The sequence below is a fragment of the Phragmites australis genome, chromosome 10 (genome assembly GCF_958298935.1).
Source record: "Phragmites australis chromosome 10, lpPhrAust1.1, whole genome shotgun sequence".
In the NCBI taxonomy this organism is placed as follows: domain Eukaryota; kingdom Viridiplantae; phylum Streptophyta; class Magnoliopsida; order Poales; family Poaceae; genus Phragmites; species Phragmites australis.
The window spans coordinates 13,809,875-13,881,963 of NC_084930.1; the positions used below are offsets into that span (position 1 = coordinate 13,809,875).

Consider the following 72,089-nt stretch of genomic DNA (forward strand, 5'->3'; position numbering starts at 1 on the left):
CTGACATTTGTGTTGGATTCCGAATACTACCCAAGTCATGCCAAAAGCATCAGGGCTGTTCACAGAAATATATCCTGGCGTGAATAGCAAAAGATAACACGAAAATGGTGAGGCATGATGAGGTGCCGAGTTGACGAGTTGTAATCAAGAAATGGCCATGGAGAGCTGACACCCGTTGGTCGAAGCTTCGCAAAAACGAATTGATAAGCACATTCATGAAAATAAACAAGCAACACGAGAGCTGACTAACGTGGACGAAAATATAAAGAAATCTCACCTTGAGAAAAATATAAACAAAATCTGCCTTCACAGCAGTTAGGTCAATGGAAATATGCATTCCAGAGGAGGCAAAGAATTAACTTCTAGCTAGCGACGTCATAAAACTGTTTATAATGACATAACGTACAATCATCTTATTAATCAAGTATTTGGATCGCATAAAGTCTATCGGATCAAACACAGAGGAGGGGGGAGGGGAAGGTTTGCAAAATGCCTCTGTTGTTTCATATCTGAAACTCTGAATACCATCTTGATATAGACAAGAAAGAAGTGTGTTTGTGCAAGCGAACGTACGTTTCTTTTCTTAAATTTTGACACGACGTAAGGAGATGAGCACATGGACCGGACTTATGATTCGAACCTGACACGTACTTGGAGTTATATTACTATTTTAATCAGTTGATTTGAAGCAGAATTTAACAATTTCTTGAAAGACGAAACTTGGGTCCATGGTAGCCACGAAAACAACTGTTGGATCCAATTCATGGATCTAAACTTTGTTTGAGCAATTCTTAATGACTCCGAAGAAAATTTATAAACTCTGCTCGTTATCCTTCACGAAGATCCATTCTCCAACCGAAACAAGTGATTAACTCTTCACCATGTCACCAATAGAATTCAAGGAACACGGTTTATCCATCTAGTTCTGAAACCTCTTTCATCCATGCAAGAGCTCAAGTTTCTCCAGCAACGTATATGTTTGCCAAAAGATATTGATAAATAGTCCAGTAGCTTCTCCAGCAATATATTTGCCAAAGGATATGCACTGCTCTCCTGTAGCTTCACATAAGCAGTCTAGTAAGATATGAACTGTATCCGCAATCCACGGGAGAAGACCAGAAAATATTTGCCGAACAATGCAAATGCAGCTAAACAAATGTGGCGCATGCACCACTAGAAATTTCCAACTAACATCAACTAGGAATCGGAGAACACCAGCTTACGAGGTTCCTTTCTGAAACTTGGAAAACGTCTAGGTTACGAAGTTCGGAGATGCATGAGAAGCCCATTTTCCTGTACACTGAAAGTGTATGGTTCATCAAGCTGACGCCTTTGAATTGTTTAGTTCTATGCCACACCAGATGTCATCATCTTCAGAAATCCAAGCGTTAGTAAAATATCGCATTTGATTTTGCTAGGACTTGGGGAACTGTTTGACATTCTTCAAGGCACTGAAGCCATTTAAGACCATTGCATCATGTATGGTACCTGAATCGTATTTGGAACCAAATTGTATCCACCCACTGGAAAAGTGCAGGTGTTAGCACAAGGGTGAAATCAAGCCGAAGAGGTTGTGCTTCCATTAACGGTAGGCAAGAGGTTCATTGACCGGCGCACAGTTGCAGATGCTTTGCATAACCAAAGGTGGGTCAGGAACATCAAAAAGGCACTCTCAGTCCAACCTATCTGTTGACGAAGAGAAATGTATTTCCCGAATAAGTACGCCGAGAGTCTTTTCTAGAGAAAAGACTTAAGTTTGGAGAAGAACTTATGAGCCAGAATGAGAGAGCAGAGAAGGATGGGATTTGTGTAATGGGGAAAAACCTCTGCCCCCCCCCCCCCCTCCCCCTTCTCCTGCCTTTGGAGGGCATATTTATAGAGAGAAGGGGTAGGAGAAATTACCGGCTTGCTCCTAAGATATTATGTTACAACCATATACCTAGAGAGGTATATTTTTTATTTCACTCCTTCACTATGATAGCTATAGTAATACCACAGTGTACCGTCTAAATATCTCCAGACTGGGGCCTTCCCCCAACAGTACCTCTCATTTGTGGCTCCGAGGTTACGAGGGGTGAGCAAATGATCAAAGAACTAGCTCCAGCCCCACCTAGGTGTTAGGATACCCCGAACAACTTCCTGTCCTTGTAAAACCTCTCGGCGATGGCCGCAAGCAGCGGCGATGAGGTTTGATGGAGGTGACATGGTCTGGAGCCCGTGACGATGCTCGATGGAGGTTAGATCAGTCGGAGCATCGCAGTGAAGCCAAGGGCGAAGTTGCCAGCGGAGCTGAGGGGCGTGACAGTTGCAGAGTTGTCCGGAGGCCTTGACGGTGAAAGCCAGAGGTGCAATCGACGACGAGGCTTAAGAATCCCGCTACCTCCTCAGAGGTGGATGCTGAAGGTGGAGTCGACGGTGAGACTGAGGGGCAAGATGGGGACAGAGCCATCCGAAGCCCTAGGCGAGTAGACGGTGAGGCTGAGGTAGCCTATTACCCCCACAACGGTGAAAGTCAGAGGTGGAGTCATCGATGAGGCTAAGGTGGCCCGTTGCCCCTTCAATGGTGGATGCTAGAGGTGGATTCGACAACGAGGCTGAGGGGTGTGACGGGGTAGAGCCGTCCAGAGCCCTTGGCGGTGGAAGCTGGGAGTGGAGTAGACGACGAGGCCGAGGCTGCCCGCTATCCCCTCGATGGTGGAAGCTGGAGGGGGAGTCATCGGCGAGGCTGAGGCGGCCTGCTACCCCCTTAGCGGTGGATGCTGGAGGTGGAGTCAATGGCAATGCTGAGGAGTGTGATGGAGCAGAGCCGTCTGGAGCCCTCGACGGTGGAAGCCGAAGGTGGAGTCCATGGCGAGGCTAAGGCATCCCGCTACCCCCTCAGCGGTGGATGCCGTAGGTGGAGTCGACGGCAAGGCTGAGGGGCGTGACGGGGCAGAGCCGTCCGGAGGCCTTGGTGGCGAAAGCCAGTGGCGAAGTAGACGGCGAGGGCAAGGAAACCCGCTAGCCCCACAGTGGTGAGAGCCAAAGGTGGAGTCGTCGGTTTGGCTGAGGCAGCCCGTTACCCCCTCAGCTGTGGATGCTGGAGCTGGAGTCGACGGTGAGGCTGAAGGGCGTAACAGGGCAGAGCTCTCGATGGTGAAAGCCAGAGATGGAGTAGACGGTGAGACTAAGGCAGCCCGCTACCCCCTCAGCGGTGAAAGCTGAAAGCGGGCCGCTACCCCCTCAACGGTAGATGCCGGAGGTGGAGTCAATGGCGAGGCTGAGGGGTGTGACATGACAGAGCCGTCCGGAGCCTCGGCGGCGGAAGCCAAAGGCAGAGTCGACGGCGAGGCTGAGGTGGCCCGCTACCCCCTTAGCGGTGGACGCCGGAGGTGGAGTCGATGGCAAGGCTGAGGCAGTCTGCTACCCCCTTAGCGGTGGACGTTGGAGGTGGAGTCGACGGCAAGGCTGAGGGGTGTGATAGGGAAGAGCCGTCTGAAGCCCTCGATAGCGAAAGCTAGGGGCAAAGTAGATGGCGAGGCTGAGGTAGCTCGCTAAGCCATCAGTGGTGGAAGCTCATCACCCCCTCAGTGGTAAGCGAGGCGGGGCTCGTCAAAGGATGCACCATCCGGAGCCCCCGCGGCGGTAGCCAGAGATAGAGTCGATGGTGAGGCTGAGAGGGACAATACGCCACCCCCTCAACGGTAAGCGCGGTGGGGCTCGTCGGAGGCTGGACCGTCCAAAGCCGCCCGCGGCGGTAGCCAGAGATGCAGTTCATCTCGATTCTTGCCCCTGTCCTATACTTCTTTGAAAATAATGTGTTTTCATAGGCTTAGTGAAATTCTGCAACTTGTGCAGGATCGATCAAGCCTTTTGGAGCTAGTGAAAATCTGCAACCTGTGTAGGTTCGACCAAAACTTTGGCTCCCTAACTCCCCTGCCCCCCTCGCGCTTTTCGGCTGCGAGCGGGCGGAGGGAGTGTTCTATTAGTGCTATTGTCATGGCTTTAGCCACAACAAGGAAGCTTCCAAGGTGGTTATACCACATGTAAGTATATGTATATGTACGCAGGTATGTATGTATGTATGTATTTATGTATGTATGTATGTATGTATGTATGTATGTATGTATGTATGTGTCGGAGGGTGAACTCCACAAGCGGGGATCCGGAGGGACCCCCTTTGAGATTCAGCTGGGGGGATGATTCTGAATCTGCCTCGTATGTGAAATAAATGGGATTAAATGAGATGCAGGTGGAATGAATGATCGGATGAAGGAGGAAATAAATGCTCAGGGGATTTTAGACAGGTTCGGGCCGCACGGAGCGTAATACCCTACTCCTGTGTGTATGCTATAAATGCTCAGGGAATGTCTCTCTGAGGATCTCTTGTGTTACAAGGATGTTTGTCTAAGTCTAGAGCTTCATGCTCTCTCGAGGCGGGTAGTGTGCCCAGAAAAGATGGCGCAAGTTCCAAGGCACCATAAATGGAAAGCAAGCAGCATGGGCTGCAGCTTGAGGTGACGGGGAGGGTTGAAAACACGCACCCATCCGGTCTTCATCGTCATCATTCTGCTTTTCAGCGGGTGCAGCGGGGAGGGCCCGCCGGGCAGCCACCGAGCAGCCCCGTGTGCCCGCCCGGTCAGAGCGAGCCTGACACAGCTGGGCGGCAGGCATTACGCCTTGAGCCCTGCGACGTTATCCCGAGGCACGCCGGATGACGCGCGAAGGGACCCGCGCATTAAATGTCCTCACGCCTCCCTGCCAGACCGTGGCAGGGACTGACAGCAGACGTGGGGGGAGTGGTTGGAAGTGACAGGCCACGCGCCCTCTTAAATGCAGCATCAGGCCTCTCACCAATTGACACCTCACCACTGAGCCCTTGTGGGGACCACCAGCGAAGGACTTACCAGGCCCTCGGGGAACTGTGAGTGCTCGGGGGCTACTGTTCATAGCTCCGAGGACTCTCTCCCGGATATGCCCTTTCTTGGTCCTCAGGGAACTCGGGTGCTCGGGGACCACTATTCATGGTCCCGAGCGCCCTCTCTCGGAACCTGACTGCTCGGGTCCTCGAGGAACTTGTGTGCTCGGGGACCACTGTTTGTGGCCCCGAGCGCCCTCTCCCAGAATTGTGACTTCTCTTGTCATCGGGGAACTCTGGTGCTCGGGAACCATTGTTCATGGCCCCGAGTACCCTCTCCCGGAACTTGGTCTTCTCGGGTCATCAGGGAACTCGGGTACTCGGGGATCACTGTTCATGGCCCCAAGCACCCTCTCCCGGAACTTGGTCTTCTCGGACCTCGGGGAGATAATCCCCGAGGGAGGGCGCCACGTGGCACTCTACTGTCCTGGCCTCGGGACTCGGGGACCCCTGGTTCCCATGTCACCAACAGCAGCCCCCGGGCCCATTGGTAGGCGATGGCCCAGAGACTACGGATGGGGCCCTTGCTTTCTTCGAGGCCGATCCCAGCATCGATGCCACGTGGCCTGTTCTCAGACGATAGTCTTTCGGGCCTAGGCTTTTGGTACGGCCCAGGCGGGGAACTGAGAGGACGCGTGTCCTTCCGACTCTTGAGGAGCGTGATAACGAGGCGGGAGGTGCGCGTGGCAACTGCGCGGATCGAGGATAGTGTGCCTGGCAACCACACGGATCGAGGGACATTCGCCTGGAACCCGCGCCGATCGAGGGAATGCGCTTCGCCGAATGCACTGCGGAAAGCGCCGTTTGAAATCCCTAGGATATAAAAAAGGGAGGGGGAGTGAACCGTTTCTCCTTACACCATTCTTGCGATCATCACCTCTGTCTTCTTCTTCCTTGCGCTCAGGAGCTCTCGCCCTCTTTTCGGCCTGCAGTGCACTCTTTCTCTCATCCCTTCTAGCACACTCCTCACCCCCAAAGGATGCCGAGGGCAGGAAGCAGCCGCTGGGACAAGTCGAGCTCTGACAGTGTGCTGCCGGAGTCACACATTGTGAACGAGGAGGGGGCGGAGAAAGTCCGCAAGCTCATGGTGCCCGCCGGCCAGCGGGAGGCGTCGGTGGTGACACCGGCGAGCTTCCTGCCCTCCACGCGCCGGCCGGAGCGGATTGTCATCTTCGTCTCCTTCATCACTGCCAGACCGGTGCCGCCCTTCTCAACCTTCTTCCTTCAAGTGCTGGACACCTTCGGCATCCAGCTCGTCCACCTGAGTCCAAACTCAGTGGTAATCCTGGCCATCTTTGCGCACTTCTGTGAGATGTTCGTGGGAGTGCCACTGTTGGTGGCCCTGTTCTGGCACTTCTTCGTCCTGCGAGCTGCCGGGAAGAAGAAAGGATCCTCCGACGTGGACGTTGCCGGCTGCTGCAATTTCCGCCTGCGGGACGGGCTCGGCGAACTCTACATTCCACAAGGGCTGTGGAGCAAATGGGAGGACTGGCGTCGGGACTGGGTCTACGTCGACGTCAGCCCCCATGACCGCCTCACGCTGCCCGAGATGCCGGCGGAACCCCACAAGCCAACCTGGGATGCAGCCCCCGTGGTGGATGAGCGCATGCACCCAGTGTTGAACCGCATCGACGATCTGTGCCGGGCGGGGCTGACTTCACTGATGGTGGTGGCCGACTACCTGCGGCACCGTCTGGCCCCCTGTGGGAGCGGGCCCGCGCCGCCTGGATGTACACAGGCTCGGGCGACATCACGAGGACCCACATCAGCGAGGACAGGAACCTGGACGAGGGGGCGCTTGCGACATTGCTGAAGGTGGTGACCGGCGTCGAGGACCTTGCCCAGGCGGTCCTGCCCCGAGAGGAGCTGGCGCTCTGCGCGGACTCGGGCCGGATGGCATTGCAAGCGACCATGCCAGAGTTCAACGCCTAGGGCCTGGTGGAGCGTCCAGGGCGCCAGAACCCCGGGACTATACAAATCCCCAGGGTGGATGAAGAGGCTGGGAGTAGGCAGCAAGCCGATGGCAGGGACGCCGCGAGTAGCAGGCAGCAAACCGGCGGTAGGGATGCCGTAGGCGGCAGGCAGCAGGCCAGCCGCAGGGACGCCACAGGCAGCAACCAGCAGGCTGGCGGCAGGGACGCCGCAGGTAGCGGGCCGGCGGCCCAGGGGGACAAGGGGAAGCGCCCTCGGGCATACGTGCCTCAGCCATCTTCCTCGTCATCGCCGTCACCTCCGTGGCAATGGCCGGCGGCCGACGGCGAGACGGAGGGTGGCCGGGGCGGCCAATCTTCAGGAGCGGAATCCGGGACGGAGGCCAGGTCTAGGGCCCAGGAGCCAGAGGGCCAGGGCCCGGCCGGTGGCGCAACAGCTGGTGTCCGGACCGACCAGCCGTCGGAGTCAGGCTCTAAAGCGGCCGCTAGGGCCGGCCCACAACAGCTCGAGGGCCAGAGCCCTCCACCGAAGAGGAGGAAGGCGGAGCCCGGACCGAAGCTGCAGGGCCCCGGCTTCAAGATCCCCGAGTCCCGGTGGCAGTACCACGGGCCGAAGACAACGTAAGCTCCCTCTCTGTCTCGAGCATGCTTGCCCGGATGTTGGTTTAGTCGCTAACCTTTTTTGTTTTCAGGCTCCCTAAGGACCCAGCAGGAGGCCGAAGGCAACTGGAGGAGCCGAGGCCAGTCCCCGCTCCGGGGCCGAGCGCGCCCGCTCCAGAGCCGAGCACGCCAGCAGGCCCAGAGCCGAGGGCACCGGCCAGCCCTGAGCCGAGGGCAGCCGCCGCTCCCGAGAAGCCAGCGTCGACCGAGCAGGAGGCGTGGGGGGAGTGGTTGGAAGTGATAGGCCACGTGCCCTCTTAAATGCAGCATCCGGCCTCTCACCAATTGACACCTCACCGCTAAGCCCTTGTGGGGACCACCGGCGAAGGACTTACCAGGCCCTCGGGGAACTATGAGTGCTCGAGGGCTACTGTTCACAGCCCCGAGCACTCTCTCTGGAATATGCCCTTTCTTGGTCTTTGGGGAACTCGGGTGCTCGGGGACCACTGTTCATGGCCCCGAGCGTCCTCTCCCGGAACCTGACTGCTCGGGTCCTTGGGGAACTCGGGTGCTCGAGGATCACTGTTTATGGCCCCGAGCGCCCTCTCCCAGAACTGTGACTTCTCTTGTCATCGGGGAACTCGAGTGCTTGGGAACCACTGTTCATGGCCCCGAGCACCCTCTCCTGAAACTTGGTCTTCTCGGGTCATCAGGGAACTCGGGTACTCGGGAATCACTGTTCATGGCCTCGAGCACCCTCTCCCAGAACTTGGTCTTCTCGGACCTCGGGGAGATAATCCCTGAGGGAGGGCGCCATGTGGTACTCTACTGTCCTGGCCTCGAGACTTGGGGACCCCCGGTTCCCATGTCACCGACAATATGTATGTATGTATGTATGTATGTATGTATGTATGTATGTATGTATGTATGTATGTATGTATGTATGTATGTATGTATGTATGTATGTATGTATGTATGTATGTATGTATGTATGTATGTATGTATGTGTGTGTGTGTGTGTATGTGTACATGTATGTACGTATGTACGTACGTAAGTATGAATAAAATTGTACTACATTGCATTCACCTTTCGCTTTTTAACTTTGGTCGTACCAACACTTTGTTTGCCTCCCCTTTCTCGGCCCCCTCGCACTCTGCAGCCGCTATTGGCTCGAGGGTGCGATTTTTTATGGGCACTTAGTTGCATTGGTTGGGGGCAAAACTAAATTCTACGTTGGCTAGTGGTTTGCCGTGACCTGCGTATTTTTTGGAGCATAAGGTGTTAGATCTCTCCGGGACGAAGGCTAGGCCTTCAAGATGTTGTAGGGTCCTAATGGGTCCGGCACGTAGGCTAGGCTTTCAAGATGCTTGAGGGTGAAGGCCGCAGCCTTCACGGAGGCTAGCTAGGCCTTCAAGATGACAGAAAATCCAATGCTGATCTGGTACAAAGGCTAGGCCTTCAAGATACCGGAGGGTGCATGCCGCAGCCGTCACGGAGGCTAGCTAGGCCGTCGAGATGACAGAGGGTCTAATGCTGACCCGGCACAGAGGCTAGGACTTCAAGATGCTAGAGGGTTTTACACCTCTCCGGTGTGGAGGCTTTGCCTTTAAGATGCTGGAAGGTTTTGCACCTCTCCGGCACGGAGGCTTTGGCTTCAAGATATAGTAGTGTTTTGCACCTCTGTTTGACCTTCAGTCTGGGGATGACACATAGTAGAAAATAGCAGCTTCATCTCTAATTTATTCTAAAGTGATCTCCAAAAGTGACTCAAAAACTTTGTGTCATGATCCAAGACGATTGTATTAGGCACTCCATGTAGTCAAACGATTTCTCTGAAAAACAAATGAGCTCTATTTGTAGCATCATCGCTCTTATGACAAGGTATAAAATGTGCCATTTTAGAAAATCTATCCACCACTACAAATATTATATCTCTTCACCTCATTGTCCTTGGCAGTCCTGAAATAAAATCCATAGAAATATCCTCTCATGGTGCACTAGGAACAGAAAGAGGCATATAAAGACCATATGGATTTAAGAGAGACTTAGCTTTGTTGCAAGTGGTACAACATAAAACATAGTGTTCAACGTCATATCTCATCTTTGGCCAAAAGGAGTGGGTGGCTAGCACATCTTCAGTCTTCTTGTCTCCAAAATATGCCATCAATCCTGCTCCATGCACCACCTGTAACAACAAAAGATGAACGGAGCTAGTTAGAATGTATAGCTTGTTAGCACGATAGAGCAATCCTTCATTCAGCACATATTTATTCCATGTTTTCCCTTCTTTACAATGTTCAAGCACTTCTTTAAAGTCTAAATCAGTAGCATATAAATCCTTAATAGTCTCTAAACCAAAAATCCTATGATCAAGTTGAGATAACATGGTATAATGCCTAGAAAGCGCATCAGCAATCACATTGTCATTTCCTTTTTTATGCTTTATGACATATGGAAAAGATTCAATAAATTTGACCCATTTAGCATGTCGTTTATTCAATTTAGCTTGGCTCCTAATATGTTTCAGCGATTCATGATCAGAATATATAACAAATTCTTTGGGCTATAGATAATGTTACCAAGTTTCAAGCACACAAACTAAAGCATATAATTCTTTATCATAGGTAGAATAATTCAGACTTCACCCACTTAATTTCTCGCTAAAATAAGCAACAGGCTTACCTACTTGAATTAACACACCTCCAATTCTAATCCCGCTAGCATCACACTCTAGCTCAAAGGTCTTACCAAAATTAGGGAGTTGGAGTAAAGGAGCATGGGTAAGTTTCTCTTTCAACAACTTGAATATTTTTTCTTGTGCAGATCCCCATTCGAAAACCACTTGTTTCTTCGTCAATTCAGCAATGGTGCTTAAATCCTGCACAAAACACCGATAGAAACCCGCAAGATTATGAAAGCTTCTCACTTGAGTAACAGTCTCAGGGGTTGGCTAGCTCTTTATGGCATTAATTTTTGCTTCATCCACTTCTATTCCCTGTGTAGTAACGACATAGCTAAGAAAAGAGACTTGATCCGTCCAAAAGATGCACTTTTCGAGGTTACCGAACAAATGTGTATCTCCTAAAGCATTAAAAACAGCACGTAGACGATCAAAGTGTGACTCATGTAACTTGTAATAAATCAAGATATCATCAAACTATACCACCACAAATCTTCTAATGAAAGCACGTAAAACTTTGTTCATCAGTCGCATGAAAGTACTATGTGCATTAGTTAACCCAAATGGCATTACTAACCACTCATACAAGCCAAACTTAGTTTTAAACGCAGTTTTCCATTCATCTTCAAGTTTCATTCTAATCTTGTGGTAACCACTTTGCAAGTCAATTTTAGTGTAAATTATAGAACCACTTAACTCATCAAGCATGTCATCTAGCCTAGGAATAGAATGACGATATCTTATAGTAATATTGTTCATGGTTCTACAATCAACACACATACGCCAACTACCATCTTTCTTAGGAACCAAAAGAATAGAAACAACATAAGGATTAAGGATTTCTTGTACGTACCCGTGATCCAAAAGGCTAAATCAAATCAATTTGATGTTATATTCCTCGAATTGGTAGTAATACCGATGGTACTTTAGCTAAAAAACCATCTACAAACTCCTGCAAAAGGTTAGCAATAGCAGGAGGCAAAGAGCTAGATATATCATCGAGTGAAACTAAAGCATCTTTGCATATCGAAGCATAGTATGGTAGATCATTGTTATAAATTTCAACAAGGTCAAATTTTGTAACAAGCATAACATACTCTTTCAATTTAATTCCATCAGATTTAGAAGTTGTTGTCACCTTCTCCTTTTTGGGTGAAAAAATTTATTTCGCTGCTTGCTAATTTTTGGATTCATGCTTATACTCTTTTCTCTTATTTTCAGCAATCTCTTTTTCACATTTCACAATTTTAGCAGGGGTTAAAGGTAGAAAGGTTATTTTCTTTCCTTTATATATAAGGGTGTACTTATTACTTCTACCATGATATGTTGCATCTGTATCAAACTTCCATGGTCAACCTAGCAAAAAAGAGCATGCTTGCATGGGTACTTACATCAAAATCAGCACAATCATGGTATGAACTAATAAAAAAATGCACCCTAGCCATTTGCTGTACCTTCACCTTACCGCTGTTGTTGAACCATTGAATATGGTAAGGGTGGGGATGGGTTCTTGTCGGCAAGGCAAGCTTCTCGATCAAATCTGAACTTACCAATTGTTGTAGCTCCCTCCATCAATAATAACGTGAACATGGTAATCCTTGACTACGAGGAACATCTGAAATAGATTGTGACGTTGCAGCTATTCCGCTTGCTCCATTTCAATGCTTAACACTCGTTCAACAATGAGGTTCCTATAATTCTCTATGGCAGCAGCACCGAATTCTTCCTCATGGTCGGTATCCATTTCATGTTCGTCCTCTTCACCTGCAAGGTTAGCTGCAAGAGCATATTCATCCTCAACATCACTAGCACTTACATATCCATATCCTCTATTGCAATGTACGCTCGCTGACTTGGGCAATCCTTCATGACATGGCACATTCCCTTACATCAGTGGCAAATAATACCAGTCGCGCGACCAATCGAAGCAACCGAAGAAGAGATCTTCGTTGGAGCCTACACACTAGTAGATTTGCTTACCTCGGGAGTGTGTAATGATGTTGAGGGTACTACTGAACACGCCCTAGGAGGCAGCAGACTGTGAAGCTGAATGTGGGGTTGTTTTGTCTTGACCTGGCATTGATTTTGAAGTAATCGAGCTTCAAAAATTGTTCCTTGACCTCTGTTGTCGTCCCTATAATTCTTTTTCTGCTAAACATGCAAGTTGGAACAATCTAGGAATGCTATCATATTCTTTGCAATAGACTATGTCCTGAATTTCACACCATAACCCTTTATAAAAGCGTGATATTGCAGTCTCTTCATCCTCAATATTATCACAATGCAACATGCCAATTTGTAGCTCCTGATAATACTCTTCTACAAAACTATCACCTTGGTTTAAGTGCTGTAATTTCTTACATAAATCATGTTTAAAAGAAGGTTGATCAAATCTATTATGCATAGCAACCTTTAAAGCATTCCATGTAGTAGGTGCTAATTTGTCAATGCATACCTTATTCCACCAGATGATTGCAAAATTTTTAAATTCACTAGTGGCTTGCATAACTCTATGTACTTCAGGAACTAAATGAGCATTAAACTTCTGTTCTATCGTCATCTCCCAATCTAAATACCTTTCAGCATTATAAGCACCCTCAAAAGATGGTATAGTAAACTTAACCTTAGCAAATGGATCATCATTAATAATATGTGGGTTATTTTGCTAAAAATTATTACCTCTTATACCTTGATGGTTGAAGTTAAATCGGTTCCTTTGTTGTTCATCAAAGGTGTCACGTTCTTGCCTCAAAATTTCATCATCCATGATGGACTCCTCTTGTTCATGAGCTACACTATGAGGATCCACTAGACTATTGTTCAGTGGAGGATTAACCAATCGATCAAAGCATGTATTGAGTATTGCAATGCTTTCATTGAGTCACTGCAATGCGGTATTGGTTCCCATAAACTTCTTGTCAATATCTTCATTAATAGTTTATCGATGATCAACCAACAACATTGTGAGTTCTTCCCTCAAAATGCACTCTTTCGCATCCAATATTTCACCTACCATGGTTAGTAGCAGACAGAAGATAATAAAAGATATTATCTCTATTGACTACTAGGTGGTGGAAAGTGAAGTGAAGCCACACACTCTCAAACGTCTTACCACACTCTTGCAAATGTTCTTACCAATCACAGCAATTGGCACAACCGGTGCCTAGTTTGTGATACCTTATCGGGTGCGAGTGAGGTAGTTGTAAGGGAAGAAACCATTCTGATCGAGAGAATATGTAGCTTAGACAGGCAGTATTTAGTAGCAAGGAATAGCAATAAATGAAATTACATTAGCAAAGCTGAATAAGAATTCACAATTCTCGTCACAGTTGTTGGCCCTGACACGTTCCTAGAACTAGCTCAAGTAAGCCGAAAACTGTAACAAACACAAGCACAATTGAACAAAATTCGCAATGCAAACTGATTTTTCAATTCTCTCTCTTATTTTTGAAGCTCTTTGCTTCTTGCTTTTTTTTTGAATGTGACACAAACTCAAAACTCTTCTAGTGCCTTCTAGTAAGGTATGTGGGTCACAAACTTTTTCTGGTTAGCAGGTGTATAAAGGTAATAAAAATATACTCTCTCTCTCTCTGAAATTTAGCTATCTCTGTTTTAGCTATGGTGGTCAAATCCAAAAAGGTGGGCGACTCCAACTAAGTGATCGCAGTGACTAGATAGTCAAACCCCGAGTGGGTGGTTGGAGTGACTGGTCGGAACCCGAGTGGGTGGACGAGGCGACTAGATAGTAGGACCCTGAGTGGGTGGTCGGAATGACTACTCGGCTATAACAGACAAGGACTCGACACTAGAAAAATAGGACATGATGACTTGACTAGCAACAAAGACACCGACGATGGACTTGAACTCAACAACGTGAAAACTGAAAACAAAATTGCGAAGGGCACAAAGTGGTTTGGACAGCGGAATAACTATTATTTAAATCTTTTTATGGGGTAATTTTCTGGACTCTAGGTAATGGAACAAAACGAAACAAAGGGGATAACTGAGATTACCTAACGGGCAACCGAAGCTCTAATACCACTTGATGCGGGGATGCCCGATCTTCCAAAGGTAATATGATAAGTCAATTTGGTGGAGCTTCAACATTGATGATCCAAAGGCTCCAATCAAAATAGATTAAGAAGTCGTTATCAATCGTGCCAAGATACGGTTAAATTCGCCAAGAAGGCTTTTCCTGCCAGCAAATCGAGAACATAAGCAAGAACAGGTAGATGTAATCTAAATATTGCTGATTACCAATGAAGTACTTGAGTTGGGGTTCAACAAACTGATAAATGGTAAAACTGTCTAAAACAAAATAATCTAAGTCAAATCCAAGCCTAAACTATGACAGCTATTGTATATTTATAAGGGGGCATGAGGAGGTCAACCTAGGGTTGTGCAGCCATGGAAAGAGGCGTACACAACCTGTACTCTAACCCCGACACGATTACAAGACCCAAATAAGTCCAAAACGGTGGTATAGCACCTTATTTCTTTGACTTTGACTAAACTATCGGGAATATTTGCTCGAGCTCATATCCATTGGAAAGGGCTCATCGTAAGCTTTCCAGAATATCTAAGATCGCGTAAAACGGATTTCGTATGAGAGAGTTATGCCTGTTTTACTAACGTGTTGTCCTGAGACTCAACCACGTCCACGACTTCGATCACGACCATGACGAGCTCAGCCTCAAGTCCGAGTAGACTTAGCCTTCAAGGGGTGATGTAAGGGTAAGGTTGTTGTGCTTCTCCCATGTTCCTGATGGTCAACTTGTTGTGCATGTGCTCTTGCAATTGGAATTTGTATGATTTGAGTTTATTGGCAATATTGATCGTATCTGAACGAGCCTTGGGCTCATCATCCGTTATGTGAAGCATGGCCTCCAGCGAAGTTGGCCGAAGCGCGGATGGCCTCTGGCGAGGTGTGCAGACGGCATCCGGCCCGAAGAGGCCGGAGCGTGGGTGGCCTTTGGTGAGGTGTGCGGAGGGCCTCTAGCACGGAGAGGCCAAATTATGGGTGGCCTTCGGTGAGGTGTGCAGAGGGCCTCCAACGTGGAGATGCCAAAGCGCGGGTGATCTGAAGTGGTCATAGTGGTGCTGGGTGGCCCGAGGCATAGAGGTGGAGCTGTTGGCGCCGAGCATCTCCAGAAGTAGGAGCAGTGCCTCCCATCCTTGACAGAGCTGAGGAGCAAAGGTGTCAAGTCCAGATGGTGGTCTCCGGTGACTGTGGAGCCAATCGGTGGTGTGGACTTTTGGTGGCTTCGCAGCCAGCACATCATGCGATTCGGAGGAACTCTGTGCTTCTCATCGGCCTGCAAGCATGCTAATAGAGACAAACAAATGCACAAGTTCCAGACAATAAACACTCATGGTCAGTGGCTGACCGGTAACACGTTGACATAGGTTCCTATGCTGTAAAAAAGCAAAGACTACCCACGCCATGGGTTAGTAATAAATGTAACCAGTCACATGTCATATCATCAACTAGCTACAGAGCAGACCTGCAGCCATGCCATTATACTATAGCTCCCATAAGCGCCCCCATAGTCAAAAGGCTACTACCATCTCATGGCAAAGTACTCAGATATTTAAGGTACAACCAAGCAGGCCTACACAGCATAGGCACGCTGGCTTTCCACTACTGACAAAGAGATGAGTTTGTTAGTGGACAAGATAGGTAAGCCCCGCAAAGGTTAGGAACTATCCGTTAGTATCGTGAGAGTAAATATCGACCCTGGTACGAACACTAGGATTTTTAGTCAAGCCTTGTGGCGCATGCCCTGCCGTGGATGATGGGTGTGTCAGGTGGGGTAGTCTATTTTTTATTGGCTATCTTTCTAGATTGGATGTAGATCTTTGGTGTAATAAACGAAGGGTTCCAATGCCCCAAAGCTAATAGCGACTAGGTGCAGCGGACGCTTGCCCAGAGAATAGCACGCAATGATGAAAGTACTAGTACGAGTACTTGCTAGTCCGCTCGCCGGTCCGCCGTATCACCAGCTGACACTAGTAATAAGCAAAGGTATATCCAACTCCTGGACAATAAATGGGTGCATGCTCCTACCTTGTGCAGGGAGGTTTGCATGGATTTTACCTTTGCTTTTTGCTCTCGCATGGGCTAGCCTTCGCTCGAGCTAGAGGGGCATGGGGAGCCACACTCGTACATGCTTTACCTCTGGACAGCCTCAGGAGCGGCTCATAGCATGCCACAGCCGTTGTTTACACTCACACAGGCCGATGCAACCACAGCTTCTTCACCAGCAAGACTCTAATGAGGTCGTGCTCATAGAGTGGAGCTCGTAGCTGCATCCCCTTTATCCCAGACATGTTTTTAGTGCCGAGTCAAAGGGGCCCGATGTCACGTCCCAAAATGCTAATTATGTAATTAGGCATGCATAATCATCATCGCATGTGCTTGCACTTGTTTGTCTATCAAAAACTAGTTAAACATGTTTCAAACACCTTAGATATGGTTTAGAGCACTTTGGAGAATCCCTACATACCTTGGAGAAGGAAAAGTATAGAAGGAGGATGATGAGGGGAGACTTAGGAAAATTTCAGCAAAAGAACCCCCTCACGGTCTGATCGGTGTCACCCGCGGTCTAACCACCAGGTGCGCTGCCACGTGGGCTACCATGTGGATTTCCCGTGGTTTGACCACCTGAGCTCGCGGTCTGACCGCCAGCACGCAGAGGCTCGAGTTAAGTGGATAGATCACTTCCTTTTGCTCTCTCCCTCGCACTTTTCTCTCACTCTCCCTCTCTCCACCCAACCCTAGAGAGAGAAAGAGAGCTCTGCTCATCGTGTTTGAAGGCCGAAGATCGGAGGTGGGAACTCCCACAAGCTTCTCGGAGGACTTCCCCAAGTTTTTCCCCCTCTTCTCTCTCGCTAGAGACATGTCATCGACCGTAATCTTCACCATCACTTCAAGAGCCGATCCGCGAACCGGAGCCTCCCCGAAGCATTCCAATCTAATAGAAAGCTTCCATAAGCTGAGGTGTGCTATCCCCCACCATTTCCCTGTTGTTTTTGAGCTCGATTCAATCCTCATGTTGTTTAGGCCCAAATTCAACCTAGCTCGATTCAAGCCTCATGATGTTTTCCCCGAACAAGTACGGTGAGAGCCTCTTCTAGAGAGGATACTCAAACTTGGAGAAGAACCTGTGAGCCAAAGGACAGAGCAGAGAAGGACGAGATTTGTATAATGGGGAAAAACCTCTGGCCCCCCTATTCTGCCCTTAGAGGACATATTTATAGAGAATGGGCAAAGAAAATTACCAACCTGTTCTTAAAATATTATGTTACAATCATATGCTTCGAGAGGGTACTTTTATCATTTCACCCTTTACATACCATGCGGTGGCTAAGATACCATGATAGCTATAGTGATACCACATTACACCGTTTAAATATCTCCCAACACTATCATTGAGTATCTTCAGGTTTGGGACTTCTTGGACGGTTTGAAACTTCAAGAGGATGTGTTGGACGACCATTCCCGGGTACATTCGGCCTTGGGTCAGTACTCAGTGAAGTCAACTTATAAGATGTTTTTTTCTGGGAAGCATAGGGTTCGAGCTATGGAAGAGGTTATGGAAGTCTTAGGTGCCACTAATATGTAGGTTTTTTCTGTGACTGACCATTAAAAACCGGTGCTGGACGGCTAACTGTCCGGCTCGCCGAGGTTTACCTCACCCAGCTAGGTGTCCACTGTGTGATCAGGAGACAGTGCAAAACTTGCTTGCCTCCTGTGTTTTCTCGCGGCAAATTCGGTTCCACATCCTGGCCAAGGTGGGAATGTAGCAGCTCACCCCACAGCCAGCCGACGTTTGTTTCAGTGACTGGTGGCTGGCGCAGGGCGGCATCTCGGCGCCCATGGATAGTTGCCGGGGTCTCAACTCTTTAGTTATCCTCTCAGCTTGATGCATATGGAAACACCGGAATGAATTTGTATTTGATGGCAGCGGGTCGCCGGAGCGCTGGCTGGAGCAAGTTATTTGGGATGAGGTGGCGCTCTGGACCATGGCGGGCGCGACGGGCATGTCTGCGTTAGTAGCGTGACGTGCCGGCCAGGAGTTTATTCTTCTGGCTTCCTATGGTGTTGGTCTTTTTTCCTGTCTTACCTTTCGTTTTGTTTTCCCCCTTTTGTTTGTTTGCGGTTTTTTTTCTGTGAGCTTTTGAGCTCTTTTTGTTGACCGTTCTTTTATAATGAAGAACGGTTCTCCTTCCGGTTCGAGATGAAAAAAAAGCCGTGCTTCCACTTGGCTACTCTTCGCATTTGTTACCTAGGGTATGACATTGGGATATTGGCAGAACCCTGTAAGGCCTATGTATATCGTTAATGAATAACTGGGAATTCAAAATTAAGGATATGAATGCACACTTCGATATAGATTAAAAAGACCCTAGAGGCATCTAAATTAAGCACGAATCATCAAAGCGTCCCCTTATGATGATACGTCCGAGTTTTTACATGCGACATAATTATCTCTGCTACAGTATGTACCATCAGGTAGCAACAGCCGTTGATGTGAGCTCATTGACATCAAAACATCCTATGCACCATCTTCACATCCGAGCCTGCCTAAAAAGACGGGAGATTTTCAGCTTGTGCAAAATGCTATCCAACAAAAAGAATAAGAACTACTAAGCATATTCTGGTCAAATACAAGCTGCACAAAACACAAGATTAAAACTTAATATGTAAATCGGCGTTCGTGCTTGTTTGCATACAACATTTAGACATTGCATGAAACCGGAGCACACACAGGAAAAAAACCATTGATTGGATTACAATGATGGCAAGAGAAAAGTTCCAGAGCACAAAAAACATTTAAAAAATTATAATTACTCAGTTCTATGTGTTGAATCGATCTCATAATTTGGTGAAAACGAAACTTGAAACTCAAACTGATATGCTTGCAGTTAACTGTGAACCGAAAACTGAATACTCTGGCATAACCCTCAAAGTTCTTATGGCTCCGAGCTGGTTTCTAAAAAACCGGTCATATTTACAGATTGCTGTTGCCAGGACAAGCAGACCTGACTCTCAGAAAATCATGCCATCTCATCCAATGACTACTCCATTTTGAAACATTAAAAACACTTTATTTCATCTTCAAGATTAAGGTTTTACCATTAGCTTATATTACATGAATTAGTAACAACTACAAAATCATTATCTTGTCTAAGTACATTTGAAGACAACTAGTACTCTAGTGGTACTATTTTTTCATAACCAAGGCATACACTGCTAAGGCATGGAACCAGCCGTTATGTACGGGCCTGCAGGCCCTTATATTGGAATATGAGTAACACTTAATATGTGATTTTGACAGCTACAACAATTTATCCATGACCTCAAAAGATCCTAACCAAGCTACAGTTACTATGAAACTAAGAACATCGCTCAACAAAATCATTTAGAAACTTCTCAAGCAGCTCTTTGTGAATTTTTTTTCCTTTTTGGCAAAATATTAAGCTGTTAATTTGGGGACAAGTTCTGCCCAATTCGTGGTTTGCAAACGATCTCAACTTCAAATTCAGTAGCGAAAACTAACCAAATATGCATTGTAATTTGATTCTCAAGTAAATAATTTGACACTGGCTGGCTGATACCAAATTCATAAACCAAAACTCATCTCAGAACTATCATAACTGGTATTTAAGATATACTAGAATTGGACACAAGCGTTGCAACAACCATAAGGTAGAATTTCCGATACATATAAAAGTCATGGAGTAAAATTTTATATTACTCTCCCCATATAAGCAAATTTGTCTATAATACACTAATAAAATGTGGCTTTGGTTGTAGGACACTATTATTTTTGATATTAGCTCCAGGACACCACGAAATCGTGGTATTGCCTACAGGACACCATAGCAAATTAATCATATCTGGCTGAGGGAGGAGAGAGGGAGATGGGGAAAAGACAGTTCTGCGGCTTGGGACATGTTTTAGCCACCTTGACTCAACCATGTCGGTCTCTCCCTCCCATCCTCCGATGCGGTATGGTGCAATGGGCCTGATCCAGATGCGGTCTCGTTCGACCAGTGTAGCCAAGGCCACCAGCAACATTTTGAAAGCTCTCTCTCTCCTCCCTCGTCTAGATATGATATTTAATTCGCTGCGGTGTCCTGGGGACTATCGAAAATATGGGTGTCCTACACCTAAAGCCACGTTTTAATAGTGTCTTGTAGACAAATTTGCCAATGCTTAATGTTTGTACAGGCATCATAAAGTCAATTGAATGATCGACTATAACTTATTGATGTGGCATAATGTATGAACTCGATTCTTACTCGTATTTACATGATTAAGTATCAAGCTCAACCCCATTGGTTCCGAACTTCTGGTTAGAATTGGGATAATACAAATTTCATTATGGTAAAATCACGATTACTATCCCCTCCCAACCACCATGAATCCATGATTAAAGCATTTCAATGATCAACGGGAAGGAGAGTGATTTAAATGCTATGGAGTGAGCGCTCATTTTGCAGGTAATCATAAGTTCTCTATAGGTTATTAAGTATTCAAAATACATACCATATACTGACTTAGCATCCTTAATCTATCAGCAATGATCCATCAAGTAATATGATCACTAGGCCATTAGAAACTTCTCATAACCTAACAGCAAGACTGCACATTCTGTTAACTTAGTAGAATATTCAGGCTTAAACCTACAGTCCATATTTCACCTTGAACTGATCTGAACCAACTAACCTGACAATTGCATGCTACTTTAATGAAGCATTCAGCTATATCAAGGATACTGGTAACAGATTATAGCATAGTATATACTCAGCCAAGTTGACCTATAGACCTGAAAACTAACTCAAAATATTTACAAAAGATGGTTACTACTTACTAACAAGCCAAAACAAAAGGAGATATAACATCCTCTGGCGATTCCAAGATGTAGCAGTTCAATGGGAAAAAATTATCTAAGAAGCACTATATAGATTAAGGCAAGTGGAGAATACTGCATGGTATGAATCAAGCAGGTTGTTTTGTTTATCTACCATAGTTGTCTCATTAATTATATTATTCTAGTAGTTCATTAAAGAAAAAGTGCTCAGAAAAATAATAAAGGCCTTAAACAATATTTTAGCATTCTACTGATCTACATGCAATGTGCATACACTCTGAAACAAACAGTAAATAAGCACATCTCAACCACACAGTAAACATGGCATTTTCCAGATCATTTAATTCATATACCTGATTGTGAGGGAACTCATTCCTCTGTAGCCAGGGTTGCATATTTTGTTTTTCTGTTCTCCTTGAGAAGATTGATCTCCTTAGACAGTTCTTCAATTCTGCTCCCCAGCGAATCAACAGAAAGCATCCACTCGTCAAGCTTTGAGAACCATTCATACCGGAACTTTCCAATCATTTCATTTGCTGCAGCAAGTTTCTGCTGCTGCTCCTCCAACTGCTTCCTCTCCAACTCCCTCACACTAAGAACAAGGCCACCACCACCAGGAACATCAACATAACGAGGCTTGTTACAAGGGAACTTCTTCCTGTACTCATCAAAAGAGGCCCGGGTCTGTTTCAAAGCTTTCTTGTAACCAGTGACCAACTGTGCCATAACATTCAGATCATGCTCAAAGCGTCTAAGCTCCACTTGATACTTATTCTGTTGCTCAAACCGAGATGAGTTTAGGGATTGGATAATGGCTTCCTTCTGCTGCAGCATGTTAGCCCACTGTTGTTTCTCGAACTGCAAACTTTGAACTTCTTGCTCCATCTGCCCATAGAGCCTGCTTGCCTCGACCATCAAGTTCTGTACAGGTAACGAAATATTTGCATTGAAGACTGCTGATCCAGGTGATATGCTGCTACTGTTGCTGTGGCGCATCTTCTTTTGTTGATTGGACTGAGGAAACTGCTCTTGTACCTGCATATTGTCATTGTACCCGTCACTATCACCGATGTGCCTCTTACCATTATTCCCAAATAAATACGAGGTCCCTGGTCCCAGATCCACTCCATTCTTATGTGCATCAGCCCCCATAGCCAAGAATTCCCCAGAAGACAGGTCATGCACATTCTCCGTCACATTGTATGATGGGGGAATTGAGTTCATAGCTTCGAGGAGGTTTGATGATGTCATCCTTTCCAACGATCCCCTTCCAGAGAAACTGTCAAACCTCAACTCATCCCTCATCTCAGCCTCCCCTTTATTCAAATTCTCAAACTCCATGCCCCCAAATGTGTTACAGCGCTGTAAACAATGTGTCATTCCCTCATCCCCCTTGCCATCCCCAATTCTCCAATTCATGTCCTCCCTACCATTACACTCCTCAAATGCATCATCCTCTGACTCCTCCGCCTCTTCATTGCCACTGCCATCCTCATCCAGATTTTCAACATTCATGTCCTCTTCCACATCCATACTATCATAACCATCAGTAGAGTTAATCCCCAAGCTCAACCCTGTTGCATCCTTCTCTTCCTCCCCTTCTGTCTCCTCAGCCCCCACATCCTCTGCTACAGCCACCACTTCTTCCTGTGTCACCACTATGTCCACTGACGGCCCTTCACCATCCTCTTCTTCAGCCACTGCAACATCATCACTTCTCTCTGGTGCCGCCTCCACCGCATCATCATTATCCAAAGGCATCACCTCATGTGTACCAGGCCCCGCAACAGTCACAAACCCCAAGCCAAATTCATCCATGTCCGTGCCCTTTGCAGGCTCATCCATTGTCCCCAATTCATCAAAGCTTGTACCCTTCGCATCCTCATGAACTGCCTCCGATTCATCCAAGCTCTTGCATTTTGCATCCTCCTCCACTGCCTCCGATTCATCCAAGCTCTTGCATTTTGCATCCTCCTCCACTGCCTCCGATTCATCCAAGCTCTTGCACTTTGCATCCTCATCCACTGCCTCCGATTCATCCAAGCTCTTGCACTTCGCATCCTCATCCACTGCCTCCGATTCATCCAAGCTCTTGCACTTCGCATCCTCATCCACTGCCTCTGATTCATCCAAGATCTTGCACTTCGCATCCTCATCCACTGCCTCTGATTCATCCAAGATCTTGCACTTCGCATCCTCATCCACTTCCTCCGATTCATCCAAGCTCTTGCACTTCGCATCCTCATCCACTGCCTCTGATTCATCCAAGCTCTTGCCCCTTGCATCCTCATCCAATGCCTCCGATTCATCCAAGCTCTTGCACTTTGCATCCTCATCCACTGCCTCTGATTCATCCAAGCTCTTGCCCCTTGCATCCTCATCCAATGCCTCCGATTCATCCAAGCTCTTGAACTTTGCATCCTCATCCACTGCCTCTGATTCCTCCATTGACTTACTCCTCACATCCTCATCCCCCAAGCCCAGCTCCTCTAAGATCTTGTTCCTCGTGTTGGCATCCCCCAACTCCAACTCATCCAAGCCCTTGCTCCTCGCGTCAGCATTACCAAATTCTGATTCCTTCAAGCTCTTGCTCCTCGCATCCGCATCCCCATCTGCCAGCTCCAGCTCCTCCAGACTCTTGCTTTTCACAACGGCATCCTCATCCTCCTCTTCCATATCCACATCCACAGACGCCTCCCGGACAAGCTCCCCTCTGTCCCCTTGCTCCACCTGCTCGAACAGCTTCGGCTTCTGTGCCCAAATGAGCCTCTGCAGATGCGGCCCGTAGTAGCAAACCCCGTCGTCCCTCTTGGGCAACTCGAGCATCTCCTTCTCAACGAGGCCCCAGATCAGGCCTGTCCAGTCAACCCTATGCGCCGCCCCCTCCCTGACCGCCTGCTCCGCGGCGGCCACCTCCTGGGGCAGTATGCACATGTCGTCGCCCTGGAACGGGAGCAGGACGTACTCCTGCAGGAGATGCATGACGGCTGAGGCCACCGCGGCGGGGTCCACGTCGGGCGGGGCCTCCGCCGTGGCCGCGGGCTTCGGCGGGAGGGAGAGCGCCCGGGCGAGGTCGTGGCGGGAGACGGCCACGCGGACGCCGCGGACAAAGCTGCGCTTGCAGGCAGGGTCGTAGTAGGCGACGAGCGGGGCGACGAGATCGGGGCGCGGGGCGTCGGAGGCGAGGTCAAGGTGGGCGAAGTCGAGTAGGCCGAGCGCGCGGAGGGCGGCCTCGTGGGGCGGCGGGAGGGTCCGGGAGGGGCCGTCCAGGGGACGGAGGAGGAGGCTGGAGCGGAGGTGCGCGAGGCGCTGCTCCGCTGCGGCGCGCTGCTTGTCTGTGAGGGGCTTCTTGAGCTTTCCGCCGCTGCCGGCGAGGGGCTTCCGCGGCGGCATGTCTGGATCCGGCTGGGAGGGGAAGGGATCGGCGCAATCGGGCATGACGAGGTGGGGAATTCGGGTGAGGGGGGTCGTCGTGGCGTGAGGGCGCTTGCTTGGGGTTCTGATCTCTCAGCGTGGGTTTGGGCTGGGGGTGGTTTCGGTTTCCGCTTGGGCGTGGATGGAAGAATGGTGTTGCGGGTTGGGTTGGTGGGAGGGGGAGCGGATCTGTATTAGGGCTCGTTTGGCAGAGTTTCTTCTGATTCAAATTCTTTAAAAAAATTGATTCTCTGATAAAGTGATTCTGTGGCTGAAAGTGATTCTTAATGATTATCTAGGATAAACTCTATGAATCAGGAGAATCAGCGTGGTCAGCTTTTCAGGAGAAGCTACTTTTTTCAGCTCATCAATTTCTAGTTCATTTCAGTGAATCAGGAGAAGTGATTCACTCAGGGAGCTAAAGCCAAATTCTGCTGTTTGGCAGAGCTCCTCCAGATTCAGCTCAGAAGTTGAATCTGGAGCTCTGCCAAACGGGCCCTTAGAGTTTTGTCCTTTTAGATGCTAGTTTGTGAGGATGTGTTTTTCGTATATTATAAGAATATGTTTAGTTTGTGGAATAAGATTTTATAGAGTTATATTTGTATATGTAGATTAACTGAAGTTATATTTGTTGAAGAAAAAAAAATTAGTTAGTTGCATCTATTTAGACAGATTGAGCTAAGTTTGTGTTTGGTTAATCAAATCTGAGATTGTATGAGAGGTTGAATAAACTAAGGTTATGATTGATTGTCTATATAAGGATGGTTGTGTGACCTGTGTATAGAGAGTGGTGTGCTTATGCCATCCTAGAATGCATGTACGCATGTCAAAGCATGCATACTTGCATGGCCACAGCGCAAGTGTCGACTCTGGTCAGCAAAACAAAACAACTGTGGCAAATACAGGAGCTGACACCGGCGATAAATCGCGGCCCCACATCTCCTCTATGCTCCCCTCAACAGATCGATTCCTAACCCTTTATCTCTGCTTTGGAAGGGGTCTCGCTGGAGGTTGGTCTCACCAGCACGCATGGTGGCGGGTACGATGAGGTCACCAGCATCAGCCTCACCGGCGATTCCGAACCGAATCCGGTGGATCTTCAGCGGTAGGAGGTCGATCGCCCTATGGGGAATCCATTTGAGGGCTACTCAGCCGACGCGACTCAGTGGAGCTTGGCCAATGATGAGGACAGAGCGGCAGCGGCTCACGGCTCCCTTGGAGGTGCACGCCGGTGTTGGGCTAATGGGAAATCGTCATGCGCGGAAGGGAGAGGAGAACCACGGAAGGTTCACTGAGGCTCATGTTGAACAAGCGAAGCTCGACGGTGGTGGTTCATCGGTGAAGGGCGCAGAGGGTCGTCGGACTTGGGGAAGAAGATGGTAGGGTACCCAATTCCTGGAAGAAGATGGGGTTCTCACAAGAATCGATTAGGGTGATGGTGGCAGGGGCTTTCTTCCTTGCTTCCCCAGGCTCGCGCGCATTGGATTCGAGGGCAGCACGGTGGAAATCGCTCGGCGGCGCTCTAAGCAAGGAGCGAGGAGGTGGCCGCGAGAGGTAACCATAACCATCTGCAAGTGGGCCCATTGCACCTTGCGCTTGCATCAGATCAGCCTGGCCCACGAGTGAAGCTTGATTGGGCTTCACTGCGGATGCAACCGATGAGCCAGACCGTTATAGTGGATTCAGGGCACCAAACAACCTTCTCCACCAGATTCTATGCATGGTCTAAGCCAGGATGAGACTCATGTGAGCAACCAAACATGCTCTAAATGTTCCGTTTCAGCCTGGTTGAATATGTTGATGCATGGAATGAATGACTAGAATAATATGAAATGAAAGCAAAGATTTCCCTTGCCTTTTAGGTGGAAAACAAAGATTTCTAAAAATGATTACATGTTTGGTAGTTGAAAGTCCAAACTACACGTCTTCGGTCGACTGTAAATGACTAAAGACATTGCCCATCTTCAATCGACCATAAAATCGATAAAATCTCAGTTGAGGTGTCTAGCTCATCGAACCTACATTGAACGATAGTTGTACTTTGTTCCAACCCATCTTTTCTTCACCACCGCAACACCACGCTCGTTTCACTACATCGATGTCTTGTTTCCCTGCCTCCCTCCTCCTCCATCAAGTGAATGACCATGCCCTAATGTTGCCCACCACTAATCCTCCGCCACTGCGGCTGGTAGCGCAATGTTGCATTGCCACCTAACACCTTGATTTTCAAAATTACAACTTTTCAAGAAATTTTAAGATGAATAGGTTTAAAACCTATTTTCTTAATCAATCAATCAATATATGTTATTATATTGTGTGCATTACATACTGAATTTTGTTAGGAGCTAGATTAATGCACTGGTGTTCTTTTTCTCTTTCTCTCTTTGGTGTCTCGAGTGAAAATGGTTTCAAAAAGGTTTTTTTTTTAACTCAATAGTGAATAAGTTAAAGATCTTAATGATTGGAATTCATAATTCTTGAATTCATCATCTATTCAATCATTAATCATATTTAATCCTTCTCTAGTTCAATTTAAATTTATTTACAAATTTTTTTTCTAAACCCTAGATATATCTAAACTATCTTTGGGCTAAATCTTGCTCAAGTCCGAACTCTTAGCCAAGTCTTTTAGAAGGCCCAACAAAAAGATCCACGAAATCTATAAATATTCGCAGAGTCCTGGATATCCTCTTCTTCCCACGTGGTTTTAGAGTTCAAGACGACCTCAAATGCAAATCTTGACAATACCAAAGTTGTACGTCTCGTCGAGGGCTTTGATTTGAACCTATGTAACTCCACTTTTGGATAATGGAGCTTGGAGTTATGGCCCCTGAAATCAGTGCTGCGCAGATAAGTCTGAGTTCAAACAGTTTATCTTGTGGTGCATTTTTTAAAATCAAGATGGCATTTTTGGAAGTTCCAATGAATACTAAAGTTATAGATCTTTTCGAGTAATAAATTTAGAGTCCAGAAATGTCAATTTGGAGTCCGGTCGGTGGAGATACCATCCTCAGAATAAAGAGTTGCGAAAAAGAAACCGTAAACGACTCGAACTCGAATCCGAGTCGTGTCCGGCTTGAACTTCACCTCAACTAGCCATCGCTAGCCTTATAAAATAGGAGTTTCATTCCATATACTACACCTGTTCCACACCCCCAAGCCCTAGACGCCGCTGCTGTCTTGCTCGTGTGTCGCAATTCACCGGTGCCGCCGCCGCCGCCGTTGCCGGTGATGTGCTACGTCGTTGTCTCCGCGAATCCTCCTTCCTCGACCATCGAAGCAAGGTGAGGACCCCTCCTTCTCCTTCCTTACTACTTTTTTACTATCATACTGTTGGGGAATGGGTAGGCTACGCTAGCACAAAATAAATTTTCTCTATCGCATTGAACCAGGAAGCCATGCGAGTAGGGGATCATGAATCATTACCACTTGACGAGCAGTGCAGCGGAAGAAGAGTTGGAGCAGACCAATCCAACGTCGTGCGCGTCCCGAGCACCTTTTGAGTACTCGCGAGTACGTCCCGAGTACTCCCGAGCACAACCCGAGTACCTCCGAGCACGTCCCGAGTACCCCGAGCACGTCCCGAGCACCCCCGAGCACATCCCGAGTACCCCCGAGCAGATCAACACCGCAATAGTAGCAGCGCCTCTACGGTATCCACACGTACAAGGATGGAATCGCCGTGCGCCGGTGTGCTAGCACCGCGCGCCCGGATAGGGTTTCGAAGGGAGTTCGGGAATAGAAGGCGGCCAGGGTTTTTGGTGGCAAGATCTGTTTTTCGAAAAAACTCAATGCGCCTTGGCCCCTGCCTATTCTTATATAGAGCACGCTAATGGGCCTTTAATCAACATTAAAGCCCATTATGACTCTAAACCCTAATGGTCCTTTAATCAACATTAAAGCCCATTAGCAGATCCAATTCGCAAACTCGATCGTCTCTAGGGCATATCACCAACACATACTAAGTTCCTAGCCAAGCTCTAGTCCTGGCCAAAGCCCAATCTACGCAGTCATGGTTGTCACCGTCGCAGTCAGCTGCGCCATTACCGATTAGCATCGACGTTCCCGGTCGACCATAGGTCTAATCACCATACCCTTTGTCCAGATCGTGCCCCATGATGTGTCCCATGCCCGCTCCAATCAGATCGGCTACTAGAGCACCGACGCCCCTGGGAACGTGATCACCGTGCCTACTGCCCCAGTTTGGACACATTCTGCAAGGGCACCAGATTTGCATTCGTGTTCCCTACTAATCCAGAAGCTGTATGGATCTGCCATCAGCATCACGACGTGTCCCATAGAGTCTTCAACTTGACCCTCGGATTCCTTCATCGTTTGAGGAAGACACAACTGGAACGTGGTTGCCCACCGCAGCATGTCACAGTCGTCACCCGTCTCATCTCTGCTGATCGTTCTTCTTCTCAATGGATGATCTGACCAAACCCGTGCTATGGCACTGTGTTTCTAGGAAATATGATGGTCTCTATTTAGATGGTTCCTCAAAACTCATAGCCAATCTACAGGAACGCGGACGTCTTTGTTGCTGTATCTATTCGCAGTCACTATCAAACCTAGTAGCAGTCGTCTCTGTTTTGCGGCTACCTTGGACGACCCCTTTGAAAACTGATCATGCCTTTGAGTTAGAATTTCTGCGTTTTACACCATGTATCCCTTATTTCACTGAAATGCCATTGAAAATCACGACTCATGGCTAAAAGTTGGACAACCTTTGCAAAGTATAAAACTTTTATAATAGCCATACCCACGGTTATAGGAGACTTGGATCCTCACATGATTAGTTGGTCATGATAATGGTTTGGCTATAAGTTGATGATACAGGTGATGGTTGGATGGTTATGGTTTGCAAGGTGGTTAGCCTTGGGTAATGTCTAGTTGTTATGTTGTTGGGTTATATTCACTTAATAACTGCTTAATGCTTTTGAATTACATTACTGTTTTCTTTACTCACACTTACGAAAATATACCATGTGTTAGCCTATTCTTGTTGTAAGCCTATATATCATTATCTTTTTCACACTTGTTGAGTGCGTCATGTGCTCACACTTGTTATTTTCTCTATCCCATGCGATATACATGGTGCTGCTCAGTGAGTAAAGATGTTGATGGTTATCAAGATGAGGCTATGACATTCTAGGTGCGTGTCTCCCGGTCAGTTGCCTACAGTGTTGTTGGGCACTAGTGCTTATGTTCCGATGCAGATATCTACATAGAAGATAATATATATATCAATTGTTGTAAAAGTTTAACATTTATTCTATAAAAGTATTGCTTTTGTTACTTCACCTATGATGTCCTTATGTGTGTTGAACATCCTAGGCGCACATATAAATCGTATCTGGTTTTGTCCGTTAAAACCGGATGTGATAGAGGTGGTACCAGAGCCATATTGATCATAGGACGTAAGGCTAGATAGAATAGTCATACCATAAGGTCATATTTTAAAAGTCTATTTGAAAAACGCATTCCCGTGCTTTTCTGACCCCTCAGTTTCTCTCTTCGGTTGAGCAAAATGAATTCCCAACACTTACCTACTTCAACCTATTGAGAAAAATGAATCTCCAACCAGGGGCGGATCCAGAGGGTAGTCCAGGTGGGCCTGGGACTACCCTAAGATCTGATCCAAGTTTAATTCAGTATGTGATCTAGCCTATGGTTCGTCAAAAAAAGGAAAAAAAAGAAAAAACTAATTAGGTGCCTACCCAACACTCTGGCACTAGGTCCATCACTGTCTCCAACACTTCCCTCCCTCCTTTCCAAACCTTTTAGTTGTTGAACCATCCCAATTTCTCCGGTTGAGAAAGATGCACTTGAAGATCTCATTCGATGTTTTTACCTCATATGAAGATTCCAATGATGGAGTTGAAGACCCTTCACTATAGCGAAGAATGATCTGCCACAACACTGAAGGCATGAAGATCTACTTCTGCGCTACTCCTAGTTTTAGTTCTTCGAGTTATAGGAGGATTTTCCCTAATCTTCGAAAATGTTAGAGTGATATTAGTAGTGTGTGCTTGTGTTGTGTGCCTTGTCTGATCTGTATTTTCTGTTTAAGTGCTGCTATACATTGTGAGATGCCTTAGCATCTGGTAACAACGCCATTCATTATATATCTCTATAGTTAATAATATAGCAGAGTTATCTCCTTCTAATCTCTTCTTTTCTTGCCAAACCTTCTGCCTCAATCCCGATCAGATGGTAAACACAAAGAAAGATTAGCTTGGTAAAGGTACCAACAACAATAACAACAAGATCCAGTAGATACCACATCAATTCAACAAGAAACAATTTTTAGAGACGCAGACTCAAACCCTTCAAGGCATGACTCAAAATATGAAAAGTCTACTACAGATTGTTGAAGCTCTGGGTGCAGAAGACAAGCGTAGAAAGCAAGGCAACAACAAGAAGAGAAAGAAAGCCATTGAAGACCATCAAGCAAACAACAGTTCGGCTAGGTTCCACTCTTGAACAAGCACTTTGTTCTATCAACTAGAAAGTTTCACAGGTGGAGAGAAAATTTGCAGAGTACCCCTACATAGAAGGTGTGTTTTTGCTGTGAAGAAAAAGACACTATGCCAATCGATGTCCCATGAGGATTCTTGTACCTGACGATAAGAAGGTGTGTGTCCACTGTGGAGAACCTATGCATTGGGTCAAATGATTTTCCATGAAGTACCTCGCACGGAACTGGATCAACTCCCAAACCCCATATGAAGATCTCAGTTCAACATTCAGACTGTCACGACTTTCATGTTGTAACTTAAGATAGCCAAGATCGATGAAATCCCATCAAGCTCATAGAAGCTCAGTAGGCACAAAAAAAGAGAGTGATATATTCCGTGTCAAAGGCTACATGTCTATCTCCTTCTCATGAACTGGAAATGCATGTCAAAGAAGTCCGCTCTTTTAAGGGGGGTAGACCTTCTAGCCAATCTATTGGTTCTGGAATCCGAAGGAACATAAGTTGTTCTTAGGAATGGCTAGTCAACAAAGGTAATGAGGTAATAAAGTGTAATAAATGAAGGACAGTACCTAGAAGCTGCATTCCGACCACAGAAGTGATTGCTAAGAACAAGTATTCTTTCCTAAGAATTAGGATATGCCTTACAAAATCTTCAAGGATAAAAAGGTCTGCTAAGGTCAATCAACAGATGAGAAGATCATTAAAAAATAAAGAAAATTTATCAGGAGTGCTAAAGCTACGAAATTATTAGGAATCAGAAAGCACTAAGATTTATCATGATCTCAAGGATTGTTATCGGTAGTATGAAAACAAGAGTGATGTAGCAAAGTATATGGTCCTATGTGATATATGTCAAAAAAGTTATAATAGTATATTAGAAACAACTACAACCGTTGAAGATATCAGGAATAGAATATTTGAGAAAATCCAACATACTTAGGGTAATTAATCAAGATTTATCGAGACAGTTGCAAAAGCTGTCAAAAGCAAAGTGAGCAGAGTATGCCAGGGCAATAAGGTTAATACCGAGAAGAAAAAATAATTTGGAAAGAGAGAAGACAACTTGAAGATCAAGATCCCTTATCTCGTTTTTGATCTGCTCGAATCTTGAGGGAGAGATTCCTTTAAGGGGGTAGATTTGTAACACCTTAATTTTCAGAATTTACAACTTTTTAAAATTTTCTAAGATTATTAAATAGCTTCATCAGTAGAATAGATTTAAAACCTATTTTTTTAATCATTCAATCAATATATGTTATTATTTTGTGGGCATTGCATGCTGAGTTTTGTTAGGAGCCAGATAAATGCATTAGAGTTCTTTTTCTCTTTCTTTCTATTTGATTTCGAGTGAAAAATGTTTTAAAAAGGTTTTTGTAAAAATCAATAGTGAATAAGTTAAGGATCTTAATAGTTGAAATTTAAAATTCTCGAATATCATCATCTATTCAATCATTAATCATATAAATCCTTCTCTAGTTCAATTTAAATTTCTCTGCAAAAGTTTCTTTTCTAAACCCTAGATATACCTAAAATGTCTTTGGACTTAATCTTGCTTAAGTCCAAACTCTTAGCCAAATCTTCTAGAAGGTCCAACAAAAAAGATCCATGAAATATGTAGATATTCGCGGAGTCTTGGATATCCTCTTCTTCCCATACAATTTCAGAGTTCAAGACAGCTTCAAATACAAATCTTGACAATACCAAAGTTGTAGATCTCATTGAGAGCTTCGATTTGAACCTATGGAAGTCCTCTTTTGGATAATGGAACTAGGAGTTATGACCCCCGAAATCAGTGTTGCGTATGAGTTCAAACAGTTTATCTTGTCATGTATTTTTTAAAATCAAGATGATGTTTTCAGAAGTTCCAATGAATATCAAAGTTGTAGATCTTTTCGATTACTATAATTTAGAGTCCAGTAATATCCAATTTGAAGTCCGGACAGTGGAGATATCATCCTCAGAATAGAGAGTTACGAAAAAGAAAATCATAACCGACTCGAACTCGAGTCATGTCCGGTTTGGACTCCACCTCAACCAGCCATCACTAACCTTATAAATAGGAGTTGCACGCCCTCTCCTAACCCTATTCCACACCCTAAGCCCTAGAAGTCGCTGCTGCCTTGCCCGTGCGCCGCCGTTCACCGGTGTCGCTGCCGCCCGTGATGCACTACGTCGTCGTCTCCACGAATCCTCCTTCCTCGACCATCGAAGCAAGGTGAGGACCTCTCCTTCTCCTCTCTTACTACTTCTTTACCATCATACTAAGTTCCTAACCAAGCTCTAGCCCTGGCCAAAGCTCGATCTACGTAGTCATGGTCATCACTGTCGCGGACAGTCACGCCATTGCTGATTGACATCGATGTTTCCGGCCGACCATAGGTCTAATCACCATACCCTTTGTCCAGATTGTGCCCCAGGATGTGTCCCATGCCCTCTCCAAACAAATCGTCTATTAGAGCACCGACACCCCTAGGAACACGATCACCATGCCCGCTGCCTCAGTCTGGATGTGTTCTGCATGCACATCAGATTTGCATTCGCGTTCCCTATCAATCCAGAAGCTGTGTGGATGTGCCATCAGCGTCACGGCTTGTCCTATAGAGTATTCTACTTTACCCTATGATTCCTTCACCGTTTGAGGGGTGACATGACCGAAACGTGGTTGCCCACCGCAACATATCATAGCTGTCACCCGCTTCATATCTGCTGATTGTTCTTCTTCTCAGGGGATGATCTACCCAAACCCATGCTATAGCATTGTGTTTCTGGGAAATATGAACATCACTATTTAAATGGTTCCTCAAAACTCATAGCCAATCTACAGGAACGCGAGTGTCTTTGTTGCTGGATTTATTCGCAGTCACCACCAAACCTAGTAGCAGTCGTCTCTATTTTACTGCTACCTTGGATGACCCCTTCCAAAACCGATCATGCCTTTGAGTTAGCCTTTCTACGTTTTACACCATGTATCCCTCGTTTTGCTAAAATGCCACCGAAATCCAGTGTCAATGTCAATGGCCACACGCCCGATAGCTATCTTTGACGAAACATGAGGCACCACCGATATGCAGACTTACCTGTAGTATCCTTAACCTAGAAGCGTAACCCCATCCATTTAATCATGGGTGATCGAGACTAGACCTCATCGTACCTCTTCTTTAATCCAAATCGATGCTTGCATAACATGCCAAGTTAGCACCACATCATCCTCCTTAGTCTAGTCAGCCCTATACTTCTTGAACCATGCATAATGACGTTGTCAAGATTGACGCAATGATTGCATAATAAACTCTTTTCTCATAAGAAGATAACTCCAGTGAACTAGTCTTTCCTTTTCAGCCTAATCCATCTCCCGACAGCTCATTCTCTTTCACCTTAACTCCAATTTAGATGATTCTTGTATCTAAATATTTCTAAAATCATACATATCCAATCATAGTGTTTTTTAAGTGTTCTAATGATATTTGGTATGTTTTTCTTAGTGTTTGCTTTGTGTTGTTTATTAGTAGTTCCTGCGATTAGTCGATAGCGTTCCGGAATAGTTCAAGGGACTTCAAGACCAAGGTTTCATCAACACTGAACAGCGTTGGGTAAAAGGCAAGTGTCCTTGATAATCTTGAACCTATGTGTTAATGTTTTATTTTACAAAATTATATGCAATGTCTGTCAACTTGATGAGTAGTCACCAATGTTAGGATTTACCTAGTTCTTCCTTTACATTTCTTAAAGCCTAAGTGGTAGTTGATATAAGTCTCTTAGGTAGATTTGCTTAGCTATGCTTTTGAAATATTGGGAAGTGTCATATACATGTTTAGTAGATATATGCAATGGTGATGATGAACTTGTTTTAGTAACATGGAACCCTAGGTCTTGGGCAAGGAGTTGGTTTGATAATGGTGGTTCATATGGTGAGCTTGTGGATATGTTCTAAGAAAAGGTGTTAGGTTTTGTTGGTTATTTCCCCGTTGAATAGTCTTGGCCCAAGTGACACATATAAGAATTAGTTCGTGGAGCGATAACCCAAGACATACCGTACCAAACACAAGGTCGACATGAGTAAGACTTAGCATATCGATTAGAAACTTGGCTGGTATTCGTTGGAGTACCAGGACCAAATTGATGGACCATGCTTCGTAGTGATTCTCCTGCCAGCACACCACTGGCGTATGTTAAGTGTTTCACGAACAGGCAACATGAAAATCATGACTCGTGGCTAAAAGTTAGACAACCTCTGCAAAGTGTAAAACTGTTATAATAGTCGTACCCACTATTATGGGAGACTTGGATCCTCACATAACTAGTTGGTCATGATAATGGTTTGGCTATAGGTTGATGATACATGTGATGGTTGGAAAGTTATGGTTTGTAAGGTGGTTAGCCTTGGGTGATGTTTAGTTGTTGGGTTATATTCACTTAATAACTGCTTAATGCTTTTGAATTATATTACTATTTTCTTTAGTCGCACTTACACAAATATACCATGTGTTAGCCTATTCTTGTTGTAAGACTATATATCATTATCTTTTTCACACTTGCTGAGCGTATCATGTGCTCACACTTGCTATTTTCTCTATCTCATGCGATATGCATGGTGCTGCTCAGTGAATGAAGATGTTGAAGATTATCAAGACGAGGTTGTGATGTTCTAGATGCGTGCTTCCTGGTCAGTTGCCTGCGGTGTTGTTGGGCACCAGTGCTTCTATTTCGCTGCAGATATCTGCATAGAAGATAATATATGTCAATTGATGTAAGAGTTTAACGTTTATCTATAAAAGTATTTATTTTTTTACTTCACCTGTGACATCCTTATGTGTGTTAAACATCATGGGTACACATAAGTCACATCTGATTTTACCCGTTAAAACCAGGTGTGACACTGCCCTACCCGTTGCGCATTGCCACCACCAAACCAGCTTGCCTCGACGACCTTCCCTTCAACCCTGATACAAACCCCAAACCTTAACCCCTAGTACCCAAACCTCACCGAGTGTCGTGCCCAATAGTGATTGTCGATGGGAGTCACAGGTGATTTCAGTTGACTAACGTTGCATCTTCCCCTATTATTTGGGTGTATGCTTGAGAAATGTTAGTTAACTTTTCGTGATCGCTATTTTAGGGCTCCTTTAGAACAAATGATTTTTGTCGGAATTTTACACCATTTGAATCCTATGTGAATTTTTTATATGGCCCTTTGAATTGAAGGTTTGAGCATGTTAGAATCCTATGAAATTCGTATGTAATGCCTCAATCCTTGAGAATTTTAGAGAAAATCTAACATGAGCTTCAGCCTTTGAAAAGTTACCTTTGTTTTTGTCTTTCCTCGAATTTCTGTGTTTTTCCTACGATCCATACAAATGATATTTCATGCGGTTTTCTTGTGAGTCCCTAATCACGTTGACAAGCTCACATTAACCTGTCATTTTTGGATGCAATTCGGGATTTTTTTTCATTCCAATGTATTTTAAGAAGATTTAAAAAGAGATAGGCAACTCCAATTCTATGCCTTTTCTTATTCCTACATTTTTTATAACTCCGCGTTCTAAAGAGGTCCTAGTGTAGAGACAAACATACCAACCCAAAACAACTGTAAATGACCGTCATAATATACCTAGCAATTATTTTGCACTAGAATTTTGAGAATTGCAAGGAACAACAGTCCACCATCAACTAGGATTCATTTCATTGGAAAGCTAACCAGTTATATGGACTCGCTACTACCCAGGTTTAGCCAAGTAGTTCACCCTATAAATAGCCAACGGCAACAATGGCAAAAATACGAATTTGTACAATATACGTGAGCGTATTTACTGAAAAGGACAACTGTTTTCTGTATTTACAAATTTAGCACTTGTATTCGGCGCATGGTGTGTCAAAAATGGTTTTTCGGGACACGGTGTACCGAAAAAGTCATTTTTGGCACACCGTGTGCCGAATACAGTGCCGAATAATGGTGTGCCGAAAATGACTGTGCCGAATACAGGCAAAGCGTATTTCGACACACATTGTGCCGAAAATCAAGTGTATTCGGCACACTATGTGCCGAAATACATGTTTTCTTCGTGCCGATTTAGCTCTTCATTTTATGTAACGATGTGTTGCTATTTCATGTGATTTGGGCTGTGCATTTTATGTAACAAAATTAAAAATTAGTTGCTAATGTAACTGTACATTTCAAAATGCATGAGTAAGAAACCATATAGTCTCTAAGGCGGCGGACAGTCTTAACACTTAGGTATATTCGAACATGCGCAACATTAACCCTTGTATTAGTGATCATCTCAAAATGGCGGCGGAAAGTGATGATGTAGATTAGTGAAATCGTCGAGGCATTGGTGGCATGAAATCATCGTCGTCGTCGTCTTCTTGAGGTATCACGGTACGAGCATGTGCTATTGTATTGTTCGTTGAACCTTCTATTGTGTGGCTGGTGGAACGTCGAGATATAGGTGGCATGAAATCGTAGTCGTCGTCGTCTTGAGGTATCACGGTACGAGCACGTGCTCTTGTATTATTCGTTGAACCTTCTCCTGTGTGGCTGGTGGAACACCGAGGCATTGGTGGCATGAAATCATCGTTGACTTGAGGTATCACGGTACGAGCACGTGCTCTTGTAGTGTTTGTTGAACCTTCTCCTGCGTGGCTGGTGGAACGCCGAGGCATTGGTGGCATGAAATTGTCATCAGCTCTTGTACCCCTTGGGTTCGCTGATCTTCGTCATCTTCTACGCGAACCAGGTAGCATACCCCCGCTGAAGAGCATTTGCATTGCCAAGAAGTGTGGGATTTCTTTGTTGATTAACTCTGTGTCTTCTAGGAACACCTAAAGTAAAAGAGGGGTATTCGAATCAATAGCAATAAGATAAGTATTGTGATCAAATAGAAAATGACGAACCTGTATGTGGGATGTATATTGGTCGGGCAACATCGCCATCCTTCTTTGCCTCATACAGAAACCCAGCACAGAAGGATGGTCGGCTAGTTCGCAAACCCTAAGGTATATTTGGCGGCGCTCATGGAAGAGGGCCCTAAGGTCGTCGGTTGTTACATATAGAAGTGGAACGGTGAACGCAGAACATGGTTGTCTTGCATTCAATTTAGACACAGCTGGGATTAGGTTGCTCTCTTTGAAGGGATCATCCTTTCCTCCACGCACAACCTGCAAGTAGGCAGTTAATGCTTTATCGATCGTTGTATGTGTCTATGGGAAGCCAATACTAGAATTTCTCGCCATATAGGTATTGAGATTTCCCTGTAACTTTTTTGCTCTGCACCAAAGCACGAATTGCTGGTTATTTAATAAACATTAAACATGTATGAAATATCATAAATGATATATACAAATGCTTAATAAGTTGCTGATAAATAAGTTATGTGTCCTAATTAGTTGAAAAAGATTATGTAAATTAAATGTAATTACTTGAACACTGAAGTGTATGGTATAGTACAAATGAGTACATAATATAGTGAATAACACTTAGTACAGATGAGTACACAATATATTGCACTAGCTCATTAACGACGCCGACCCCGCAAGCAATCCCCATGAGTGTAAGCGTTTGGCAGGTGTGTGTCACACCCAGTTTTAAGACCAAAACCAGATGTAAACTATATGTATGCCAGGATCAATTTATTCATACATATAGCGACGTCATCAGTGCATAACAGACACAGTGCTTTTTATTACAACATTATTTAATACAAAATGACCACACCCGGGTCTAAAAGAAAAATACACCACAGCGGAAAAGAACAGCGTAGCTCCATGCCAACAGGCAGCCGACCGGGAGCTCCACAAGCCTAGAACTCGGCATCATCTTCAGGGAAATCATCCTCAGGGAATTCTTCAAAAGTTTCACCTTCTGAAACAGCAAGCGTGAGTATTTCCAATACTCAACAAGTGGGGGAAAATTAAATTTGATATGGTGGCTTGAATCAAGATTTCCTAATCTCTAGGGTTTCATTTGCATAAAAGCTGAACTATGGAAAAACAAAATTTCATTTTAAAAAGGAAAAGGTGCACAAAAGATTTTCTTTAACCTCCGAGAATTCAACCAATTCTCAACTATGAAAGACATACACCCGACTAATCATGTGAGGGTCCATGCTGCTCATAACCGTGAGCACGGCTGAATATTCAATTTGACACTCTGCAGAGATTGTACACTTTACCCACGAGTCATGATCTTCTCTGTTGCCGGTACCTTACACACTTCCGAGGTGTGCGCCAAGAGACCACTACGAGGCTTTTCCAAAGAGTCTCCCAGTATGCACTTGCCCACTGAGGATTCACCGCCGTACATAAGTGGAGTAACCCTCCACCCCAGAAGCCCCCTCTTGTGTCGGGTAGAATCGGGAAGTAACCCTTCCTTATCTACACATCCAATTGGCTCATGCAACACTGGGAGAACATCTAATTACTAGACCAAGCCGTACCATATTGGTCTTGTGGTTGTTCTATTTGCCATGGATGGTCGCTCTACGAACCGGTCCTTAAAATGGTCTGGGCAAGACCGTTAATAATCTCATAAGGGTAGATTACCAAACATTTCCAATCAACCAACCATGCTGAGAATAACCCTTTCTTGCCCAAAACCCTAATTATTTTTGTCGTTAACTCCCTTAACAACATCAGTTTTCATGTCAAACTTCTTACATCAACTTTTAGTTCACAACTCATGATTCATCACCTACATGCTACAGGTTTATCTAAAAGCATGGCTAAGCATATACATGATGTTATTTTAAGGATAAAATATCTAAAACTAACACTAGTATTTGCTATACTACCCATTTTGTAAAACAATATGCATATTGGATAAATACTATCTTTATATAAAAACTGGGTTCGCAACATGGTCAAGACACTTGCCTTCAATGAAGTGATGCACAGGTCCTTCAAAATCCTCTAACTGGAAGTTCCCGAACTCCTGGACTGAATCGTCTACACGAGCACACAATCATACATAAGAACAGTACACCAAACAGTCCTAAAACTAGTGGAAACCCTATAAATAGAATCTACACATTGCTACAAGAATATGAGCGCAAAGATCGCCTAAATCGGAGCTACGAGCAAAAAGTGGTGAGCGTTTGAAGTTCCAGGGGTGTTTCTCCAATTTTTCTTCATATCAGAGAAAATCCGAATTGTTTTTATACTGGAAATTGGATTTATGATGTCATAAACATTTATTGATTTATTCTTCTATTAGAAAAGGATGTGAAATGGGTTCATGAGCCCATGGACCAGGGCCGGAAGGCCGGTCCACGGTGGTCCGAACTTCAAAAACAAAGGGGGTTTTAATCCTGGCCGTAGAAGGGCGATCGGACGACCGAGATTGATCCGGGTTCGGTATGGCGGCGCGAACGGCGGCCGATGGCGGTGGGGTGGTCGGAGTGCGGCCGGAGTTAACCGAATCGGGCTTCGGCGGCCAGGCTACTCCGATGAGCGGCGGAAAGGAGTGAGGGGAGTCCGGCGAACTCACGTCGAGCAAAAGGAAGGCCGGAGGGGTGTCGGGGTGACCGGATGACGACGAGGGCGGCGGCGGCGGTCGGTGCAGCGGCGGAAGGGAAGCTCCGGCGCTCGAACGACAACGACGAACCGCGAAACCGACACCGGAGGGTCCTGCGAAGATGATGAACTAGTCAATTTGGCCGGAGACAGTTCGGTCATGAAGAACGGCGTCGGTGGAGCTCCTCACCGGAGAAAATGGCGATGGCAATCCGAGAGAGAGAAGAAAGGGCGTAGATGGTTGGACAGGGCGTGCAAGAGAACGGCGAACTCAGTGGCATCGGATTTTATAGAGGGGAAGGAAGGGGGAGGGATGCACGGCCGGCCGGCCGGCCGGCCGGACTTCAATGTCGGAGCTAGCTCCATACGGACGGAAACGGCAACGGACGCCCGTTTCACCAAATTGAAGAAGGGAAAGAAGGGGGAGGGGCACGCGCACGTGGCAGAGGCAGTTCGGGGCGGGGAGATGAACGTGGGAGGCCTCAATTGAAACCGGCGGCGACGGTGCTTAAACAGGGAGGCGGGCGGACGGAGGTGGGAGAAGGAGAGCCGTCGGCTCGGTTCAGCGCGCGGCTCGGCTGCTGGCTTCAGCTCGGGTGGGGCCCACGTGGCAGAGGGAGGCGACCGGCTCGGAACGCCAGCAGGCCGGCTCAGCCTGCGGGCCGACACGGAGAAACGAAGGTCGGCGGCCCATGCGGGAGAGAAAGAAGAGGGGAGGAGGGGGGTTTGGGCCAAGGAAGAGAGAATTCGGTCCGAGAGCATTTTTCCTTTTAGGAATTCTTTTTCCAATTTGATTTCAAATCAATTTCAAATGAGGTTTTAAAGCGGCAAAACCTAGCGAAATTTGCAAACATTTTTCCACCCAATAAAACCTTATTGCATTTACAATGGCATGAATGCAATCAAACAATTTTTCTAGGCCAAGTTAAATTTAGAAATTAATTTCCTATTGAGCTAAGTTGCAACGCCTGATTAATTTCTAGCAAAATTTTAAATTATTGCAAATATTGAATTTTTGGGTGTTACAGTGTGTGGCCCTCATCCCAGTGGCCTGAGCTGGCCCCTGCCACATGTGCCCTTGGTCCTCATCTTCATCGTCATGCTGTGTTCCAACTCCACTGAATGTGTATCCAAAACCGCTAACTCGGCCCTGCATGTAACACGATGTAGGATCGTCATGCAGGAGTGTTCCTGCCGGTAGTACGTGCTCGGTTGGAGTCCGAAATGCTGAAGTCTTAGCTTTCTGGTACCACTGTGAACTCTCAGGTGCATCGGGATATTGGGGGTATTGGCCGCTCAGTAGCTCGGTGAAGCTACTCGCTTGCAATGCAACAGCCCAGTCAAAATCTTGAGTGTCGCTCCAGGTGGGCGTCTGCTGCATGCAGTCATTGACGTCCTCGTGGTGAGATGATAATCCTGGTGGAGTTGTCTGCGTAGCCTGAGTAGGTTGTGTGAACGGAGGGGGCTGGGAACCCAATGTACACTCCTCGGGAGCAGGAGCCTCGGTCACCTCCTCGGCTCCAGCACAAGAACATGTCACATGATGGGCCGCAGACGAAGGTGCCTCCCGTGAATATGCCTCATGAGCACTGGATGAGCGCATGCTGTGGGAGGCACAGGACGGGTCCATGGCGGGTACGTCGTAGCCGCTAGAACGCGGGGCGCAACCACCTAGACCACGTATCGCGAACAAAAGGCGAGACCCTCTCATCCTCATGTAGTCCCGGAGAGGGTGCTGATCCCTTCGCGTGGCTGGCCCACTCGCTTCCCCACATGCATGCTCTGCATGCCTATGCATTTCGTACCCCGCTTCAATCTGTAGTTGTTGAGAGTTATGTCAGTAATATGGATGAGAAACTAATGAAAATCGTTATAAGTACAACATCACTTACCACCACATGAAGAAGCCGGGCACAATCTTCGAGGGAGGGTCTGGGGGCTGGCGGTGCATTGCCGCTGAGTAAGGTGGGACGCATTTGTGACTGATACCACAAAAGGTACTCCCAGTACATGCTATCGTCGTACTGTCCCACAGGAACGACGACATCCACTGGGCCAGACTCCATCCATCGGGTTATGTGCTCTGCATTAATCTCCGACCAGACGTGTGTGCCTGTGTTTCCTTGGGCACTCACCCGCACTATATCCTGAAGTGTACCGACAATGACACATGATCTCAAATTCATTGTTGGCCCAGTCGTAGATCCTAGTCCGATGAAAGTGTGCCTTACTCCTCCTTCTGGATAAGATTTCCTCCACCTTAGGTGCAAACCGCGTGCTGCACTCCATTGCAGCTATACCACGGTCTCGAAAGTAGTCAGCCGTCCTATAGAATGTGAGCTCAATTATGGTACACAACGGGAGGCCGCGTACACCCTTTAGGACATTGTTGAACGCCTCCACTATGTTCGTTGTCATGATCGTATACCTATTATAAGAGACAATAATTTTAGATGCGATATTTTCGTGACCAAAAGTAAAATACGATCTTTCAAACGCTATGTTCTAACCTGGAACCATGAGTATCATGGATTAGTGTCCAATGCTCCGCCGGCTTTCCCGCTATCCACTGGCTAAACGTAGCACGTGAACGACTAATGATGGTTTGGTCCCCCACCATTTGCGTCTGCAGATGGTCCTCCTGTGCTTCCTGCTCTGCCATCATCTTACGAGTGGTCTCATCTAACTCTCGTCATATCTCATTGAACTTAGCCTGCTGGTTCTGAAGACATAACCCTTTGAACCTCTTCACAAGACCCTTGTTGTGGTACCTTGAGTAAAGGTTCGCACCTAAGTGTCACATGCACCACCTTCTCTCCACATCAGGCCAAGCAATGGAGGGGTTTGTGCTGTCATGCAGCACATCCAACGCATGCAAGGGGCCCTTGTTACGATCTGGGATGATGCAGACTCGTTCCCTATTGCCGACAACACGTGTCCTCACCAAGGTGAAGAACCACAACCAACTATCATTTTTCTCACTCTCAACCATTGCATACGCGAGAGGAATGATCTGATTGTTTGCATTCGCCGTCATCGCTGTCATTAGGTTACCATGGTACTTGCCGCTAAAAAATGTGGCATCCACACATACCACCGGCTTGCAATGTCTGAAAGCTTCGATGCATTGGCCAAAGGACTAGAAAAACCTAATGAGCTATCGGTCAGTGGTGCTGTATGACCTATCCTCCAGCCTGATCGGCTCATTTGCCATGGGCCACTGGGTCTCAGGATTGGTCATGGCAATCTTCTGCAGTAGCCTCGGTGCGTAGCGGTATGACTCTTCGAAACTTTCAAACAACATCTTCAACGCCTTCTGCTTCGCTCGCCACACGGTGTGGTAATTGATCAGCATACCCGTCTTAGTCTGTACCTCCTCCGTAATGGATTTGGTGACAAACATATGTTTGTGCCAACAAAGATGATGAGTAGTTGGGCTATGAACCTCGCATCAACAGCGTGGCTCACATTCCTAACAGCCTCTTCGCTGCATGTATGTGGGGTGTGTCTACTCAGGACAAAATAGTTCTCGTGCTTTGGCTTATGAGCTCATACGAAGTAAGGACAAGTCGGGTGCTTGGTACACCTAACCTCATACTCCGTATGGTTAAACCGGGCACACTTGTGGTCCCTTCTTGTGATTACAGCATAGTTGCTGATAAAGTGGATGACCTCCTCCCTGTTCTGAAACCGTTGTCCCACCTGGATGTCGCTATTCTAGTATCCCCAATTAGATAGGGTGTTATACTCAACGATGGTATAATTTAGCAGCCTAGCACCATGAAAGTACTGGATCGCCGGCATCGGGTCATTGTTGTCAGCACCTTCTTCGTCGCCACTACTACCGGCTTCATCATCCATGCATCCTACATCTATCTCACCATGGTCCACTTCGGGTCCATCCGTACCGGAAGTGCCCTCCCCGACATTCCCTCCCGCCTCATCATGCTCACATTATGGTCTGATCCCTCCACAGTAGGCACCGCTTCACTATGTTTACGTACACTCCAATTTCAAAGTTCTCCTCTAATGTCTTGCATAAGTACAAGACCCATGCGTTGTTCCTTCTCACATCGAACAGCGTATGGACAATGAGCGAGCTGTTTGGCACAAGCCGTGGCCTGACACCCTCTAAGACAACATTGTAGGACTGCTGGTTTAGATGCAAAAGGCTCATAACATGTGTTTGTAAGCTTTCTAGATCAATTGGTAGCTCAACCGTACTCTCTACGTGCTAGCAGTTCTGAATTAACACGAGTCTCCCATGCAAAACAGTGGGACGTTCTCCATAATAAATATGGATAGTTATAGCATCTCTGCTAAACAAACGTAAATGGCCAAATAACTACTTAGATGTATGTTATATACCTACTCTATTTTAGCAACTTAATATCATTTAGCCAATGTATTCGAACGGAATAAATACTCTACTCGCTCTAATTACATTTTCTAATCTAAATATTACGATTAATGTTACACTACAGTTGCTTCTATTGCGAGATCATACAATATGCAAATATTATACCTACTCTATTTTACCAACTTAATATCATTTAACCAATGTATTCGAACGGAATAAATACTCTACTTGCTCTAATTATATTTTCTAATCTAAATATTACGATTAATGTTACACTATAGTTGCTTCTGTTGCGAGATCATACAATATGCAAATATTATATCTACTCTATTTTACCAACTTAATATCATTTAACCAATATATTCGAATGGAATAAATACTCTACTTGCTCTAATTATATTTTCTAATCTAAATATTACGATTACTGTTACACTATAGTACCGTCTATTACGAGATCATACAATATGCAAATATTATACCTACTCTATTTTAGCAACTTAATATCATTTAACCAATGTATTCGAACGGAATAAATACTCTGCATGCTATAATTATATTTTCTAATCTAAATATAAGTACATACATAATCTAGGATCAAAATAACTAGATTCTGTTACGGCATCATAAAATATGTAAATATTATACCTACTATATTTTATCAACTTAATAATACTCTAATTCCTCTAATTACATTTACACAACTAAATATTACATACATACATAATCTACGTACTTACTATTACAGAAGGTTGTCCCCTTCACGTGCTGCTGCACTGTAGCTCCTCGTGCTCGACTGCTGCTTCAAATGTTGCTCGCGCTCGCGCTAACCTGCTGCTCAGCTCACGCAGCGCCGTCGCTCTGCTCGCCATCGTTCTGCTCACCGTCGCGCTTGCTTGCAGAGAATGGAGCACGCGCTGCCATTTATAGCAGCGTTGGCAGCGCTGCCCGACGGTCGCATGCAAGAAAAACATGCTAGCCGACATGCCCATAGGAAAAGCGAAAAGGAAAAACAAAAAGGAAAAGGAAAAAGGAAAAGTAAAAAGAAAAAATGAAAAGAAAAGAAAAAGTAAAGCGCGACGCGACACGATAGAAAAGTGTATTTCAGCACACCGTGTGCCGAATACACTTGATTTTCGGCACACGATGTGCTGAAATACGCTTTTGCCTGTATTTAGCACACGGTGTACCGAATACAGGTCATTTTCAGCACATCGTGACTGAATTCGGCACATCATACTTTTTCGGTACACCGTGTCCCGAAAAGCCTTTTTCGACACACGTGCGCCAAATACAGGTGCTACAATCCTAAATACAGAAAAAAATTATCTATTTCTTTAAATACACTAACGTATACTGTACAAAATCGTATTTAATATTCATAGGACATGGATATACCACTGCACTACGTTGATACATCCTTCCAATAATAAGACTGTCGTCGAGTCACAAGCACAGAAATGAGTTATAGACAACATAGTCACCCGAACTTGTACTCATCATAGTACCGGGCATGAGAACTGATAACAAATACCAAACACATACCAAATTTATTGCATACAATGCGTAGAGTCAGCCATAAAAGGAGCTAGCTTCGTCCACACTTCCCAGTATGGGTTCAGCACCAGGTCTAAAACAAAATGAACAGCAGCCAACCCTGCAGAACCTAGGATCCCAAAGCCTCAAACCACTCGTCAACCACAAAAAACGGGTACATTTTCAAGCTAGGACTATAGCCACGAATAAAAACTCAAGTATAATACAACTCAGCTCAACGTGCTTAGCTAACCGTTCTCCTTCAGAAACTATTCTGGCCTTAGTAAATAACTTCCCAGTGTGGGTTCAATACAACAGCTACTCTGGGATCATCTGTTCATTGTCTGCATCACCCTCCGTTTCAATCTGGGGTTGCTTTGACGCTGAGGCTCCAGGAGCCTGCTTCTTCTTGATACCACTGACAATGTCATCAATTCTTAAAAGCATGCAGGCAGCCTCAATAGCCGTCTTGAACGTCTGTGCTTTGACACTGTAGGAGTCCCAGATCTAAAAAAGGGCAACATTGTGGTGCTTAGACATGCACACTAACATTAGGACAAACTAGCATATAGCATGTATGCGGATAAAGGGAGAGATGTACCTTTCGCTCTTCCATATCAACAATATCACCACTCCTTCCATCAATGCCAACCCAGGCATTTTCACCATTAGCATGCTGAAGCAACAAGAGGCCATAGGTGTCATAAATTTTAAGCATCTATTATTTAATAAGAGCAGTCGTCTTAATCATAACAAAATCTAATATAAGACTAGTTATCCTACAAACCCAAGTATTTTTCTTGAAAAGCACAGCTTATGATTCTTCTGGTAGAAAGCCAGCACTTACAAGCAGGGTCATCTACACATAAACAAAAATTGCCCCTCAATTAATAGAAAAGATTAAGATTGTTACCTTTCCCTGGAGTTGTGTCATCATCCTAATAACATTCAAACCGCAATTTTGGGCCAAAGTTCTTGGAATTGCCTCAAATGCTAAAGCAGCAGCTTCATAGGGCCACTGATACAAACAAATAAGTAAATAAATCAGAATCCAAGCCTTGTTGGTGTTAGACATTAAAAAAAGATATTTTTCTCCAGTGCAATGACCCATCCAGAACAGCAATATCCTGCATGTTTATGATGTACTTTTGCACCATTTATGTGAATACACACTGGCATTAAGCATCCACGAAAATGGCTTGATCAATCATGACTAGAGACAATTAACAGAAACAAAACAATACCTTTTCAACACCTTCGACTGAAGAACTCTTCTGCTTCAACATAGCTGATACAGTCAATTCGGTAGCACCACCTCCAGGTAGGAGTTTTGGGTTTTTCAAAATGTTCCTTGCGACAGACATGGCATCCTGCATTTAAAATGAAGCGTAAACAGACCATTATGTTGCCCTAAAATGTTAGCATACACAGACCATTGGTATCTTTAGGATCGTCCTATACATATAGCTGAGTTCCATATAATTATCTCACCCCAAAATAAAATGAAAGGATATATGTATCCTAATACAAAAAGCATACTGGGAAAGTTAATAAGGGACATCAAAACAGAAGTCCAATGAGAGCAATACAACGCTGCTTGCTTTGCCTGGCGCAGCAAGAAATCAAGCGTTCAGATCCCTTGCTCACTGCCTCAGTGCCTGCGCTCGCCTCGCCAGCCCGAGAGAGCCAAATTCGCTCTCCGACACTGGCAAGGCTAGCCTTGCCGAGCCGAGCGAGGCGAGTGGGCAAGCCAACCGAACATGCCCATAATCAGTTGTGTAGGTTGCTTAGATGGTCAAAATGATCTTACTAGCCATCAAGGAAACAAAATAAATTGGACATTGAGGATGACTGAGATCATATTAATATGTGTCTACCAACTAATAAAAAGGAAGGTCTTTAAACTATTTTCTCAAGGAGTAGAGAATGCATGGAGATTGGGTAAGGAAGAAATACCTGCAGGTTCCTCTCAACTTCATTCAAGACATCCTTGCTTGCTCCCCTCAACAGAACAGTGCACGCCTTGGGATCTTTACAGTCAACGATGAAGGCGAAAAATTCATCACCTATCTTCTTGACCTCAAAGAGGCCAGCACCTGTTCCCACATCAGATTCTTGAAGCTCTTCGGGCCTGTTCACAATAACTGCTCCGCAAGCCTTAGCAATCCTGTTGTTGTCAGTTTTACGAAGTCTACGAATCGCAGTAACACCAGCCTTGCTCAAATAATGGATAGCAAGATCACTGAGTCCTTTCTCTGTGATGACTAAATCAGGCTTGAATTTTAGAATTTGTGCACATAAGTTCTTTATGTATTCTTCCTCCATCTCTAGCAGAACCTGCCTGAAATAAGTAGAAGTTTGCCTCATAATCCTCCTTAAAAGTTTACCAAATTATTTTAATCTATGCACCCATTGCAGTTCAATAGGATTGCTATAGTTCATGTATACATGGGCACTAAAAGTTAAACGTAGGAACCTCTTACCAATCTTCTTCCTTCATCAATTCAGCATTGGTCTGATTTTCTCCTTTCTTATACTCAACAGGGCAGTCCAGCAGGATGATACGTGGGTTAACTATCTTTCTTCTCATTTTTCCAGGAGTCACAACATCCTTATTGATCATAACTCCTTTAAGAACCCTAGAATCCTCCAACTGGCCACCAGGAACCTTTTCTACTTTAATATATTTCTTGATATCAACTTCGCGCATACCCTGACCAAGGTCAACGCCTGCTGTTGTAGTAGCATCGATAGCAAGGTCCTGAGTACAGCAAATAAGATATCAGAAACAATAAACTGAACAAAGTAAAAAACTAAGGTGTGATTAGCTGGTAGTTGAAGTCTCACATAAAAGAATGGTACTTACAGCAATAAGGTCACCAAACTGGCCAGTGAATTTTGTACCAATGGAGCTCTTCACAAGGCTTAGCATTGCCCCACCTACATTATGGTATATCTCAATGACATCAGTTTATTATATATAACATGGTCTACGTAAGAGGACAGAACTAACTTGTCCAAGAAGCAAAAGTATGGAATTGGCAGAACAATGCAATTAAAGTGAAATTATAACTTCCATGTAAACTTACGATCATTCACATCGACAGGCATTGAAATCTTGTCAAGAACAGCTAAAGCGTCTTCAAGCGCTTTGGTGTATGCTGAAAATGTGGAATGGTACAAGTTTCAAAACTAATAAGAAATCAAGAGAGAAAAAATAAGTCTTACTCCAGCAAACTGAGGCCCTGAGAACAAAGGAATCTTACCTCGGCAAATAACAGTAGGATGGTAGTTCTTGTCAATGAATGCTTGTGCAACATGGAGCATCTCACCAGCTAGCATTTGAAAAATTAAAGGCAAGTTAATCATAAAATTGTTATTCATCATAACTATCAACTTAAAATTGCCAAAAAGAAAATGTCAGAGAACATGCACACCTAGAACAATGACAGAGGTGGTGCCATCACCCACTTCTTCATCCTGTGTGCGGCTTAGTTCAATCATAGACTGCCAAGAAAACAGAAGCAACAAAGTTAGACAGGAGTTGCAGTATGAGTTCATCCATTCTACAAAAAAAAAAAAAAAAAAAAAAGTGATAGCTGGCCTTCATCAGCAGTGCAACTAACATATAAAGAGCACCAACATCTGGCATACCTTGGCAGCAGGATGTGCAATGTCTATTTCCCTCAATATAGCGTTGCCATCATTAGTAACTACAATACCTACAAAAGCAGAAATAGCCGAATCATAATAAAACACTGTAAAGACAGAAGAAAAGGTAAATGCATACATGAATACATGTAATTTACTAAGCCAGATTGATGCAATTTCATCACATACAGGAGATCAATGTTCAATTACCCAGTATGCCAGTACCCACAAATTTCTTCAACACAAAATGTTTGATGTAATATTTTGTAATCATCAAGTACAAAGTGCAAATGACAACAATATGATGCATAGACTAGATTTGAGTCTTTGACGCACCTCCACCAGCATCCAGAAGCATCTTCAACATGGATCTGGGACCCAAAGTAGTGCGAATAATGTCTGCCACAGCCTGCAAAGCAAATATTAACACGCATCTTTACCTTAACAGTAGAAATTCAGTACAAACAACAAATGGCTAACTGCAGTCCTCAACAAAACAAGTAGCACAACATGAGAAGACATCATCTAGAAGAGTTTCTTAACGAAAAACATATGCGGGCCTTATGGTCCAACCAACTCAACAGAGAAATGAAGAGCTTCCACTGGACTAAATCAAACTTCTACACGGCAGCAGCAAGTGAAGCAAAGCCTAATAGTCCTCACCTTGGCGGCCTGTATGTTGGCCTGGTGCACCTTCGCGCCAGACTCCCGCTTCAGCGAGTCCTCTGCTCAAACCAAACCAGAAGACACAAAAGAGATCAGACAAATTTCGCACAAACACAAACGGGGGAAATCAGATCAGCTTAAACAGAACCCTAAGAACCGAACCGCGGGTTCCTACGGTGGGATGACAAGTACCGTCACAAGCAACCACAAAAACGGCCCACACCAAAATCTAGAAGCGAGGAAACATCTGCTCGAAATCGAAACACCCGGGCGGCGCGCACGCCGTAGGAAAGGGAGTGGGTGGGAGGGCACTTACTCAGCACGAGGACGGGGGCGTGCAGCGCCATAGCGGTCAAGCGCGACGGCGGCGAGCTGGGGAGTGGAGAGGAGGGTGGCTGCTGCGCCGCGGGATCTTTCGAGCTTTCGAGTCGAGGGTTCGTTTGGGGGGGGGGGGGTTCAAGTGAAACCCTTCGCCGCCTTGAGAGGGTTCGGCTTCTCACGTGCTTCCGGCGTGCGGCCTCGGGTCCCCTAGAGCCTGGCAGTGGGGCCGCTGATCGGGTGTTTTGAACGACTGTTGGGCGGGCATGGAGATCTGGACTGGACGGGCTGGGACGGGAGGACGTGGGTAGCGAACTAGGGAGAGGCGCGTGGGATGATTTTTTTCAATATTTGTAGGCAACAAGATAGGTGACATCTTATATGCCAAGTCAACATGACGGCTCTCTGATGTGGCACAAGACAATAGCTTCCTAAGGTTGCTGAAATCTATTTATGGTGTCGACCTGTGGTTGTTTTGGTTTGTGGCATAGTAACGTCGGCCGGCCGTGCGTCGTCATTCGTTGTTGTTAAAGTATTTTAATGTCCATCGTAATTTGATATTTTTGAGATATTTTTATATGCGAAATTATCGGTAAATGAAGATTGAACACGGTGATTTCAATCGGAGCTGCTATATACAAGGTGGTATATATGGTACATGATCATTCTAACATATCCATATACCCCTTTAAACCTAACATGCCTTAAAAAATATAAATGACATGATTACAACATCAACTCTACTAAGCACAACACAAGTACTTTCCCTTCGTCGCAGCTTCTGATCCTGTCTCACGCACCTAACATACCCTCATGCACTTCCTCTCCCTCTGCCTTACGGCACTCCTCCTTCATGCGGTTCTGCTCCTACATCATCTTCTGCTACTCCTCCTGAATACGTTTGCGCATAGCTTTCTTCCTCTCTTCAGTTTCTATTTCATGGAACTGTCTCCAAACGACCTGGCACTGAGTGTGTAGGAGGAACACATCTGCTGGCGATTACTCAATATCCAGCAACTGTACGAAGTCACGTAGTGGTGGCGGAGACTACAACAAAGATTAAAATATTCAATGGTAAATATTAGTTGTACTTGAAATAGTTTGGTCAGAAGTGTTTACCAGGTGGTGGTAGCCAACATGGATGGTGTCCTAGGGTGGATCGTACTCGTAGTTTGGTGGACATGAAGAACCTCCTTTTGTAGGTGTTGGAGAATTTAGAGGACTTTATCACCCTATAAAAATCTCTATACCAGCACATGGGCACTTCGACCCCAGCAGACGTAGCATCCGGCAAGTATTTCTTGGGAAGAGGATCAGACGCCATTCTAGTAAGAGTTGTGTAGGTTGAGGCTAATTGTTAGGTTTTAGATGTGGCCACAGGGTCCTCTATTTATACTAGAGTTTCGTGCTGATTCATAGATTAAGTCAACGGAAATTGAACATGGGAAAACAATTGATTTCATTGTATGGAGTGATCATATCAATTGAAAATGCTACTTTTGAAAAAGCTACATCTAAAAGGTCTAATTATGAAAAGGCTAGGTCTGAAAAGGCTATAACCTTGTTTGGCACAGCTGAAACTTATGGGTTTTTTTTTCTGGAAAGCTGCTTTTCTAGAAAAGCTGTTTATAGTTTCTAAGAAAAGCGGTTAGCTTATAGACTTAATTTTTAGACTCTTAGCACACCAGCTTTTCAAAAAAACTGATCTCAGTCAGCTTATCAGCTTTTAGTTCATTACACAAGAAGCCAACTTATTAGAAAAACCATAAGCCAGCAATAAGTTTAGCGTTTGTTTCAGCTTATCAGCTTTTCTAAGAAGCAGAAACTGTTGATAAATAGAAACAAACAGGTTCTATGTCGGAAAAGTATATGTCTGAAAATGCTATGTCTAAAAATGCTATGTTTCAAACAAGTACAAGTTTATTTATCAAACAAGACAAGTACAAGGCGGCAATTTTATTAATGTTAGGGAATGGTTTCGCAGGCCCCCCTTTTGGATGTCGGGTCGAAGAGCTCTGTGACCAATGTTTACTAACAGAACTTGCAGCTGTCGTGGATTTTTTATGTTGTAGGAATCATTCGACATCCCACAGGTACTCTTTGAATGAACGAAACCGAAGGAACATCTCCAATGGAGCGAACTGGAAAAGTCTATGCTAAGCCTTCGAGTGCCAATTGAAGGCCTTTGCTCTGCATCGTGAGGGAATCAACTAAATGGATGCCGAAGGTATCGTTGCGGGTGAAGCCATCGTCGGGCCTTCGGAGGGCATTCGAAGACCTTCGCTTGGCGATACTAGGAGAACGACTGAAGAGAGACCGACGACGATGCCAAGCGCGGGCCTTCAGGAGACCGAGTGAAGGGTGACCGTTCCTTACAACCAAAGACAACAAGTGGCAGAATTGTAAAAAGTCCGATTGTACTTAGGAAAGTACTAATTCACCAACAAATATGCCGAGAATGTGGTAGTTAGAGGGGTAATGTCGTAAACTATAACAGTTATGGTTGGGTATGACCTATAAATAGGCTGGTACTGTAATAAAAAAGATGAGTGACATTAATTATAGTGCATAGTTCCCTAACTCATGTGTGCTTTTCATCGAGCCTTCAGATCCCCTCGATGATCCAAAGGCCCACCACTTTGTTCGGTTACGAAAGTTTCCAAAAGTTGGCGCCGACCGTGGGATTGACACTTTCCAAAGCCATGCTACCCAAGAGGGACGCATCAACACAGCAGATGCAACAACTTCCAAAGGGGGACGCGACCATGACTACCCCTTCAGCCAATTCAGAGCTGAACATCACCGTGGCCGTGGCAGTAGAAGAAGTCCAAGAAGAAACAACACGAGTTGGCTGTGCCAGCCGATGGGAGGGTCAAGTTCGCGAAGACCCAATTCTCGAGGACGATGCAAACACTTCGATGTGAAGGGTAGAGGCCGGCCTTCAAGCTCGTTTCGAAGCTTCGGTAGTTGCGAAGGAAAAGGCCCTTTAGGATGAAGGCCATGACGACTTTGATCATTTTCAAGACTCTGAAGACGATGAGGAAGAAGAAACCGAAATAGAAAGAGCTGCACAGCTAGAAGCCGAACATCTGGAGTAACAAATAGCAGAAAAGAAGCGTATGCTAGAGAGCTTAACAACGAGTCGGAAGGCAGCCGAATATCGTCATCGAGCCAATGAATCTAGAAGGATGCTGGAACAGTTGCAAGGCTAAATCAATGTACTGCAGCATGAGGGCGAGGAGGTGCGACACACCATCACCCCTTTGTTAACATTTGTACCCCGGCCCATACAAGACCTTCGGCGCAGGTCACACCCAGGCAATCCTGACTCGTTGTTCTCCCCTGGTTTTCAGAACTAGCCTTGGCCTTTGGGTTTCAAAATGTCGAGGGTGGTGATGTTTGATAGAGAATCAAATCCAAGGGAGTTCATCATGAGCTTCGAGGCGGCAGTCGAATCTACTAGTGGAGACAACACAACACTGGCAAAGATCTTTGTGTTGGCAGTGAAAGGGATAGTGAGATCCTAGTATTCTGCCCTACCTTCGAGGCCGATTTACTCGTGGGACAGTTGCGTGATGCTCTATTCTGCAACTTCTAGTGCAATTGTGTGGAAAAAAATCACAGCCGTAGACCTCTCGCAGTCAAGCAATAGCCGGTGGAGTCATTGAAAGACTGCACGCGTCGCTTTGTACATGTATGTTGTCAGGCAAAGGGATTGAGTGAAGACACAATCATTGATGCTGCTATCCAAGGCATTAGGTGAGGGATGCTGGAAGGAAAGCTAACATGTAAGAGGCCAAAGAGTGCCCAAGAACTCTTTAACAAATAGAGGAATACACAAGATTCGAAGTGAACCATCATCGAAGGAAAAGTGAAATGGTAGCATCAAAAACGTCAAAGCCTTATCCCTCAAACAAGGATGCAAACGCTAGCCGGTCGAAAGATAGGTCGAATCAAGTGAAGAAATACGAGTCCTTCGGGTCTACTTTGAAGCAAAAAGAAGTCAATCAAATAGAATTCGGGTCCGAGGATGTCTTGCAAGAGGTCATCGAAGACTAGGGTGGTGGAGTATGTGGCGGCTGTAGTGGTAGAGGTTGCAGAGGGCGAGGTGGCTGAGGAGGATGGGCACTATGTGACCCAAGCACGTTGTACTATGAGATACACAACGAAGGTGCCAGTCATACAACTAAACATTGTCCACATATTGTAGCCATGAAGGCAGCCCTAGGGAAATAACCCTTTGACCCTACAAGGGTAGTGCACCACGCTACGCCCTATAGGTTGGGCAATGTGTAGCAATGTTAATAGGGCCAGAGCCAAGTTTATGGGCCAAACCCTTCAACATTTGATCCTCAATGGTTCCCAATGACTTCGATGCCGCCATATGTGCTGACACCTTCGGCTCCACCAGATCAGACCTATGCTCAATCTACAACTGTTCAAGCATTGCTTCCAGCTCCTCCGCTAAGACATGCAATCGAAGCTCCCCCAGAAATCAGCAGGTCGGTAAACATAGTAACACACGGATTGAACGTGGTGTTGGCAATCACTAGTAGCTCTAATTATGAGACTGAGTCTAAGAGGCAGCGAAAAGAATATGTACGATGGGTGAACCATGTCGGGGTAAGTCCTGCTTTCGTCCATTTGAAGTGGTCTCATATTTCCATCACCTTCTCTTAAGAAGATATGAAAGTCCTAGAATATTCATATACATATGCCTTTGTCATCGTGGCTAACATTTTAGGCAATGAAGTCCACAGGATCCTAATAGATGGTGACAGCTCTGCATACATCATCTTCACCGACGCCTTCAATAGGATGGGTCTGCAATGAAGTATCTTACACTAGGCTAGATTACCATTGATAAGCTTCGGTGGAAAAGAAATCAATGCTTTGGGAAAGGTAAAGATACCGGTCTCTTTAGGAAAAGGGTCAAATTTTCGGATGAAAGATGTTATCTTCGATGTTATCGATATAACCTATCCATACAATGCTATCTTTGGAAGAGGGGTGCTAAACAAGTTCAGCATAATACCACACCATGATTATTTGTGCATAAAGATACCCGGTCCCAAAGGCGTTATATCGGTGCTGGGAGATCAGCATGCGGCCCACATAATTGAAGTGGGATACACTCTGGGCCGCCACAACATTCATGTCGTAACAGAACCTATGTCGAAGCCTCGAGAAGGTGAAGACCTACTAAAGACGCAACAAGTGCCCAAGGCTAAGCCCGAAGGTTAGACCAAGAAAGTGCCGCCGTGTTAGGATAAGTCAGATAGAGAAGTGGTCATAGAAGCTGAAATGATAGAAGAAGCTAAGCGACGCATGATAGAATTCCTTCACAATAACGAAGATGTCTTTGCATGGTTACCAAGGGACTTGCAAGGTGTTAATAGAGATATCATCGAGCATACTTTGAATGTTGATCCAAACGCGAAGCCAAAGAAACAAAGGCTTCGAAAGGCCTCCAAAGAAAGAGAAGATGCAGCGAAGGTCGTGGTGCACAAGTTGCTCGACACGGGGTTATACACGAAGTACTTCACTCTAAGTGGCTGGCCAACCTAGTGTTAGTCAAGAAAAGAAATGGTAAATGGAGAATGTGTATTGATTTCACAGACCTAAACAGAGCTTGTCCGAAGGATGACTTTCCTTTACCATGCATTGATCAGTTAGTAGACTCCGCAGCTGGTTGTGAAATGCTAAGTTTTCTAGACTCATATTCAGGATACCATCAGGTTTGGATGGCAAAGGAGATGATGTAAAAACAAACTTCAGAAAATATTGTTTTGTAAGGATGGCCTTTGGCCTTTGGAATGCTGGAGCTACCTTTGCCAGATTGGTCCAGGTGGTATTGAAGTCCCAGTTGGGAAGAAATGTATCTACGTACGTTGACGACATAGTCATCAAGAGCGTCAAAGAAGATAATCACTTCTATGGCCTTTGGGAGACCTTCGACAATCTGTGAAGTGTTGGACTAAAGTTGAATCATGAAAAGTGTGCATTCAACGTGCGTTCTAGGAGATTGCTGGGTTTTCTAATGTCAAAAAGGGGCATCAAAGTTAACCCAGAGAAGATACAAGCAATATTTGACATGAAGCCTCCACAAAATAGGAAGGAGGCACAACATTTGGCTGGATAGTTGGCAGCCTTGAGTCGGTTTATTGCCAGGTTTGCTGAGAGAAGCCTGCCTTTTTTTAAAACATTCAAAGGCTCTGACCCATTTAGATGGAGTGCGGAGTAGTAGATTGCTTTTGACGAGTTGAAAGAGTATTTGATGAAGCTCACTTCTCTATCCAGCCCAGATCCGAAGGACAGGTTATTGCTATACATAGTGGCTTCTCCTTCGGTAGTAAGTGTGTACTTGTACAAGAAAAGCAAGTCAATGAAAAGTTGCAACAGTTTCTAGTGTATTATGTTTCAGAAGCGTTGTCAAGCCTGAAGAGGTTCTATTCTGAAATGGAAAAGATGGCGTATGCAGTGGTAATGGCCTTGCGAAAGCTTTGGCATTACTTCACGACACACAAGATAATGGTGCTGACCTCTTCTCCCCTTCACGACATGTTCAAAAATCGTGAAGCCACGGGAAGAATTGGAAAATAGGCCACAAAATAGCACCATTTACGTTGTCCGTCGTCGTGTGGACAACCATAAAATCTTAGGCCTAGTAGAATTTTTGGCAGATTGGACGCCACAAGCCGAAGGCTGAGAAGAAATACAACTAGACCCAGTTTGGGTCATATATTGTGATGGAGCTTGGGGGGCTGGTGCAGTGGTAGTTGTATATTCACATTTGGGCATGTAGCTGCGGTACATGACCAGACTTAATTTTAAATTGACAAACAATGTTACAGAGTACAAGGCAGTTCTCCTTGGCCTTTGCAAAGCACGAACCCTTGGCACCCGAAGGGTGCTGGTTAAGACAGACTCCCATGTGGTCGCAGGCCAGATTGACAAAACATTCTAGACTAGGGAGTCAAAGCTGGCTAAGTATATGGCAGTCATGCAAAGCATGGAAAAGCATTTCTTGGGATTCACTGTCAAGAGTATATTAATAAATGACAATTCCGAGGCCGATAACCTTGCCAAAGCTGTGGTGTAGAATCAGTCATTTCCTCCAGATGTTTTTTTCCAGAGTCTGAAAATACTATCTGTCGAAGCCCCCCAGCAGGTGACACGAAGTGTCATTGCAATCGAAAGAGAATATTGGCGATCTTCTATAATGGCTTACCTTTGAGGTCATTACCAACCCGAAAATCAAGTGGAGGCGAATCGTATGGTGCAGAGAGCCAAAAATTGCAAGATTGTGGGAGCTAACCTATACAAGATGGGAGATTACGCATCGATGGTTCGTTGCATATCCTAGGTTGAAGGGAAAGATTTACTTAAAGAGATATATGAAGGGCAGTGTGACTCGAACATCGGCACTCGAGCGCTTGTCAAAAAAGCATTTAGATAAGGGTTCTATAAGCCGAAGGCCATCTCTGATGTGAAGACCATAATGCGAAGCTATGCAAAATGCCAATATATGGCCAAGGGCTCAAATAGGCCCTCGTCAGTGAAACAACTCATCCCACCAGTTTGGCACTTATCTCGCTGGGGAATTGACATCATGGGATAGTTGTTGGCAGCTCTGGGAAACCTTCGCTACGCTGTAGTGGCTATTGAATACTTCTCCAAATGGTGGAGGCAATTCCATTGGTGAAGATAACATCAAAAATTGTACAAAAATTCTTGTGGCAAAACATCATCTGTCTCTTTTGTGTTCCTCATCAAGTAACAGTTAATAATGGGACACAGTTTGACAGTGAAGCCTTTAAACAATTTTGCGAAGGCATGGGAATTAAAGTCCACTTCGCTTAAGTAAAACATCCTCAGTTGAATGGAGCTGTGGAAAGAGTGAATGTCATTGTCTTAACTAGTGTGGCAAGACGCTTGCAAGGTCTACTTAAGGGAATGTGGGTCGAAGAGTTGCCGAAGGTCCTGTGGTCGATTAGAACAACACCAACCAGGCCAACAGGTTTCACGCCGTTTCGCTTGCTCTTTGGCAAAGAGGCAACGACTCTAGAGGAGCGTAAAAACAAGTCTTTATGGGTAACAGCTAAGACATCTCAAGGCGAAGAGCTTGTAGCCAAAGATGCACTAGAAGAAATCAGAATGCAGGCCATTGAAAATGTGGTGAAGTATCAAGAGGAAACCAAAAAATGGAGGAACAAGAACATATCTCTAAAGGACTTTGCTCTAGGAGACTTTGTTCTAAAGGCTACCTAATTCTTCTATTGTGGGAAAGCTGCGGAGCAAGTGGGATGTGCCTTTCTTGGTCAAGAGTTCGAAGAGGCCTGGGTCTTGCCACTTAAGGAGAAGAAATTCCGCATACTTGGAATACTGACAACCTTTGCAAGTATTATGTGTAACCAAAGATGTCAGGAGAGACCTTTGTACTAATAGGCGAAACCCTTGTAATAGGTTTACTTTCATGCACTTTTAGTTTCAACATTTCAATTCATGTATAGGTGTTGTACTTTGTCCTCACAGGGAGAATCCCTTGTTAGGGTGTAAGGTTTTTAACAAGGCAGTCACCTTTCTAAACATTTATAATTATAAGAAATTACCCCAAGAAAGCATATGCTTTGATAGAATTAATGCATAATTCATCGTCGAAGTGCTGCAAGAGCTAGCCAGAGAAAAGTCAAGGCTAGGAATGTCAGAGTGTGCTTGACACCTCACCCTTCGACTTAAAACACAAGTACACACTAGCAGGAAAAAGCCGAAGTATTTGAGTCACTTCGTATTTACTCTTAAGCGAAGGTATTCACCGAAGGTTTTAACCTTCATTGCCGCATTTATTCTTATGATAAAGCATTAACTCTTCAATTGTACCATGGGCGCATATATTTAGCGCACACAAAAGTGAGAGCTAAGAGTGCCTTCCCTCGCTCCAAAGGTAAATCAATCCTTCGGGCAATAAAAAAGACGGGAGCTAAGAGTGCTAGCCTCGCACCAAAGTCAAAATGGACATTTGTAAAAGAAAGAAGCCGAAGTGTTGCTTGACCTTAAAACAAAGGCATCAATCCTTCTGGCCCCTTTGGCCCGAATGATGGATTGGTCCACCATTCACTAAACAACCAAATGCCTGTGGCAATGAACTCCTCGAAAAGATCGCGGGTTCTCAGATGCTTCAAACACCTCATAAAAGCTTCGAAGGCCTCCCATTGGGGACCCCTAATCACCACGTTCGGGGGCGATTAACTTTGAACTCCTAACACTTTGACATAAGATAGGCTTTGTTGTCTACCTTAGAACCACCATTGTGTTCAGTCATTCAACCATTTATTCTTGTAAGAAACAACAGGTGTAGCTAAACCTACCTGGTAGGTGAAGTTTGCGCACCTGTAGTGGGCTTCACTTTGTATGTTGTTGACAAAAACCGGCTTCAACTGGTGATGGAGCTGGTGGATAGAAACAAAGGCCCTAGCTGAAGCCTTCGTTCCTTCATATCTTGCCACCCAGGTGAAGATGTTGATCCAAATGATAGGGTTTGGTGTTAGCTGATGGAGGTAGACCTCAAATATTTTAAGAACCTTTGCCACCATCTCATTGCAGGGTAGGCGAAGTCCGGCTCTGAAGTAGTCCACAAAAACAATCGCTTCATTGTCTTCAGGTGTTGGGGTTTCCTGATCTCCGGAGCCTGACCTTCGTTACATAAAATATCATACCCTCTTTCTTAAGACCGGCCAAGACCCTCTTGTTGACCTTTGATTTCCTGATCCAGTAGGTCTTTGGCTTGCCAGTTTTGCCTTTCGGTGCCATCGGATTATGCTGCTTGGTATTGGGTCCAAAAAATTAAGAGTGCGAAGCGTTTTGGGGGCCTTCATGTGGAGCGTAGAAAGCTACACACGCAGGCTTAAAGAAAATAAGTTTGTGGTAAAAATGAAACCGCGGGGGTAAGATATATATAGCGGTAAAATATAGAGCGGTTGAAAAGACGTGTTGGGAATCAAATTGTCTCTTAAATGGCGGTTATGACGAATAAACGATAACCAATGTCCCAATAATCAAACCATCTCAATAGACAAACCGTCAATAATAGAACAGACTTTTCGGGTGCACAAGGGAGGCTCTTTTGCCAAAGGCAAGCTGTATAGCACGAGGCTTTCGATGGGTCGAAGGGGCAGCATTCGGTGATACCATCTGATTCACAGGTTCGGCCCATTAAAGAGGAACCTTACCCATAGGGGGCTGCTATTGCGGAATGGTCTGATAGGCCCCCTTTTGGATGTTGGGTCGATAACCTCTGCAGCTAATGTTTACTGACAAAACTTGCAACTGTCATGGGTTTTTCATGTTGCATGAACAATTCAACACCCTGAAGGTACTCTTTAGATGAACGGAACCAAAGGAACATCTCTAATGGAGGGAACCGACAAAGTCTACACCATGCCTTCGGGTGCCAACTGAAGGCCTTCGCTCAGCATCACGAGGGAATCAACTAAATGGATGCCGAAGGTATAGTCACGGGCGAAGCCATCATTGGGCCATTGGAGGGCATTTGAAGACCTTTGATTGGCGATGCCGTGAGAATGACTGAAGAGAGGCTGAAGGAAATTCCAAGCACAAGCTTTTGGGAGACCGAGCGAAGGGTGGCCGTTCCTACAACCGAAGGCAACAAGTGGCAAAATTGTAAATAGGCTAGTTGTACTTAGGAAAGTACTAATTTACCCATGAATATGCCGAGAATGTGGCAGTTAGAGGGGTAATGTCATAAACTGTAACAGGGGTGGCTGGGTGTGGCCTATAAATAGGTCGGTACTGTAACTGAAAAGTCAGGTGATATTAATTATAGTGCACAATTCCCTAACTCGTGTGTGCTTTCCACCGAGCCTTTGGATCCTGTCGATGATTCGAAGGCCCACCACTTTGTTCGGTTACGCAAATTTCCAATAATTAGCACTGTTGGCAGTCTACGAGTAACACAAAGTTCACACTAATATTACAGTGCTGCGAATTGAAAAAGGCTTCTTCTAGGTGGACCGGGGATGTTTCCTCCTTTCACATGCCACTTCGCGCTTAGCCTCTTCTTGCCGACACTGGAGCACTTCACACCTTCGCGCTTAGCCTCTTCCTCACACCTTTGAAGCTTGGCCTCCTGCCTCCTGAGAATGTCCTGTTGGAGACGGTGTTTCTCCTCATGACTCTGAAGTTCCTCGGAATGTCGCTTGCGTTCTTGTTCTTGGTGTTGACGTTCTTGTTGGCGCTCGTGCTCGTGCCAAGCCAACAAAAGTGATCAGAGCATGTCAGCGCAATGAGGTCACCACCCAGAAGAAAAAGCAATTTGGAAAGTGAGAAGAAATTTTTGAAGACCAAGTTCCCTTGTCTCTTTTCCAATCTGCCAGAATCTCAAGGGCGAGATTTTCAGATTTCTTAATTTTCTAAAATATTTTGAAAACATTTAGAATCCACTACTTAAGCAAGTCATAAGTCACGTAATTTTTTGCGCAAAATACGCGCTCGTGCAATTCATGGCACTCGAACTTGAAACTTCTCAGCTCGCGTGATACGTCCTTACCATCCCACTACAGAAGTACTAGTGATACCATTAGCATATGCAATCCTTTTGACATCTTATATCTGAAATTTTAAATAATTATTTGGATATCTAAATTATATCAAATGAAAACAATTTCAACTATAAAGTTGTAGATCTCATCGAGGACTACAGTTTTGATATAAAGTTTGTCCCCATCTGACTTCGTGTTAAAAAGTTATGAATTTTTTAAAATAAATTGTCATCCACTATCACTGCCGGCTCTAGCCACCAACCGGTAGTGATGCTCATCCCTGCCGGCCCGCAGCTAGAGCTGGCAGTGATATGGGATTCTCACTGCCGGTTCTTTTCGAATGGCCTTGTAGTGCCAGTCCATTATATGAACATGTAGTGATATTTCATCACTGCCAGCTCGTATGAAACCAGCAGTGATGGGCCAGCATATAAGGCTCTTTCTGTAGTAGTGATTTATGGGCTTTATTAACTGACCCATATCTCTCTTCTGGCCCGCCAGCCCAACCAGACAGCCCCTCTCTCCTGCCTCCTGCTTGGACCAGCCCATGCTAGCCCGTACCCCATCTCCCTGGGTCGCACACGCGCGCTCGGCCCAGCGCGCATGCTGCCACCAGCTTGATGGCACCTCGCACTGAGCCACCTCCATCTTGTGTCGCCACCATGTGGGCCCCCAAACTGTTGTCTTCCTCACCGTCTCCTACCACCGAATCTGACTCGATCACGTCGTTGCCTCCTTTCTAGGTGTGTGTGCCTTAGACTCCTTGAGCCTTAAGCAACTGAGAGCCCCTCCCGATCTCATACCTTCGCAGACTGCCGCCTCCTCGAGCCTATCTCATCGAGACACCGAAGATCTGAGCCGCCATCGCCGCCATTGCTAGATTCCAATTGAACTTGTCGATCTAGCTACCAGAGTCACACCAGCATTCACATGCTCGCCCATAGCTCCACCAAGGCCTCCCAAGCATGCTTATGCCCTTGCCTTTGCTCTCCGGCCACTAAAGCTACCTCGTCGATGAGATCTGTGCATCCCTGCCATCTCCTCCATTGTCGACCACCTTCCAGTGCCGCTCCGCTCGAGGTGAGACTTCAAACGGATTCGCCGACTCCCTCTCTTGCCTTTCCGCCGCTCGTCGATGATATCCGAAGTCGGTGAGGAGGTTTTCATCTAACTCCGGCGATGCTCTGCCACGTCTTGAGCTCCCACCACCATCTCTTCCACTCTGGATGGCCGCCTAGCCTCTACTCTCTTTCATCCGTCTGATCTAGGTTTGAGTGCCCGGATTAGATTTGTCCCTTACCCCTTCATCTACCACCTGTGGTTGCCATGTGTCCACTTTAATCTAGTCATCTAGCTTTGCCATGTCACTCTGCCACATCTTGTGCCATGTTAACAAATCCGCTCATGTGTCATCACTGTCAGCTAGCCACATCACCAAATCTAGCAAGTCAGCAGCCCACTCAATAATTCTCAATTTCCAGTACAAAAATAATTGAAGGAATTCCAGTAATTGATAACTTTGCAAATAGGCCCCTAAGCTTTCCTATTTTCACAAAAAGACCCTATACTTTTATAGATCAGTCCCTAAACTTTTCTAGAATTTCAAATAGGTCAATATATTTTTACAAAAAGGTCCCCAAACTTTATGTTTTTTCAATTTAGTCCTTTTCTTTTTCGTATTAAACGTTAAAATTTGTTTTAGCCATAACTTTCTCGTTTTAACTCTGATTTGAGTAATTTTTGCGCTCAAATTTTTCTAAAATCATGATCTATCCAACCATGTTAATTTCAAGTATCAATTCTCATATCTTTATAGTAGTTTTCCCTCATTAAGTTCTCGATCCCTACAACATGAAGATATTATTTTAATTAGTAATTTTATGGTTGTTATAATGACATATAGGTCCTGATAAAATCTACATGTCATTGTTTTACAAACATGAGTTTATTTTAAAATAATATATTAATTTGTAGGTCACACATATTAATGATTCAATCAATCGTTTCTATCATTTCATGTGAATCCTTTCTTATCATTTCATGTGAAGCTTTAGTTCTAATTCCTTAATCTTTGTTTGAGAGAAGTCCAATCAATTCTGATCTTCTTGTCCAGTCCATCAAAGACCTCAGTATATCGTTCTATTCCTTTTGTTTTTGGTATTTGGAGTTTATTGGTGCTTATTCGATGTTGTTTTGTTTGTCGATAGAATTCGCGATTAGTCAACAAAGCTTTGGATCTGTTCGAGGGGCTTCAAGACAGATTTCAACAACACTGAGTAGCATTGGGTAAAAGGCAAGTATACTCATTGATCATATTGAACAAATATTTTTAAATGTTTTATTTTACAAATTGCATGCAATGTCTGTTTATCTGACGGGTAGTCACCTATGTTAGGGTTTACCTTAGCTTTCCCTTATCGTTCCTTGAAGCTTAAGTGATTTATTGTTAGGTGTCCTTTGGGTAGAATTGCTTAGCTACACTATCGGGAATGTTGGGAAGTGTCTCATATTTGACTAATGAACATATAACAATGATGGTTAATATGATGATGAATTTGATATAGCAACATGGAATCTTAGGCCTTAAGCAAAGTGGTTTGGGATGATGGTCATGGTTATGTTGTTGGTTTAGTATTTTCTCAAGTGACCTAATTAAGGATCGGTTCATGGAGTGACAACCCAAGAAGTAATGTACAAACCACAAGCCCTTATGCGAGGGGAGGGCTGGCTTATTAATTAGTGGATTTCATTATGTGTGTGCCAACCGGTTGGAGTGGATGTGGTTTTGGATAGTGGCAATGGACGTGTGGGGAATGGATCTAAGATCCTGAGAACCACCTGGTGCAAGAGGGGCCTTCTGGGTAGGGCAACTGCATCTGTTCTGTAAATCATGGAGGTGAAACCTTAGTGGGCATGCACATTCTGGAAGAAGCTTTGTAACAGCCTTGCAGTGATCTCCTGGCCGCACCCCATTGGTGTGTGTTAAGTGTTTTGCGAACACGGGCATAATGGAGGCTTTAGTCACTTGCTTGCAGGTGATGAAATCACATCTTGTGGGTAAAGATGGACAACTTCTGTAGAGTGTAAAATCTGATATATCAACCGAGCCTGCAACTATGGGAGACTTGGATCCTCACATTATTAGATAGTTATGGTTATGGTAATGATTATGGTTTAGAAGATGGTTAGTTTGGGTCATGTGGGAAACATTCACTTAACAACTGCCTAATGCTTTTAAATTACATTAATGTGAGTGAAGATGTTGAAGGTTGTGAAGACGAGGTTGTGACGTTCTAGGCACGTGTCTTCCAGTTGGTTGCCTGAGGTGTTGTTGGGAACCAGTGCTTCTGTTCCGTTATAGTTGTCTTCATAGAAGACATTATATGTCAATTACTGTAAGAGTTAAATGTTTATTCAATAAAAGTATTATTTTTGTTATTTCACCTGTGACGTCCTTATGTGTGTTGATCATCCTGGGTACACATAAGCCGCATCTGGTTTTATCTGTTAAAACAGGGTGTGACACCATCTTACATAAGTGACCTTTAAGGGTCGAAGAACCAATTAAACTCTGCAACGGAACTAAATGAACTACAAAGACTCTAATCCTTTACAACTATGCCACATGCATCATCGACATAGAAAGCATCTTAGAATGATTCACCTTCAGCGTACTCCCTGATACCTTCTCCAAATGAGTGTTTGGTGATAGCAAGAGTGAGCACTTATCGCACTCAGCAAGTTGTGAAGGAAATAGTATGCATATGAAGGCTTGATAAGAATAAGGCTAATATGGCTCTCTTTCATAAATCAACATTAAGTAAAAAATAACATTTGAAAAGCAATAATAATTAAGTGAATAAAAAACACCTCAAGATTCCATCATCTTGACTTAACCAACTAACTAATACCTCAACTAAAGTTCCATCTACTAAGGTTGAACCCTCAATCATAGTTCCTACCACTATGACTGACCATCCTCAACTATGATTCCCACCATCACAGTTGACTTGGCTAACCAAAATATCAAGTTAATAATCATGGTAGGTTTTTAGTGCCGTTATATTTAGTTTTAACTCTGTAGAAGTTGTACTTTATCCACAAGACATTTCATCCTATTTTGCTGACCATTTGTTGGTCGACGGAGAACTCTTACACACTACCGAGGTGTGCACTAGAAATCCACTACAAAGTCTTTACAATGCCCCCTCTCAGCACGTGCCTACCCACTATGGTTTCACTGCTGCGTGATTCCAGCTCAACAATGCAAGCCCCCTGTTGTGCCTTACAGATCCCAAGACATCGTCCATTCACCGCTCTTCTCCTTGGTCTACACTATACTGATAGTAAGCAAATTACTTGACTAGGTCCGTCCCATACTAGGCTTGTGGTTGTACTATAAACACAAAAATGTCACTCCACGAACTAATCCTTATATTTGAGCAAGACTACTACTTTCCCAACCATACATCTCACCATACCAACTACTCAAATTCCTATACCATGTTGCTACAAAAATTATTCCATCATATTTTATCATTGTTGCATAGGACCATTATCAATTTTGTAGAGTAGTTACCATGATTATACTAGTCCAGATAATTCGACGAAAGAACGGGTTAGAACGGAGCTATGGTTAACAAGTTATAATTTTCTAAAGATTAAAATAGGACTAAAAAGATTATCTACGGATGAAATTATGCTGCCAGGAAATTTTTAGAATTCTTCCAAAGCCATCTACAGTTTTCAGGGATTTTTCTGGAATTTTCTAGCATTTATTTGAATTATAAAACTATTTAAAACTATTAAACATAATTAAATATACCTATAAAATATTATTAAAAATTTTAAAAATTAATTTACTAATTATTATTTTCCAGAATTATTTTTCTACTAAAAAACTATTTATTGAGCAATAATAATTATGATGTCGTCCAATAGTTAAAACAAATAAAAAAAGAATAAAAGCTGATTGGACACCACAAGCTGAGGTGGCTTGACACGTAAGCAAAAATACTGATGTGGCTGGGTGATGTGGTAGGATAGGGCTGACTGGGATTATGACGTGACACATGTCGCACTTAGATTGGCTACCGAAGGGTTTTATTTTATTTTGGACCTAATCCTGGCCATTGAACTCGAATCGGATGGCTCACCTTGCTTCTTCTTCTCTCAAGTGAAGACGAGGGCGGCGGCTGCTTCCCAGGCGGTCGTGACTCATCAGAGACCAGTCGGAATCACCCCACCGACCTCCTGATACTCCGGCGAGTGGAGGAACTTAGAATCAGGCACCTTGCGAACTCGGCTGGGCTACATGTTGTAGTCGGTGGTGCACGGTTGAGGCTAGCGACGGCAGGTGGTAGCTTGGAGCTTCGGCTCTTGTCGGAACTAGGCTCTAAGTGTCGATTTCTCAGCGATAAGTTGGCCAAAAGCTGCGGGATGATCTGGGGAGGCTCTAGGGTTGCTTATTTATAGGCGAATGACTCCCTAATCTCTAATTCGACACGAATTTGAAAAGGGGCGGTGGCGGCAATCCGAATCCGAATCTGGTGATTCAAATGCGCTCGGGTCTCTATCTCTTAGGCAAAAAGATCACGCATAGCTTCGGGATTCTTCCTCCTTTTGATTTCATCACTTATCTTGTGACGCCCGTTCAAAAATGCGCGTGGCCCAGCCCAATTCGCCAGTTTCGGCCCAGCCAGCGCAGCGCAGCCCAGCCCAGCCCAAACCTCTGCGCTATCTCGCTGACACCCGGGGCCCGCCTATTAGTGCGTTCGTCTCCACGCCATGCTTGCTCCCGTGCGCCCACGACTCCGCAACGGCAGCGCACCCCCTCGCCTGTAAAACGGCCCTGCAGCGCGCTGCCACCCCATCTGCCTCAATTCGCCAAAATCCACCGAGCTCCATTTCTGCCGCCACCGAGCTCGCTGAGCAAATCCACCGCACCCGAGCCCCTCTCTCCGCATCTGTGTCGTCGCCAGCATTGCCGAAGCCCGTGGAGCCCATTTCACCACTCGCCGAAGCCTCCCCGCCGCCGGAATTGAGTTTTCGCAGAATACCGGTAAGCACCGCCGCCTCCTAGCCGTCGGTAGCTCCGTCCGGAGCCATATTCACTCAATTGACCCTCCCTCCGGCACCGCATGCTTCCTAGGGAACTCCTCCGACAGTCAATTTCGACTCTCCGTCGCCGCAGTCGCGAATTCACCAAGCTCCGACCTCCGCCGTCGTGTTTCGCCATCACCGACCACCGTCAGGACCTCCCTGGCCGTCGATAAGCTCTCGGTGAGACTCCCCGTGCGCTCCTCTTCGATTTCCGCCGCTCGCCGTAGGTTCTAGTGGCCCGTAGCGCGTTTTAGCGTGTCTCCAGTGAAGTTCCGGCGAAGCCTGAGGCGGCGCCGTCGACCTTCAGTCGCCGTCGTCCGTTGATCCTCCCCAACCATTCTCGGCTGTCCGATCGTCGGTGAATGGCCCAGATTAGAATGCCCCGTACCCTTTCACAAACCAATAGGAAGGCGCCACGTGTCCTCTTTAACCCAGTCAGCATATGAGAGCCACGTCAGCGATACGTGTCACCCGCATGTCAGCCACATCAGCCCTTTGAGCTCAGTCAGCCTGCTGACGCATTAAATGGATTTTCCAGTAAAAAATAATTCCTTAATTCCCAGAAAATAGGTAATCTTACATTTAGGCCCCCAGACTTTTCTGTTTTCACAAAAATACCCCTGGTTAGTTATATTTTATGCTTTTAGGCCCCTAAACTTTTGGATAATTGCTAATATGTCCCTAAACTTTGCATATAAGTCCCTAGAGCCTTCTGTTTTTACAAATTAGTCCCTGTAATCTTTCAGAAAAGCCCCTGTAGAGTAAAACTAGCATAACTTTTTCATATGAGCTCCGATTTGGGCGATTTTCGCGTCCAAATGTTCGTAGCGACGTGTATAATCTTTTTATAGGGTTTTTTTCTTAGATTCTGTACTATTTGGTGTACTGTTCTTAGAAGTTTGTATTGTGTGTGCTTTTTCGGTATGTCGATTAGGAGCTGAGCAGTTCGGCAACCTTCAAGACCAAGCATTCAAGGATTTGGAGCAGCACCCCGTCGAAGGCAAGTGTCCTTGAGCAGTTTTACCCTATTTTAGGATTTACAGGTGTAGTTTTTATCCTTCAAAATGCATGCTTGTCTAAACATGAATCCTATGTTAGGGTTTACTAGTTTTGAATCAATATTCCCTTGTCGCCATTGTTTCATCATGAGTTAAAATGGGTAGTTTGTGCTAGTGAAGTCATGGTTGGGTTAAATGTTAATATTGACTAATGAACTATGTAACACTGTTGGAAAAAGGGTAATTTTGTAGCAACATGGTATAGAGATCCCCAATAGCATGGATGGTTTGAGGTTGTGCCTAAGGCATGTTTTTGTTTGTATCTGTGTGGGGTCCCAAGGACTGGTTATTGAAGCATGTAACCCGGCTAAACCGCACAGCCACAAGGCTTATATGGATATGGCCTGGCCAACTAATTAACCACCTTCTAGCTTTGTGGGCACCATAGGATAGTGTAAGAGGCACAAGAGGGGGCTTCTGCAGCAATGTAATTGTCTGTTAGCGGTGAAACCTCAGTGGGTGCCTGCAGGTTAGAGGGAGCTTTGTAAAGGACTTGTAGTAAGACACTGACTCCACACCCCGGAAGTATGGAGCAACAAGGGAATCACGACTCGTGGAGCTGTGCAAACTCTGCAGAGTGTCAATCTGGTCGATCAGCCATGCTCACGGACAAGAGCGAGCTTGGACTTCTTTAGGATTAGTTGGGATCAGGTTTGGTATGGATGGTTGGGTAGCCGGGTAATGGTATTACCTGGTGAGTCTTGGTAGTCGAATGGAATCCGGTGAGTCAAATCTTTTGGTTACAATCGTGTCTTCACACTTAGTAAATAGGATGCCTGTTGTTAGAGTCATAGGCAGGTCATAGTTGCTTAGTGCTATTAACCAGTGTCAAGCCTTTCCTTGACTTAAACCCCATAACATGTTTTCCCTCCACTTGCAGAGTACAATCTTTGTACTCACACTTGTTGTCCCCTTCCCTGTTTTCAACCGCTGTTCAGAAGCCGTCAATGATGCTAGAGCCTTCGACGACGACTTCGACCCGGAGGTGCTGTTCTAGGCTGTGGTCCCCCCGGTCGATGCCTGTGGAAGATGGAGCCGCTGGCGCTGAAGACCCTTTAGTTCTCCGCTGTGTTTTCTTTTAGACCCTCAGGTCCTTTTGTAATAATGTTAAATATGATGTTGTAATAATGACACTGTGATGATAACACTGATGATGTAAGCACATGTATAAAACTAGATCCTGGCATACATGTGTTGTGCCCAATTTTGTCTGTTTAAAACTGGGTGTTACATATCTCCATCTCTATCTTGTGAATTTGATCAGGACTTTGTGCGACCGATGGATGAACTCTAGTGCACAACTCATGATCAGCTCGGGCTTTACAATATTAGCACAGGCTTGAGCTTCTAGAAGCACTAGCAAACTTATTTGGGTAGTTGGTGCTTGCTCTCCGGCTATGACACGATGTCGATGGCGCAGTGGTGTGCTACTGCTACTGTGAGCTGAAGCAGAGAGGGAGAAGAGAGGATGGGTGGTGGGCTAGGCCGGCAGATGAGCTAGGCTAGGCCGGCAGATGAGCTAGGCTAGCTGGAGTTGGGCCGAACAGAGAGAAGAGAGGAGGAGAGAGCTGGGCTTTGGTCATTCAGCTCAAAAGCTTTTCTTTTTCCATTCTTTTTCTCTCATGTATGTACACATGTATTTTATACTTATACTGCATATATACCACATATATAAAGGCTCACAAACAAGCAATCCAGCAAGCAATCAAATATATACATATATATACTCTTTGAATTATTTAACTTTGCAAATTCTTTTATTTCCTTTGAAAATTTTATATTTTCTTGGTTTTAGGATTTTGGAGTGTTACAAAACCTACCCCCTTAAAGGAATCTTGTCCTCGAGATTCGGGCTAATCTCTAAACAAGTGAGGAAACTTTGCCTTTAGCTCTTTTTCTTGTTCCAAGGTTGCTTCATCTTTATTGTGGTGACTCCATTGTACTTTGCATATACGTATGACCTTTCTTCAAGTCACACGCTCAGCTGTCTCCAAAATCTTGTCTGGGTATTCCGAATAAGTCAAATCCTCTTGTGGTTCTGCTTCTTCTAGGGGTAACCATTCCTCTGGTAGTTGCAAACACTTCTTCAACGGTGATATATGAAACACATTGTGCACATCCTCTAGCCTGGGCAGTAGTTCCAACTGGTAGGCCACTTCTCCACGTCTAGCACTCACCCTAAATGGTCCAATGTATCTGGGTGCCAACTTGCCTTTAACCTTAGTTTCCGCATAACTCTTCTGTTTGGATTGGGCTGTCTTTAACTTTTCTCGTATTGCCTTGACTTGCTCCTTAGCTTCCTTGACATTCTCCGATCTCACTCCAATGCAAGGGTGTTCTACACTTCCTTCCATATAATGCCTCAAATAGGGTCATCTGTAAACTAGACTGATAACGGTTGTTATACGAAAATTCTGCATACTATAGATTCTTGCCCCAACTGTTGCAATTT

General features: G+C 45.1%; 2 protein-coding genes across 3 annotated transcripts; both read right to left on the minus strand.

Annotated features, from left to right (window-relative positions):
- Window positions 1-18,502: 18,502 nt before the first annotated feature.
- Window positions 18,503-24,551, minus strand: LOC133883640 (uncharacterized). Of its 2 annotated transcripts, none has more exons than XM_062323015.1 (2): window positions 21,343-24,551; window positions 18,503-18,692 (listed from the first exon to the last, which is right to left on the minus strand). In XM_062323015.1, the coding sequence occupies exon 1, from the start codon at window positions 24,425-24,427 to the stop codon at window positions 21,359-21,361; it is 3,069 nt and encodes a 1,022-aa protein (XP_062178999.1). In that variant the 5' UTR covers window positions 24,428-24,551; the 3' UTR covers window positions 18,503-18,692; window positions 21,343-21,358. The 2 variants fall into 2 exon arrangements, with proteins under 2 accessions (XP_062178999.1, XP_062178998.1); XM_062323014.1 differs by having other exon boundaries at window positions 18,503-18,696.
- Window positions 24,552-46,277: 21,726 nt separating this feature from the next.
- On the minus strand, window positions 46,278-51,047 carry LOC133883641 (T-complex protein 1 subunit gamma). The gene is made up of 14 exons (XM_062323016.1): window positions 50,918-51,047; window positions 50,599-50,660; window positions 50,272-50,344; window positions 49,939-50,006; window positions 49,722-49,791; window positions 49,551-49,619; window positions 49,374-49,445; window positions 49,151-49,224; window positions 48,768-49,045; window positions 48,241-48,625; window positions 47,529-47,654; window positions 47,198-47,302; window positions 46,886-46,960; window positions 46,278-46,791 (listed from the first exon to the last, which is right to left on the minus strand). The coding sequence occupies exons 1-14, from the start codon at window positions 50,946-50,948 to the stop codon at window positions 46,603-46,605; spliced, it is 1,677 nt and encodes a 558-aa protein (XP_062179000.1). The 5' UTR covers window positions 50,949-51,047; the 3' UTR covers window positions 46,278-46,602.
- Between the last annotated feature and the right edge of the window lie 21,042 nt (window positions 51,048-72,089).

What these genes read in the sequence shown, in the direction of transcription:
- LOC133883640 (XM_062323015.1), bottom strand. Translation starts at nt 24,427, where the DNA reads ATGCCCGATTGCGCCGATCCCTTCCCCTCCCAGCCGGATCCAGACATG.
- LOC133883641 (XM_062323016.1), bottom strand. Translation starts at nt 50,948, where the DNA reads ATGGCGCTGCACGCCCCCGTCCTCGTGCTGA. An exon ending in TTGATGAAGGAAGAAGATTG is followed by an intron (nt 48,626 to 48,767) that starts GTAAGAGGTTCC and finishes TACTTATTTCAG; the next exon opens with GCAGGTTCTGCTAGAGATGG. An exon ending in TTGATATGGAAGAGCGAAAG is followed by an intron (nt 46,792 to 46,885) that starts GTACATCTCTCC and finishes GCCCTTTTTTAG; the next exon opens with ATCTGGGACTCCTACAGTGT.